Here is a 72,089-nt window from a genome sequence, read left to right on the forward strand (position 1 = left end):
AGGGGATCCAAATAGGTGACCTTGACCTAGGTCCTGCCTAAGCACAGTCTGTACCCAGAGCTGATTCCTCTCTAGCATATCATATAACAGCAACACCCTGTTCTAAGAGGCAGAAACATTGTCCTCCCTTCTCTGCACCCACTGCTACAGCTCCTGAGAGGTCCTGTATTCCAGGACCCAAGGTGGCCCCAAGGGCAGAATCCTGCAAATAGGAAAAAGTAAGAATATCCTCATTTAAAACATTGAAAATCTCCTCCAAATGTACTTGGATGGTCTCACAACTTGATGAACATATTCTCTCAGATTTCCCAAGACAGTATCAGAGGTTGTACATGGGTCAAAATAACCCATTCTATGCAAAAAATTATGTGGTAATTGTAATCCCTATCTTTTCAGGACCTTATCTCTGTTGAGACTGGAGGAAGAAGTGGTGGGAATATTTCATATTTTGTATTTTGCTGATATTCTCAGTGCAACCATGAAGAGATTTACTGTTCCATAGCCTGCATTGTATCTTTCTATCCCTGCTCAATAGGTACCAGAAACTTCCCCCAACCAACATTCCCTATGTTCTACCCTTAACTTCTGAGTTATCAAGTTCTTCATTGTAAAACATGTGTTTTGACTTACATAATATCCACTTTGACGATCAAGCAGATAAACTAATTCTGTTTTCTGTACACAGATGTCCCAGCTAACCTGCCTTCTCCTGGGAACCTCTCCTTCTTGGGTAGTCCATTGTGGTTATGACACCACACACTTACTTTTGTCTGGTCAGGGGAGTAGCTCAACAGTGGTAATTTCAGTTCCCTCGCAGACTGCTGGAAGGTCTTAAAACAGCTCTGAACCCCAGAGCTGCCTTCTACTTACTCCTTCACAGTGACAGAATTGCATTTCTTCACTTCCTGGCTCAGGTACTTCACCAATGCATCTCCATATTGGTTTATGATGGGGAACATCTAAGCACAAACACAACTCCACCCACAGTTAGAGTAGAATCGAGTCCCTGAGACAGTGGTTTTCCCAGGATTATAAAGTATGAGATATTTATAATGAATCAAAAGTATCTCTTCTAGGACATAAAGACAAAAGGTCATTTGAAATTTTTCATTAGTTCTTTTTATTTATACATAACAATAAGTTTCATTTTGACATAATTAAAAAAGCATGGGAAACAATTTTGCACTTCTCTAATTGATATATATTCATTGATCATTTGTATTTATTCTTTTGAGAAGGGTCTGCTCAGTTCTTTAGCCCATTTATTGATTGGGTTATTAGGGTTTTTGGTGTTAAGCTTATTGGGTTGTTTGTATATGGTGAAAATTAATAAAATAAATGAAGTCAGGTGGAAAAGATTTTTATCCTCTTCTGAAGGTTCTCTTTTTTAGGCTTTCAATTGTTTCTTCTGCTGTGAAAGGATATTAAATTAGATAAAAATTGACTACAAGTAAATTATTAAGTTCTTACAAGTGCTTAAGATGCAAGAGACAGCTGAGCTTGTATCAGTGGGGACTCAGCCATGTGTGCTCTTTCCACTCAACCTTATGGCCTTTATGGGCCACCAGTGAGGCAGGATGCTGTGTCCAGCTCTGCAGATTTGAGGAGTTGATGAGAGAAGATGAAGAAGGAAGAAGAGGCAAAGCCATCTCCCACTTGCTTATAGAACACAAGAACAACAATAATACCTCTGGAGCTTCTTTCACCAAGCATTATTAAGAAAACGGCTGCTGAAATTAGCTGATTTACACTAGCAGATTATGACATACACAAGGTCATGGGAACACATAGGTTTAAAATATACTGGACATACATTCTTCAAAGCCAGTAGAATGAGGTAGGCAGAGAAATTCCTGTGTACGCTTCTAGTGAAAACTTCTAATTGACAGAGAAAAACAATTGAAATCCCCAAGACTTTACACTTGCAGACAAAGTTAAAATAAAAGAAAGCAGAGGTTAAATCATTTACCAATATGTTCATCTCCATCTCTTCTTTTCTTTAAAATGTACAAAATAACCCACAAATTTATAAAAAGGTCGCTTTTACTAAAGTGACAATCTTGAAAGGAGATAAAGCCATATATGGTGCACATTTTAGAAAGGTCTGAATTAATGCCTCCTATGCAGTATTAAAGGCTCCTAATAAAGAAAAAATTTAACAGGGGGTAGAGGCTGGACACTGGAAAGAAGGTAAGGCCAAGAGTTTTGGGGTCATCAGAGACTGAGAAAAGTCTGAAGTGAGACATTCTTGGCCATGAACCTTGACACCTGGTGAAATATGGGACCCTTGGCAGGAGAAGGAGCCTCTAAAGCTTTATGATAACTAATTCCCAGTAACAGGAGAAGGAGCCTCTAAAGCTTTATGATAACTAATTCCCAGGAACAGCTCTGGGCTGGCATTGTCCTCTTTCCCTGGAGTGCCTTATCCAACAAGTCTACCCAAGGGGAGTTTCCAAAATACTCACCCCCACATTTTCCCATACTTTTCATGACATTGGGGGTCATATTGCCAAAAACCCTGGGAGGAGAAACAAGATAATTTGTATTGTTATAATGAAAATATTTAACCCTGCTTCTAATTGAGGAACCAATGATTACAATCCCTTGAAATCAGACTGGAATATGGTCCATCACTGGCAGTTAGAGGGAAAATCTTATTCTAAGACCTCCAAAGGCAAAGAAGAGAAAATAAATGAGATATTTGAAAAGGGAATTTAGAGTCCATCTTGAATTTTCTTGAAGTATTGTACATATTGAAGAAATTATCCTTCTTTTTTTGAGACAAGGTATTGCCATGTTTCCTATATGGCTCAAGCTGACCTTGAATTTGTGATTCTCCTGCCTCAGCCTCCAGAGTGGTTGGGACTACAGGTGTGTGCCACAGTTTCACTAGTTATCCTTGAGTATGAATATGAAGCAAGCCTGACTTTCTGTATCATTTTCTCATGTGCATGGACTATTTATGATATCCTGCCAACTGTGAATCATTCTCTCCACCTGGATGTGAAAAACCAAAGCTGAGAGAAAGTGAGTGGGTTTCCCAGGGACATTCATAAGGACACTTCACTCATTTTTTCCCCAGATCTTTTTCATTTCTTTCATGAATCCTTCTAGAATACTGGGGAAATTAGGAAATTCAAGGCACCAGTCACCTCTAAGTTGACCATGTTGATGTGATTAGTTTAGCTGGATTTTCACTACTGTGACCCTGATAAGAACCATGTAGAAAACTAAGATTTACTTGGCTCACAGTTTCAGAGGTCTCAGTTCATACATCGCTTCTTCTGTTGCCGTGGTCTGAGGTGAGGCAGAATAACATGGCAGAAGAGTGTGACAGAATAAAGCAGCTCAGGACATGGCACCAGGAAGCAGACAGAAACTCCACTAATCAGGGACAAAATGTATGCCCTGAAGCCAGGCCCTAGTGACCCACCTCTTCCACCAACACCCAACCTGCTTACAGTTGCCCCCAGTTAATTCTTAATGAGGAAATAGTGTACCGAGTAGATTAAGGCTTTCACAATCCAATCACTTTATTTCTGAACTTTCTTGCATTGCCTCACATATGAGCTTATGGGGGACACCACCACCATAACAGTGGTTCTCATGCATGTTGTGGAGTGAGAAAGAATGAGTGAGGATTGACAAAATGGAGTTACCTTCCAGTTTTCCAATTCAATGTGAAAAAGATGGGGAGATGCCACTTCTACACATGAGAGTCAATAAATTAAGTACTTGCTCTAAGTTTTTGCTTCTAATACTTAAAAAGAAATTTTTCTGTTGCTATGTTTCAGGGATGATGTTTTCATGAAGCAAGGGGAGACCCCAATTATGTAGACCTTACAGCCTGTCTAATAAACAGTTTATCTGGGAAGTGTGAGGATTCAATGATTGTTTTTCCAAAGGGAACAGCAGTTAGGCATTCTCAGGTGGTCATCAGGCCTCCAAATTGTAGAAATAGAATCTAATCAAGAAGCCTCAGCCTTTGAAAAAGATAATCTAAGCAGAGAGCAGTGTATCCTCTGACCATCTGGATTAGAGCTCATGGATTTTTATCCAGTATTCAGGCCCTGAGTCAAATACCTAACCGGGTTAATCACAAATGCAAGCCATAAATTCACATTTCTTTTGGAACACACCATTCAATTGACTTACATTTTAATAATTTTTTAAATCAACCAATTTCTGTTCACTTTATATTACTAAATATGACCTTGTTGAAAAACAATACTCATCTTGTGGTTAATTATGTGAAGTCCATAGATAAGAGCTGTCTTATCTCTTTCATATTTTTTCCCTTCTAAGATTAACAGATAGGGTGTTATCTTTGAAGGATAATAAAAAATGCAGAATGCTTTTGTTTCATCTCTCAAATCCTCTACATGTACCTTCAGTAGTAAAATTTGGATAGTGCCATGGAAATAACCACAAATTTAGACATTAATAAATATTTGTGTGCAAATATCAAACTATGAATACTTGCATTGCTCAAGAAACTGTAGTTTCAAATATATACATGAACAGATTTTTTTTTAAAAAGCTACTCATGAGATTGTGTTATGAATGGAATGTTTGAATGTGCTTGACAAGTCTTCTCTTTCACAGATTTTTGCTCAAACACTAGGTACAATATAAACTTCCTGGAAATGTGCAAAGGCAAATTAAAAATCCCCTTTATGATATGAACAAGTCTGAACAACATCATGAGCATCAAATGCAGGTGTACTAGGAATCTGAGTATTTCCACTGAGGCTCTTGGAGCATTGACAGCAGAGCCCCAAGGAAAACCTGGCCATGCTCAGGTTGGGGCTTGCACACTGTTTCAAAAAGGATGAGAGCTGGGATCTTCCGCCCAAAGACGTGCATTTTTACCAATGACATTAAACTGGCATTGTCTTCTTGCCAAAGAAAAAGAGGGAACTCAACCATACTCACTTTGCAGTAGTGCAGAAGCATTTCAAAGAAAGGCAGATGTGTTGTCCCAGAAATTCCCAGCTTCTCACATAGCACATGTGAATAGATTCCATCTCTATAAAGTGAGAGAGAAAGCCAGGTCACTATGATTGTCATTCTGTAAATAAGGGCCTGACAAGTCTCTGACTCAGAAACTGGACCAGGCAATGAGGAAGGTAACATGTAGGTGATACATAACAAAAACTCCAACAGTACATTTGCTCCTTCCCAACTCCATTTAGAAAGCTCCAAAGGCACAATGATGAGCTAAGAGAAGTTGAGACTTCATGCCCCAATTCTTAGGTTCATACTCAATACACATTCCCAAACTTGAGTGCTCCTGCATGGTCCAGCCTGGCATTCTGCCAGGGCATTTCATTTGCATGTCTCTTTGGTATGTTGGCCCTTCCTTAATGTAGTATTTCCCAGTCTAAAAAGGGGGGTGATATTTTCATGTTTCTTTGATGAAAAGATTTTTGTTAATATAGTCCACTCAATCACAGAGGGTCCACTGAGAGCCTCTGGTGACATTTTTTTCTTACAACTTTGTCATAAAGCTTTTGGGCTTTTCCTTCTTTCCATGCCACACTCCTGGTTCAGCATCCAGCCCTTCTTTAAAATTGACTTTATATGTATCCTTGGAAGCAGTAATAATATTCTTCTGCTGAATGGCAAATGTAGCATTTTGAAACAATGAGACTTCCCTCTACCTCACACAAATGTGAGCCATGTTGAGTGTCACCAAAGTCTGTTGTCATACAATCTGGTTGGCTTGAGCCAGAGGGAAGGTTGAGTTCCCTATATCCTCTGAGTGCTACAACAAGGAATGAATGACTGAGGAATCATCTCCAGGGCATTCTCCCTCTTGTTGAGTCTGTTTCTCTGGTGATGCTCAGATGGCAGCGCAGAGCCAGGCATGCTCATGTTCACCAAGGTGGCCAGTCACAGTACAGTTTGTTTATTGCCTCCATGCATCAACTCCCTTTGTATGAAAACCCACAAAGGCTGGTGCTCTTTTGACCTGGCTGGAAAGCAACCCAGATGTGTCATACTCACAGCCCCATTCCAGAGTGTTCTGTGTCATACAACCCCTGCCCCACTGTTGAGAGCCACAACCAAGTCAAGATGATGCCTGGCACTTTGCCAGAAGGAGTGGTTTGAGAAGTAATGCCAGCAAGCCATTAAGATGATGGAGATTCCTTAATGACTGATTGCTGTAACTGGATGATGCTAAATTGAAACAAGCTGTGTATTCAGTTATGTATATATACCTCTGCAGTTTGACAGTAAAGGGGCTCCCGCTGTATTAACCTTCACCAGTTGCTTGTCACCCCCCAGTTACTTTGCCCAGCCAGACTGTGGCAGATGGTGGCCCATACAGGGAGCTCCGGGACACTTGGTGGCAAGTGACAAGGAAAAGCTGCCCGTCCCTAGAAATAGATAGGACAGGAGCAAATCTGCTCATCCCTAGAAGCAGACAAGGTGAGAGGAAGGATGGCCATTCTAAGAAAATGAAGAAGATTGATACAGTATGTTTTTGTCTTGTTTTGTCTTGGTGTGTTGTATTGTCTTTGTTACAAAAATATGGAAGGGGTGTTAAGTAAATTTCGAAGGGAAGGAGGCACTCCAGTGGAACCAAGAACAGTTAGGGCATACGTTGATAAAAGCCTAGGAACTCTAGTCAGAAAAAGGAAGAAAGTTCAGAGGAGGAAAAATTATCAGGGAAGGAATTATAACAGGAGGCTGGTATTAATCTCTTTTTGTCACCAGATGGTGTGTGAAGCGGCGCTGTTCGGGAGACTGCCGCATGCGCAATCTGGTGACAGGCGCAGCCAGGACTTTCCAGCTGATGGCAACAGTGGCTGTAGGCTCTTCCCCACCCCCTGCCATGGGGCTGCCAGAGGATGCTGCAGCTGGTGGCGGAGGACGCGCCTGGTGCCCCTGAAGTTTGGTCATTTCCAATGTTAATAACTACAATGGTTCTTCCACACCTGGAGGCTAATTAATAATGAGCACCACTAAGGCCTATTTCAAATGTAAAAAACCTTGAAATAATGTACTAAATTGTTTAGAAGGTTGCTTTCTTAGTGCCTGCTGGAATGCTATAGGATTTTCTTTTGCATCATTACTGGAGTTCCTGCCTTCATTCCAGTGCCAATGAGGACGGGGGTGGAGGGATTCCCAGTGTTGCTAAGAACCGGAGGAGACTTTGGAAGTTAGCTGCCTGCAGAACTTACCTAAACTGTGATTTAATTACCTGGACTGTGAACTTGCCTGGACTGTGATTTAATTAATCTATTGAGCTTTGAACTTACCTGGACTGTGAATTTACCTGGACTGTGATTTACCTGGACTGTGATTTAATCTACAACAAATTGTAATGGTGCCAGTGTATCTTTGTTGATGGTGTCATCTGTGGTACAATTTTTCCAAGGACTTCTTACTTGGAGCCATCAGTTGGCTTGGTATTGTGGCATTTTGTATCCTCCCCTTCTGCTTGTAGCAGGTTATCCACAAGTATGGCTGAGTGTGTTGGGCCGATAGTCAAAGATGGGTAAGATCCAATTACAATGGTACCAACCTAAGACAGGAGGCTGACGATTTGAGGTCAGAAAATCCAATGTCGGGTAAGAACCATATTTAGTATTGGATAACCTAAAATAAGCATGGTCCCTAAGCCACATACTTGTTGTTTAATTAAACAAAAGCGGGGAGATGTTGAGAGCCACAATCAAGTCAAGATGGCACCTGGCACTTTGCGAGAAGGAATGGTTTAAGAAGTAACACCAGCAATCCATTAAGATGATGGAGATTCCTTAATGACTGACTGCTGTATCCAATGATGTTAATTAAGTTAAGCTGTGTATAATTATTAAGATGATAAGGATTCCTTAATGACTGATTGCTGTAACTGGATGATGCTAAATTGAAACAAGCTGTGTATTCAGTTATGTATATATACATCTGCAGTCCGACAATAAAGGGGCTCCTGCTGTATCAACCTTCACAAGTTGCTTGTCATCTCCCAGTTACTTTGCCCAGCCAGACTGTGACACCCAACCATCCCAAAAGATGAGAGAAATACGGAAAAAAAAGAAATGGTGTTCAAGAGAGTCCTGGCCTATTTTAACCATCAAACAGCTAGTTCTGCAAAAGTGGCCCCATAGTGGCAGAGGAGAAAACTGTGGCATGGATAAATGGCCCAGTATGCCCTGTAATTCCTTTCATTTATGTGGAGAGGGACCTTCCAAAGTTCAGGAACTATTCTGTTAACTGAGAAGAAAATATGCAATACAAAATAAGAACCCATAATGTGTTCCCGACAGTTGTAATAAGAACTTGCTACTGCTTTTTAGAGGTGACTGTTTAAGGCAGTGTATGTTTCATGTATTCTGTACAAATCCTGTCATTTAATACAATAATATTCAATTGCATTAATTCATTAGAAAATGTCATCAGAGAGGATTATGTTGCCACAACACTCTGAATTCATAGTTTTCTTTTAGAGACTAAAAACCAGATCTTGTTTTCCTTTTCCATGATATTGTGATTCATTATTCTTAAAAGTGAAATTGAGCCAGAAGTCACACATGACCTGTGAGGAATCTCTTCTACCCAAGCATCAAAATATCATCTTTCCCTCTGCTTCATGATACTAGCATCCTATCAAGAGCAATTTCCCTACCAGAGGATATAGATTCATGCTTTCATGCTGGAGTGTAGAGGGAAATAAAAAAGAAAAGCCCAATTGGGTTTGGGGTGTTTTTCAGGCTGCTAGTAGATATTATAGGGGGGTAAATAAGTCTCCTTACTGATGCTAATCTCCCAGAGAGATGAAGGATAATACAAAAGGAAAGAATAAAATTTCTGAAAATTTCTGTCAGTTTTTTTCTAATCTAGACACTCATCATTTAGACGTTAAAAGGTCTCTGAATTTCAGGATGGAAGAATTGAGTTCTAGGAGGGAGAGATGTGCTAGGATGTGCTTTTTGCAGAAAAGGGGGCATTGTTCAATCAGACTCCCAGAGAGTCTGAGGAGCTATGGTGCATTGTATAAATGGTTCTGCAGCCAGGAGGGCACAGGAATCACCATATGAACAGGTACAGTCCTCCAGAATGTCTTTTTCCAGAAAGCCCAGAAGATGAAGAGACAAAATCCAATTAAGTGGTTTTCCTCAGAATTCCCAAAGCTTGAGAGGGTGAGGTTCCCACTGCATGCGATAAGAACTTATGCATTTGCTGTATATGGTGAATTCTGGTTTATCACACTATGTGCAAACTCAGAGCCAATCAGATTATTCCTGGGAACACACCTCACCCTGAATCCCCAAAACCACAGGAATATGGATTTCAGGACAGGGAGTAGCTCAAGCAGTGTGCCTAAGATCAATAGGAACTTCTTAAGGGTTTATAGCAATTTCAATTTCATCATCTATTTTGATCTTCCAAACAATTAAGGCAAACAGGAACCTGATTAAGCCACCAACTCCAGGATTCTGGTGGATAAAAGGCTGGACAGTGACTCACAGATAAAGAAGCATAAGGCTGATAGCCAGGAGGACCTGGGTCTCTACAGAAGAATTCAGGGTCAGGTTCTTCATCACTTTCTTTCATCTGTTTTGAATTATGTATTTTTCTTTCAGCTATGTGGGCTGCCCTTTGCAGAACTGTGCCTGCAGAGTGTCCCTTCTGTGACAAGCTATGATTCAGTGAGGCCAGCTTTTGTGCTGGGGAAGAAAGTTGCACCAGGGACAAAGCCAGTGGAAAGGCAACTTTTGCATCTCCTGGAATTGGAGGGGTCAGGTGTCCTATTTGCAGTTGGCAAAGAATCATACACTCTCCTACTTTGACCTTTGTTTGAAAACAGGGACTTAAACAGGCTTCCTTGGGTAAAGACAAATGACTCTGAGGCCTGCAGCTGTACAATGAGTAACTAAAAGCAGGATAAAGCTTAGCATTCTGCCTTCATTCAGTATCCTTTACTAACTTAACATTTGTGACTGCTCAGCTCTGCACATAGACACGTTAATAATTTAAGGAGTGCTCATATAAAACCTAGCAATAGATTACAAATTTATCTAATCTATCTTATCCTCCTTGAAGACTGAGGAAATTTTGAAGGGACATTCAACTATCAGCTTTTATAAAAACATTCTTTTTAGTTGTAGATGAACAAAACACCTTTGTTTAATTTATTTATTTTAATGTAGTGCTGAGAGTCAGGCCCATTGCCTCACACATACCAGTCAAGTTATCTACCATTGAGCCACAACTCCAGCCCCTCAAGTGTCAGCTTTTACAGTATTCTGTTTCAGAACCCCAGGGTGGTTCCCAGAAGTCTTCAGTCATTATTCATTTCCTTCCAGGAAAGGCAGAGCATTTAGACAGATAAACACACGAATTTATTCCCTCAACAGGAGCAATCATCTCATGGGACCTACCCTTCCCCTTTTAGGATTCCAGATATGGTAGATAAACATCTGGAAGAATAAATAAAATGTATTCCTTTCAAGTGATAAGGACTTCTCAGGAGCTACTTTACAGTGCTAGAAGTGAGATAGTAATCCTCAGACCTCAGTTTGGACAAGACTGCTCAACAATGCATACCTCTTCCCCACTGTCCCAATTCTGCTTCTATTTAAACCTTTGGGTCATGATAGCACCCGGAAGACATGACTTAAAACCTGATACCCCTGGTCTTTCTGGTGTGGCTGCACTGACTAAAGTTCTTTTCTTGATTTTTGCAATTACTTTTTGGATTTTTGGTGTGTGTGGGGGGGTTTGGTGAGTGGCCAGATCTGGATTTTGTACCTGGCATGGGACTCCTGTAATTCTTTCAATTATTATGTTGTGGTAAATCAATAAATCACTGCATAAGCAATAATGCCAAAAGTTATGTGATATTATGAGAAACTCAAGTGTAGTCACAGGCGTTAATCTCCTGCTGCTGTCTTTTTGTTTTTGTTGTTGTTGTTTAAGTGGACACAATATTATTATTTTATTTTTCTGTGATGCTGAGGATCAAACCCAATGTCTCACACGTGGTAGATGAGCATTCTACCTCTGAGCAAACCCAGTCCCATAGCTGCTGTATGTACAAATCATAAGACCTTTGTCAACACAAGCTCCATCCATATATCTTTGCCCACACAGGTTCCTCTGCCTAGAATACTTTTGTGCCTCATAAAAGACTCCTGCTGAGCCTCCAAAAGCCAGCTCTTATAGCACCTATTTTGGTAGAGTCTTTCCTTACTAATCTCAAAGAGTAGGACAACTTATTCCTTGGCTGTAATGTAGAGAATCAGATGTGACTGCGTTACTATTAGTGTCCTTGATGGAGTTTGCCTGCAGACAGGATACTCCGTCGAGATATAGAAAGGCAACAGCGGACATGCTTGCAAACGAGGTGTCTGCTGTCCTTGGGAGGGCTTGCTCGCAAACGAGGGGCCCCTTCAAGGTTTAGATAAAGTAACAGCTGACATGCTTGAAAACGAGATGTTTACTGTCCCTGGGAGAGTCTGCTCGCAAACGAGAGGCTTCTTCAAGGTTTAGATAGGTAACAACAGACATGCTTGAAAGCGAGGTGTCTACTGACCTTGGGAGAACTTGCCTGCAAACGGGATGTTCTGCCAAATGGGCTAGGAGGGCGCTGAGAAAAATTTTTTATCTGTTCTAAACAAAGAGCAGAGCTCAGCATACTCCAGGCAGAAAGTAGATTAGCCATGAGAAGCGGGTCACTTCTGATTAGAAAGTAAAACTTCTATGCGCTATGTTTAATTAGCTGAAAGACCTGATTTATTGATGTTGGAAGGCTGCCTTCTTTGTTCACAATACTATAAAAAGAATGCTTATACACAATAAAGGACTTTTTTTCTGCTGCTGCTTTGCTTGCTCTGCTTCTTCTTTTTCTTTGTTTTCCCATGCTGACCTGCAAGTGAATTACTGCAACACTGTAATCCTCAAGATTCTGTAGGCTGAGGCAGGAGGATCATGAGTTCAAAACCAGGCTCAGAAACTCAGTAAGACCCTGAGCATCCTAGCTAAAACTTGTATCAAAAGATATATATCATATAACATGTATAATACATAATATATAATATATATATATATGGAAGGATAGTAGAAAGAATTGGTCATTACCCTATGTGCATATATGGTTACATGACTGGTATATGTCTACATCATGTACAAGCAGAAGAATAAGAAGTTTTACTCTATTTTTGTATAATGTGTCAAAATGCATTCTACTGTCATGTATAAATAATTAGAACAAATAGTAAAGTATTGGAGATGTGGCTCTGGATTCAATCCCCAGTACTTGAATAAATAAATAATAAAATATATGGATAAGGGCTGCACCATTAGGAGTTGAAGATGGACTACAACTATGTTTCTTGCTTTCCAGAATCAACAAGGGAGATAAAATGGGAGTATTAAATCTAAGCTAGAGATATAGTAATAACTACACCTCAGTAAATTGTCACAAATTTTTTACTTCAAAAATGGCAGAAGGACACTATGAATATACTTTTCCAGTAATGGGAAAATTCACAGTGGGTTAACTTTATCTACCTTACTATTTAATTTGAATTGCTGAAAAAGCTCCATGTATTCACTGATTGTGATGATCAAAAGATTTAGTTTTGACTCTCACTGATTCAGTACTATATATCCCCTTAAATGGGCATGGAGGCTTCAGATAAACTTCTACAAGGACATGTTTATTGACTTTCTCATTATAAAACTTATCACAGCATATTTCAAAGAACACATCATATATCAATGTCACTACAAAAGCCACCACAACCACCCTCATTTTTATTAAAAATTGTTGACAAATTTGCTGATAATTGTTGATTCTCTGATCAGAGCTCAGGAGGAGCTGCCAGGACTAACTGTCGGTGAGAGGAGAGAGCCCATTAGACCCAGAAAAGGTGAGTCTTCACGTCTGGCACTGAGGTGCTCACCTCCTTACCATCAGAAAATAGATAATACTCTGGACAGACCCTGAGAAAGCTTAGGAAAGGTCCAGCATCTCTTATCATTCATCAATTGAGGAATATAGAGTCTATCTTCATTTTGAGTTTTCTTCACAAAATAAATTTTTGTTCTCTGATGTTCTGTGTCCCAGGCTCTAAGGACAACAATGCACAAATCCTTAGGGAATTTCAGGCTCCACTTATTATCCCATCTCTGCACACAGCCTTCAGAATAATGGGCTTTTCAGATTGAAGAATTACTTGATCAGCTAATTTCAGGGGAATCTGAAACATTTCGACAAGCACATGGAGAAGCACTGAATGAAACACCAAGAACCAAAGCAGCAAAGTTGAGAAGATATATTAAGCACAGTGATGCTTCACAAACATAAAACTACTTTTAGTATCATGTACTTTGAATTCATCCTACTCATTCTCTAAGGTGGGTCATGATTAAATAGTAAAATTATTCATTTATCTGAAAAATTATTTCATAACATTTATCCTATACAAGGCCTGAGATGGGGAGGTTCTGTAAGTTCTGGTGAGGAGAGCTTCTCTCAAACATCAGAACCCTGTGGTCACCACACCTCACGACTGTGCACAGGGTCTCTCCAGGAGACTTACAGCTGAATTTACACTGTGCTCAAGTTCACAGTCCACACATACACATGGCACACTAATCTGCATTGAGTCCATACATTTTTTACACTTTGTTCTTCATAAAGCCATAGATTTAGAGCCCCCACAGTGAAGAACTCTAAAATCTCAAAGATGGTGAAGAAGAGATTCACTGGACTATACATCTAAGAATTAAATGATGAATGAGCATATATTTTTCTGTGACTAGGCCCCTCTGTTTGGAAAAACATCTTCAAATAAACATTATTTATATGAAAATCTACTGACCTGTGTTTCCTTACAAGGTTGGAAGGAGAAGTTCTGCATTACTTCGACAAGAGCAAGTTTCATGTTCATGAGAGCAAACCTCATACCAATGCAGTTTCGGGGTCCATTTCCAAAGGGCATGTACACATAAGGATCGATGCTGTCCTTGTTCTGCTTACTGAACCTGGTCAACAAAGATGACAAGTCAACAAAACATTAAAACTACAACAGTTACTTATTTCAGTTTGTGCCTTAGACATCCCCAAGCAATGGTGTAAAAGATTATTTCTGGGCTGGTTATTGAAATACAGCTGTGGTTTTTCTATAAGAATTGTTAAGGTATCGAGTTTTTCCACCTTTCTCCCCCTTAGCCTATAGGAGTTATTCCACCTTTCTCCCCCTTAGACTATAGGATCTTTCAGTCTTTTTGAGATGAGATAAATTTTGTTTCAAAGGAAATCATGATAAGTTGAGACAGTAAAGGAAACAACACACATAAAAAATATAAGGAGTATTAGAGTGAATACATAAAATGAAATGAGATAGTGGTTATGTCAGTTATGGGACATGCTATGAAATTTGAAAACACAGACACACACACACACACTCACACACACACACACACATACACAGAGTTATGGTGCCATATCTGAGGAGAATTAGTTTTAGCATCAGAATAAACAAGATCCTGGGTGTTGAAGTCTCTTACAAAATAATGAGAAAATACTGGTATAACCTAGGCACATCCTGAAATATATTTTAAATCATCTCTGGATTGCTTATATTAACTAATAATATGTAAATAGTATATAAATACTTACTGTATTAGACTGTTTAGGGGAAACTGATAAGAAAAAACGTTTATTTAGTTAGTTGAAATTATAGATCCAAAAACCATACGTACAGGCTGAGCACAGTGGCACACGGCTGTAATCCCAGCGACTTGGGAGGAGGAGATAGTAGGATCCCAAGTTCAAAGCCAACTTCAGCAATTTAGTGAGGCACTAAGCAACTCAGTGAGACCCTGTCTCTAATAAAATACAAAATAGTGCTATGAATGTGGCTCAGTGGTCCACCGCCCCTGAGTTCAATTCCTGATACCTCCCCAAAAAAAACCACATACATGCAAGAGGTTGAATGCAAAAATTATCAAGTGCTAGCAAAAATCATATAAAATGTGATACAATCTAGTTTTGCAAAAATATCTATATATGCATAATAAAGTTTATGAGAACATGGTCATATTATTAATTCATAATTATTTAGAGAATTTAACAAACTAAAAAGTTTATTCTCAGCATAAGAAATAATTTGTGAGGTGAATAAGGAGCCTATAGCTTGGGAGAAAAATTTTACCCCTCACACATTAGATAGAACACCACTCTCTAGAGTATATAAAGAACTCAAAAGCAAAGCACCACAAAACCAAATAACCCAATCAATAAATGGGCCAAGGACCTGAACAGACACTTCTCAGATGAGGACATACAATCAATCAACAAATATATGAAAAAATGCTCATCATCTCTAGCAATTCAAGAAATGTAAATCAAAACTACTCTAAGATATCATCTCACTCCAGTTAGAATGGCAGCTATTATTAGGACAACAATAAGTGTTGGTGAGAATGTAGGGAAAAAAAGTACACTCATACATTGCTGGTGGGACTGTAAATTGGAGCAGCCAATATGGAAAGGAGTGTGGAGATTCCTTGGAAATCTGGGAATGCAACTACCATTTGACCCAGCTATCCCTCTCCTTGGTTTATAGCCAAAAGACTTAAAAAACAGCATGCTACAGGAACACAGCCACATTAGTGTTTATAGCAGCACAATTCACAATAGATAAACTGTGGAGCCAACCTTAGATGCCCTTCATTAGATGAATGGGTTTTAAAAATGTGGCATATATACACAATGGAATTTTACTCATCATTAAAACAGAATAAAATCATGGCATTTGCAGGTAAATGGATGGCATTGGAGAAGATGAAGTTAGCTAATTCGAAAAAAAACCAAAATGCTGAATGTTTCTCTAATATAAGGAGGCTGACTCATAGTGGGGTAGGGAGAGGGAGCATGGGAGGAATAGATGAACTCTAGATAGGACAGAGGGGTGGAAGGGAAAGGGAGGGGGCAGGGGGTTAGCAAGGATGATGGAATGTAATGAATATCATTATCCAAAGTACATGTATGAAGACAAGAATTGGTGTCAACATACATTATATACAGAGACATGAGAAATTGTGATGCATATGTGTAATAAGAATTATAATGCATTCTGTTGTCATTTTTTAAATTAATTTAAAAAACTTTAAAAAGAATTTAGGATAGTGAATGGACATAGCATTCGTTTTGTTCCTTGTCATAAATTCATATCATTTTGCAAGAAAATGTTATATTTATAACAGGAAAACTGCTTAAAATACAAAGACATATATGAAAATGATTACATAGGGAGAACCAACATGGTGGTAGGCATGGAGAGATCAAGTCTCTGACCTCTTCAGCTGTTCGGGCATAGGGAGCCTTAAACAGTCTAAATGCTGTTTGCTCAGGATCACTAGTCAATGCTGAGCTGACATGGATCTGGGGTGAACAGTCTGGGCCTCTCAGAACACACACTGAGCCCGGATTGGCTGAATTCAAGCTCCCGTTCGCCTGCTTCCCACAGACAAACAGCTGTGACTCAGCACTAATCCATGAAGCTGAAACAACTGGTCAGCCCTTCTGATCCTATGGAGGTAAATGCCAACCGAGCCTTCATAGGTAGTGGCCACAGGATTGAAACGGGGCTTGGGAGAGACAGTAAGGACCCACCCGTTGCATTGGTCACCCGGCAAAGGGAAACAAACTGTCGCCATTTGCAAGAGATACCACCATGGCAGAGAACTGACGTCATCAGACTGCGGTGGAGGAGATAACTTCATTGAAACCTGTGGCTAGGTAATCCCCTAGCCTTCCCTCTCCACACATTGGGGAAACCTTAAGGGCCCCTCCCAGCTCTCCCATGAGTGCCATGGCCAGACCCAGGGAATCAGAAGTGGCGTGGGACCCACGGTGCGGAATCCCCAGCTACTGCTCCCACCAGTGCTGACAACTGAGTTCTCTTGCACCAGCTACCGGGGGCATGGCTACCGGAGGGCAAGTAAAATTCGCTGAGGATTCTCAGCCCCAAGCTCTACAAACTTAGGGTCTGAGGGAATGGCAAACAGAAAGAGTGTGCCAAGTCATTCATGAAAACAGGGCTCCCAGGAGCAGCAGACCTGGCGTGTTGCCAGTATTGTGGTGAGCGTCACCGGTGAGGGGGGCCTGGCTAGAGGAAAAGTGGGGAAGTGACTAGACACAAGAGGAGGCCGTAGGCACTCAGGATTGGAGACTCGCCCAGTCTGAGAGGAGGGGCTTCTGCACAGTGATTGGTTCCCGCGTATTGACAGGAGAAGCTTGGCCTGGTGGGCAGAGCTCCACCTACTGGAAGAGAAGTTAATCAAACTCTAAGACTACATTTATTAGTTTTTTTTTCTCTTTTTTTGATTTTTTTTCATTTTCATTTTTCTTTCTTGTTGATTTTTAAATTTTTTGAAATTTTTTTTAAATTTTTTTCTTCTAAATTTAATTTTAATTTTTTATTATTGTTTTTAAATTTTTTTTATTTCCTATTTTTTTCTTCTTTTGTCTTTTCATTTCTTTTCAATTTTCTTATTCCCCATTCCTTGAATTCTACCTGCTTACTCTCATTCTCTTTAGTGACTTCTTCCCTTCCCTTCTAATACCTTTCCTCTCAAGCATCAAATAAATTTATAGGAGTAAACAGTAACTCAGCAGTAAAATAGAACAAGAAGTAACATGAGCAACATGAAAAAGCAAGAAAGAAAAGGAGTACAAAAAATGCAGGGCAGCCTAAATATTCAGGAGGACCTAGAGTCATCAGAAAAATGGTCATATAAAGAACTCAAGGAACACCTTAGACAGATGGAATGGAACCTTAAAGAGGATATGAGACAGCAAATTCAAACAGTGAAAGAACACATTGAAAACGAATTACATAAACAGATCAAAGAAGAAGTTAAGCATCTTTATCAGGAGATAGAGATTATAAAAAAATCAAACAATAATTCTAGAAATGAAAGAAACTATAAACCAAATTAAAAACTCAAATGAGAGTATCACTAACAGAGTGGAGCAAGTAGAAGCCAGAACGTCAGATAATGAAGACAAAATATATCATCTTGAAAAGAGTCTAGCCAACTCAGATAGGCTGGTTAAAAATCATGAGAGAAACATCCAAGAGATATGGGATAACATAAAAAAAACAAACTTAAGAGTCATCAGGATAAAGGAAGGTATAGAGATTCAAACCAAGGGAATGAGTAACCTGCTGAATGAAATAATTACAGAAAACTTTCCAGAAATAAAAAAGGAAACGGATATGCAAATTGTAGATGCATACAGGAGACCGAGCATACAAAATCACAGTAGACCAACGCCAAGACACATTGTTATGAAGATATCCAATATACAGAACAAAGAGAAAATATTAAAAGCTACAAGAGAAAGAGGGCAGATTACATTCAGGGGTAAATCAATAAGGTTAACAACGGAGTTTTCATCACAGACGCTGAAAGCAAGATGGTCACAGACCAATGTATTTCAAACACTGAAAGACAATGGATGCCAACCAAGAATTCTGTATCCAGCAAAATTAAGCTTCAGGTATGACAACGAAATAAAAATCTTTCATGATAAACAAAAGTTAAAAGAATTTGCAGCCAGTAAACCAGCATTGCAAAGCATCTTGAGCAAAACACTACATGAGGAGGAAATGAAAAACAATAATCAAAACCATCAGGGGGAAGTGTCTCTGTAAAGACAGAGGGCGGGGGGAAAGCTAATCATGGAGAAACAAACTAAATTTAAAAAAAAGGATAAATAATCAAACATGGCTGGAAGTACAAACCATATGTCAATAGTAACTCTAAATGTTAATGGCTTAAACTCTCCAATAAAGCGACATAGGCGGTATCATGGATTAAAAAAGCAAATCCAACAATATGCTGCCTCCAGGAGACACATCTAATTGGAAAAGACATACACAGGCTGAAGGTGAAAGGATGGGAAAAAATATACCACTCACACGGTCCTTGTAAGCAAGCAGGGTTGGCCATCCTCATATCGAATAAAATCGACTTCAAGACTAAGTTAATCAAAAGGGATAAGGAAGGACGTTATATACTGTTAAAAGGAACCATTCACCAACAAGACATAACAATTATCAATATTTATGCTCCAAATAATGGTGCTGTGACATTCATAAAACAAATTCTCCTCAAGTTCAAGAATCAAATAGACCACAACACAGTAATTATAGGTGACTTCAGCACACCTCTCTCACCATTGGACAGATCCTCCAAACAAAAGTTGAGTAAAGAAAATATAGAACTCAATACCACAATCAATAACCTAGACTTAACTATCATATATAGAATATATCAACCATCATCAAATGGATATACTTTTTTCTCAGCAGCATATGGATCCTTCTCAAAAATAGACCATATATTATGCCATAGGGCAACCCTCAGTAAATATAAAGGGGTGGAGATAATACCATGCATTTTATCTGATCATAATGGAATGAAACTGGAAATCAATGATAAAAGAAGAAAGGAAAAATCATACATCACATGGAAAATGAACAATATGTTACTGAATGATCAGTGGGTTACAGAAGACATAAAGGAGGAAATCAAAAAATTCTTAGAGATAAACGAAAATACAGACACAACGTATTGGAATCTATGGGACACAATGAAAGCAGTTTCAAGAGGGAAATTCATCGCCTGGAGGTCATTCCTCAAAAAAAGAAAAAACCAACAAACAAATGAGCTGACACATCATCTCAAAGCCCTAGAAAAGGAAGAGCAAAACAACAGCAAATGTAGCAGAAGGCAAGAAATAATTAAAATCAGAGTGGAAATCAATGAAATTGAAACAAAAGAAACTATTGAAAAAATTAACAAAACTAAAAGTTGGTTCTTCAAAAAAATAAATAAGATTGACAGACCCTTAGCCATGCTAACAAAGAGAAGAAGAGAGAGAACTCAAATTACTAACATACGGGATGAAAAAGGCAATATCACAACAGATGCTACAGAAATACAGAAGACAATTAGAAATTATTTTGAAAACCTATATTCCAATAAAATAGAAGATAGTGAAGACATTGATAAATTTCTTAAGTCATGTGACTTGCCCAGACTGAGTCAGGAGGATACATACGATTTGAACAGACCAATATCAATGGATGAAATTGAAGAAGCAATCAAAAGACTACCAACCAAGAAGAGCCCAGGACCGGATGGGTATACAGCGGAGTTTTACAAAACCTTTAAAGAAGAATTAATACCAATACTTTTCAAGTTATTTCAGGAAATAGAAAAAGAGGGAGCTCTTCCAAATTCATTCTATGAGGCCAACATCACCCTCATTCTGAAACCAGACAAAGACAACTAAAAGAAAGAAAACTACAGACCAATATCTCTAATGAACCTATACGCAAAAATCCTCAATAAAATTCTGGCGAATCGAATCCAATAACACCACAAAAAAATTGTGCACCATGATCAAGTAGGATTCATCCCTGGGATGCAAGGATGGTTCAATATACGGAAATCAATAAATGTTATTCACCACATCAATAGACTTAAAGGTAAGAACTATATGATCATCTCGATAGATGCAGAAAAAGCATTCGACAAAGTACAGTATCCCTTTATGTTCAAAACATTAGAAAACCTAGAGATAACAGGAACTTACCTCAACATTGTAAAAGCTATCTATGCTAAGCCTCAGGCTAGCTTCATTCTGAATGGAGAAAAATTGAAGGCATTCCCTCTAAAATCTGGAACAAGACAGGGATGCCCTCTATCACCACTTCTATTCAATATAGTTCTCGAAACACTGGCCAGAGCAATTAGACAGACAACAGAAATTAAAGGCATAAAAATAGGAAAAGAAGAACTTAAATTATCACTATTTTCAGAAGACATGATTCTATACCTAGAAGACCCAAAAGGGTCTACAAAAAAACTACTAGAACTAATAAATGAATTCAGCAAAGTGGCAGGATATAAAATCAACATGCATAAATCAATGGCATTTCTGTATATCAGTGACAAAACTTCTGAAACGGAAATGAGGAAAAACACTCCATTCACAATATCCTCAAAAAAAAATAAATACTTGGGAATCAACCTAACAAAAGAGGTGAAAGATTTATACAATGAAAACTACAGAACCCTAAAGAGAGGAGTAGAAGAAGATCTTAGAAGATGGAAAAATATACCCTGTTCATGGATAGGCAGAACTAACATTATCAAAATGGCGATATTACCAAAAGTTCTCTATAGTTTTAATGCAATGCCAATCAAAATCCCAATGGCATTTCTTGTAGAAATAGACAAAGTAATCAGGAAATTCATATGGAAAAATAAAAGACCCAGAATAGCAAAAGCAATTCTAAGCAGGAAGTGTGAATCAGGCGGTATAGCGATACCAGATTTCAAACTATATTACAGAGCAATAGTGACAAAAACAGCATGGTACTGGTACCAAAACAGGCGGGTGGACCAATGGTATAGAATAGAGGACACAGAGACTAATCCACAAAGTTACAAGTATCTTATATTTGATAAAGGGGCTAAAAGCATGCAATGGAGGAAGAATAGCATCTTCAACAAATGGTGCTGGGAAAACTGGAAATCCATATGCAACAAAATGAAACTGAATCCCTTTCTCTCACCATGCCTAAAAGTTAACTCAAAATGGATCAAGGAGCTTGATATCAAATGGGAGACTCTGCGTCTGATTGAAGAAAAAGTTGGCTCCAATCTACATATTGTGGGGTCGGGCTCCAAATTCCTTAATAGGACACCCATGGCACTAGAGTTAACAACAAGATTCAACAAATGGGACTTACTTAAACTAAACAGTTTTTTTCTCAGCAAGAAAAACAATAAGAGAGGTAAATAGGGAGCCTACATCATGGGAACAAATCTTTACCCCTCACACTTCAGATAGAGCCCTAATATCCAGAGTATACAAAGAACTCAAAAAATTAGACAATAAGATAACAAATCACCCAATCAACAAATGGGCCAAAGACCTGAACAGACACTTCTCAGAGGAGGATATACAATCAATCAAGAAGTACATGAAAAAATGCTCACCATCTCTAGCAGTCAGAGAAATGCAAATCAAAACCACCCTAAGATACCATCTCTAGTATCTCACTCCAGTAAGATTTGCAGCCACTATGAAGTCAAACAACAACAAGTGCTGGTGAGGATGTGGAGAAAAGGGTACACTTGTACATTGCTGGTGGGACTGCAAATTGTTGCAGCCAATTTGGAAAGCTGTATGTAGATTCCTGGGAAAGCTGGGAATGGAACCACCATTTGACCCAGCTATTGCCCTTCTCAGACTATTCCCTGAAGACCTTAAAAGAGCATACTACAGGGATACTGCCACATCGATGTTCATAGCAGCACAATTCACAATAGCTAGACTGTGGAAACAACCCAGATGCCCTTCAATAGATGAATGGATAAAAAAGTGTGGCATTTATACACCATGGAGTATTATGCAGCATTAAAAAATGACAAAATCATGGAATTTCAGGGAAATGTATGGCACTAGAGCAGATTATGCTTAGTGAAGCTAGCGAATCCCTAAAAAACAAATACCAAATGTCTTCTTTGATATAATGAGAGCAACTTTGAACAGAGCAGGGAGGAAGAGCAGGAAGAAAAGATTATCATTAAACAGAGACATGAGATGGGAGGGAAAGGGAGATAAAAGGGAAATTGCATGGAAATGAAGGGAGACCCTCATTGCTATACAAAATTACATATAAGAGATTGTGAGGGGAATGGGAAAATAAACAAGAAGAGAAATGAGTTACAGTAGATGGGGTAGAGAGAGAAGATGGGAGGGAAGGGGAGGGGGGATAGTAGGGGATAGGAAAGGTAGCAGAATACAACAGTTACTAATAGGGAATTATGTAAATTTGTGGATGTGTAACCGACATGATTCTGCAATCTGCATTTGGGGTAAAACGTGGGAGTTCATAACCCACTTCAATCTAATGTATGAAATATGATATGTCAAGAGCTTTGTAATGTTGTGAACAACCAATAAAAAAATGATTACATAGCTACCTGTATGTCATCTGTGATAAGAAATACAAGGACATGCTTGGACAACCCTAGCCCAGAGCAGTTCCCTTTCCCAGAGGCCCTGTACCTTTCAGGGCGGATCTCCTCAGGCTCTGGCCAGTGCAGTGGGTCTCGATGAAGAACAAAGCTTGGTATCATCACCACTGTCCCCTTCCTAATGGGCACTCCATTGATTTCAATATCTTTCTTACAGACCCTCTCAAGTCTGCCATCAATTGGGTACAACCTGAGAGTTTCATTCACCACCATGTCCAGGTACTCCATCTGTAACACGGTATCATAGGTAGCAGGTGCCTGAAGAGAAAAAATAAGATTTTTTGGAAATGCATGTTTGGAACTAAATTTAAACTCAATCTACATAGTTTTATTAAAGTGTTACACTGTCCCAAGAATAAAAGGATGGTGAAGGAGAATAGTGCTTACAATTGACTAAGCATTATAATAACAATCATGTCCATTTGACAACCATATACATACGAGATCTTTGGGACAATCCCAAGTTCAGTGTATAATATCCTCAGAATCATCATGTACTACTTTTTCTCATACTTTTTTTCAAGTAACTAATAGAATATGACAATTACACTCAGGCAAAATAATGTAAAAGTCACTGTTACCTTTCTCTAGAAAAGTCACATGCCTATTTCAGGGAAACAGAACATAGAAAAGAGAAAATAACCCATTATACATCTGTTTTTTCTTGAATAATCCTGCTTTGAATATATATATATATATATATATATATATATATATATATATATATATATTTTTTTTTTTTTTTTTTTAGAGATAACACTACATCATGTAAAAAATGAATGTTGGGAGAAACTGGTAACTTCCACCCTAATACCACCAAAAGAAGGCTAAGATTCGATGGCACCATGTCACACAATTTCAGTTTCAGAGGACATTCTAAGGAGAACAGAAAACCACTCTCAGCCCCACCCTCTGTTTCTGGACCATTCTCCTGATTGTTCTCCAGGGCTTCATTGTGAGCTCTGAAGAAGAGGCTTTGTGCCCACTTCACTGCCAAACCAGCCATGCCAGCCCCAGAAACCATGTGTCTTCAGATATGATAGACTCCCTGTTTAGGAAGAGGTGTGAGGACAGCAGGCACAACACGTGGATAATGCCTGATGTGACATTGGAGAGGACACAAGGTAGAAGTAAAGTGTTTGGCTTGGGAGCCAGAAAACCTGACTCATCCCTTGGCTGCTTCTCTCTAATACATGACTAGAGTGTGAAGATGTGTGGAGCAGAGCATAGTAAGCCTGCCCACCAAGCCAAGGATCACTCAGCAGACAGCCAGGCAGGAGCTCTTGCCATAGTTCATCAGATCCAATGATCTGGACACTTGAGTGACACATGCTTACACTTGCTAGGTATCATCATGGTAACTGGTAATGGATATTACTGAAATTACACTCTTCAAAATTCCTTGTAGTTTTGAGAAATTACACTCTTTTCAAAATTCCTTGTATTTTCCCCTCAATACTGTGTTTTCCCTTTCATTTCTCTCTTCAAAACCTTTCCAAAAGAGCTGGTGAAAAGAATCAGTGACTATATTTTGGATAAAGCCTCCTAGGAAGTGATGAGGAGGCAGTCTTGTTGAGGCTCCACCTCTCTCCTCCCTCTCCAGGTACCATCTTCTCACCTTATTGGGCAAAGCCGCATCAATCTCCTGCTGCAGTTTGGTCTGGGCATCAGGATGGGTGGCCAGTTCATACAAAATGAAGGAAAGAGCACTGCTAGTGGCCTCATAGCCAGCAAAAATGAAGATAATTGATTGAGCCACAAGCTCCAGATCAGACAGGACTAACGGAAGAGGAAACACAATTTAGATAAATCCAGCAAATCACAACATCAGGGTTTAGATGAAGAGAAATCCCATTAAAACCCACAGATCACTAGGCAGGACCGTGGAAAAGCAATTCAGGGTCATTCTCAGAGTGGTTTTCACTCTCATGTCTATCCAATAGGGGAAACAAAGGAAAACTTTTTTAAATCCAGTTTTCTTGAGGTCTACACCACTCTTGGACTTAGCTACTAACTGTGCCATTCTCAGCACCACCAAAGATAGGTAATTTCAAGAGATACAATTTCTATCTAAGATACACAGTATGATCAATATGGACTTTTAGATACCTGGGCCCTGAAATAAACATGGTCTCTGTGCCAAACATGCAATTCAAGATAAAAAAGTATACATAAAACAAGTGTTTGAATGGTCTACAGAGTTCAGATTTACTGATTATGATTTTCTATGATGATGTCATGAGAGCATTTAATTATCAAATCTTTTATCCCAGTGAGTATGGACCCCATGAAATAGGACTATAAAGTCAAGGTTTAGGCCAGGTGCAGCGGCACACACCAGTAATCCCTGCAGGAGGCTGAGGCAAGAGGATCATGAGTTCAAACCAACCTCAGCAACAGCAGGGCACTGTGCAACTCAGTGAAACCCTGTCTCTAAATAAAATACAAAGTGGTTGAGTGCCCCTGAGTTCAATTCCTGGTAACCCTCTCAACTACACCAAATAAAAGTCAAGATTTGGAGCGCAAATGTTGGCATTCATAGCTACCAGCCACCTGTGGGGGTTTAGATTTTAATTAATTAAAAATCAATATACTTCAGTGGCACTAGCCACATGTCAAGTGCTAAGTAGGCACATGTGTTTGGTGGCTATTTTATTGAAGAGTTAAACTATAGACTGTTTCCTTTATCTTAGAAACCTGAATAGAACTGGGTAGATACATTCAGGATAGATGGATGAATGGATGGATGGATGGATAGACAAATAGATAGATAGATAGTTAGATATATAGATAGATATATAGAAAGATAGATGATAGATAGATATATGATATGTAAATGTGAACATAAAAATATGTACACTGGGTCTGGGGTTGTAGCTCAGTGGTAGAACACTCACCTAGCACATGCGAGGCACTGGGTTTGGTCCTCAGCACCACATAAAAATAAAATAAAAGCATTGTGTGCACCTACAACTAAAAAATAAAAATATCTTTTTAAAAAATATGTATACTGTCAGGCTGTAGTAAGTCAAATGTTCATCTTTAGAATTAATTGCTCAACATTCAGGAGTTGTCAAGGCACTAGGTACCTCAAATTAGAACTGCAATGGGAGTATTTGTGTATTACAGAAATAAGCAATAAACTAGGAAAAATTTTTTGAAGGAGAGAGAAAAATAGTTTATATTACTGGATGTGAGTAGATACAGAAATATTTCTTTCCTCTGTTCCATGTAGAAGTATTTCAATTTAATAATGTTGTCTACTGAGAGTATCTAAAAGCAAAAATTCACAAGATGATCACAGATTTTGATTTCTAAATTCAATTAATTGGAAAAACAAAAAAACAAACCTGTCAGGGGAAACAGAGCAGAAACCTAGAATATCTTAAATTAGAAAGCAAGAAAATACTTAGAAAATAAATGAAAAGAGCACCGAATACACTGTGTGCTACTATAATGTGGATACATGTCATAGAATGTACAAGACCAAGAGCAAAACCTAAGGAAATCTGTGGACTGTGAATGATAGAAGTGTGTCAACACAGGTTCCTGAACTGTAATAAATATAACTCTCTGGTGGTGGATATTAGGAGTGAAGCAGTGTATTCAAGACTACATGAAGAACCTCTGTGTTTTCAGCTCAATATTGCTATGGCCAGAATAAACAGAAGCTACTTTTAAAACAATCATTTAAAAGGTGACAATAATAATAGAAGACTCAGGAGCCTACATGAAAGGGATTCCAGTGGACAAATATGGGAGAATTGAGCATCAAAATAAAAACAGTAAGAAAATATGTTGAATGAAAATACCATGCTGGTAAAAGAAATACTTGTTTAAATCAGCTTCAACATTGAACATGGCTCTAGGTGTGCTTCTCTAGAAAGTTCCTCAGGCTACTGTATATGATATCCAAGCATGCACTTTATGCAACTTGGTAGAAATACTCTTCTTCCTGGAAAATCTCCTGCACATTTCCAGAACAATTCTTCCCTCTGAATTTCCCCATCAGTAGACGAGATAGCAACCTTGTTTACCTTTATGAGACTCCACATCTTTGGAATTCTGAGAATTTATCAAAAGCTGAAGAAAATCCACCTGATGCTAGAAACAGAGAGATTTCAAAGATAGAAGATCAATTATGAAGTCAGAAAAAAATTAAGTGTGCAGAACTTATCTTCCCTTCTGAGGCTATGACTTCTTCAAGTACAAAAGTCCAGCTGGAGTTTTCTAAGTCATCTTTGAAGAAAAGCATCCATCTATAAACTTTGGACAGTAGGACGTTTCCCTGAGTGAAAACAGGCTATGGTGTCCAATAGCTACTGGCCTTTGCTCTCCCTGCTTGTGAGCTCCTGTGGATTCTGAACACAGCCTCCTGGCCAGAGAGTGGCTGGCTTTGTCTCCTGTTACATTTATTTGCTCAGGGAGAAGTCCTGGACTGTACTACTCTTCACCAAAGACATCACAAATTAATCTCCTGCCATTTTTAGAGTTCACCATCAGATTTTGAGCAAGCTTCTTGAAAGATCCCACCATGCTTGAAGCTATGAACTTTGTACTGACACCTGGAGGGCCCATCCTGGTCCCTGGCCTGCACACATCCTTGTGCTGGGCTTTGTACATGAGGCAAAACCTTCACCTAAAGAACCCCATGCCTGCTCCATGAGGGGCCAAACAGTGCCAGCTAGCCTGAGGATGCCTTCTGTGGAGAGTTTGTAAAGTGAGAGGTTTGGAAATGCAATGATTCTTGACCATATAAATCTGATAAAATTAAAGCACCAGGAAAAAAAATTATGTTGAAATTGTATCTTTTGAGGAGAAGAAATATGATAAAACTTTTTTCCTCTATTTAAAAAAATTATTTCAATGACCAAACCCTAAGGTTTATAAAAAAATTAAGTTCTACATATGAACAAGGTACCCTATTACTTTGATATATGTATATGCTGTTTGATGTTTATGTCAGTTTAGACACATCTTTAACTGCATTTATCATTTCCTGATGATGAATATTTTCAAAATAGATTTGGCTCAATTAATAAGAACAATTTTAACATAGTGTTGCAATAAACATGGGAGTGCAGATTTCATTTCCTGTGATTATACACTTAGTAGTGAGATTGCTGGATTATACCGTGGGTCTGTATTTGATTTCTGAAGGCCCTCCAGACAGTTTTCCATAAAGGCTATCCTAATTTACAGATCTATTCAACAATGTACAAGAACTCCTTTTTAGAGCATTTGGGACTTTTCCTATCAGCAATATTTATGCCTTGACAGAATAATTACCATGCCCATTATTTAATTGTAAATGATTTCTCTCTGGTTCATTATTTTTTCAGTATTTGGAATATATAATTTTATTTATTTAAGTCTTTTTTATTAGTTCTTTTTAGTTATATGAAAGTAGAGTCCATTTTGACATAATTATAAAAGCATGGAATATATCTTACTCTAATTCAGTTCCCTCTCTGATTCATTCTTGTTTCTCAATTACCAGATGCTAAATTCTTTATTCTCCCCAATTGGAAAGCTTCTACTACTCTCAACCAAGAGTTCTTCTTCATCTACCTTTTAAGAATATACAAAGAAGTATGGAAGTCATACACCCATAGGCAAATAAATTATCAAAAATGAACCTCTGTGACCACAACCAGAATTTTACCTGTTGTTTCTCTTGAAGGCGACTTTCTTTCATTCTGTTTATAGCTTTCTTTAAAAAATTTGTGACATCCTTTGGAAACAGAGAGATATTCATTGCCTCATAAACTGGAGTAAGGAATGGAAAGATTGCTGCAGGGAAAAGAAAAAACAAAGGACACTTCAGTGAAAAATGTAAAATTTACCTGAAGCAATTACATCTTTTCTACCAATCAGAAAAGTGGAAGTCACAAGGGTTCCTAAAGAGGAACTGTTCCTGCTGGGACCACCGATTGGGCTCCAGTACACTGGCTGAGCAAGAGGATGTCATATATAGGGCCAGCACCATACCACTGAAATCAGTGGCCCCTTCTATCTCTGTGGAGTGACCAAAGGAGCAAGATGGAAACCCTGACCCCTTTCCCCTTCGTGTACTGGAATAGCGTGTCTTTGGATAAAACTAGGCTTTAGACTGATGCTGCAGTTAATCATGCTCTTCAAGAAAGAGCAGTCAGGATGGGACCAACAGAGCATGTGTTTCTCAAGCACCATGGGAGGAATCCAGAAGGCATTATTAAAAAGAAAATTATGAAACTCAAATATGGGCAAATTGATCAATATTCACCTAAATAAACACTGGATGAAAGAATAAATATAAAGTGAAATAGATAGTGTTGAAAGGAAAAAAGGAGGCATAATATGTAAAATTTGTGTAATGGAGAAAAAGCCATCACTGTACAGAGGGAAATTATTATCTATTACATAAAACAAAGATCAGAAATGAATGATCAAACTTTACACAATAAATCATAAAAAAAGGAAGAGCAAATTAAACTTAAAGGAAACAGAAGAAAAAAATATTAAGGATCAAAGTGGAAACTAATCAAATAAAAAATAAAATAAATAGAAGTAATTAATGAAAACAAATACAATTCTTTCAATAAAACCAACAAAATTGGCAAACTAATAGCTACACTGACCAAGAAATAAAAAGGCTACAATTAGTAGCATTCAAAATAAAAACTGGGGAAATACTGAAATTATAAATATAGAAAGAAATATAAAGATATTGTAACAATCAGATTATCAGAATAATTATATAAATTACATAAATGAAATAGACAAATTCATAAAGAGACACAAACAACAGAAACTGACACAAAAAGTAATATAAAATATATATTGACATACATCATGTGATGAGACTAAGTTAGAAATTAAGAACTTTTCTACAAAGTGAAGCTCAGGTCCAGATGTTTCATGGACAATTCTACCAAAGACTAAAAGAACTAATACCAATTCTTTACCTCTTTCCAAACATTCATAGAAATATCTATTGTTTTCTAAATATAGAATACAGTGAACACTGTATTAGATCCTAAAATGCCAGTGTTAACCTAATTCTAAGAATTAACACAAAGATAACACAGGAGAACTACAAAATGATATATCTTATAATTATGGATGCAAAATCTCAACAGAATATTGGCAAAATAATTTGTTGTTCTAGCCTCTTCCTCCCTCCCTCCCTCTCTCTCCCCTTCCAACTTATCTATCTCCCCAAAGTCTCTTTTCTCCTGCTACTATCCAACATCTTTTGATTCCTCCTTTATGTTTCCTAAGATCTAATAACTCTATATCCTCATCTCCTACCTCCTTAACATCTCATCCTAAACCCGCCCCCACTTCTCTCTTTGTCCATCATTATAAACTGTAGGTCCTTTTGCAACCTACTGTTTATATTGTTAATAATAATCAAACTCACCATTTCTGTCTATTTTGACAAAACAGGAAACATCTCAATGAAAGCTATTTGGTTTAATTAAGCCTGCATATTGTTTTCATTGGTATATGTTAATATTGATCTCCTCCTGAAAAGAGAGGTCATGGAATTCTGCAGGGACACTATAAATCTATTGGTAAAAACTGTAATACCTTGGATCTACACTGCTAAAGGGAAAGACAAACAATATGAAAAATACAAGGGAATAAAGTGCCCCAAACAAACCAAGATACATTACTAGAACCAATGGCCAGCACAGCAGAAGAGATGTCCAAGAGGAGTTCAGGATGTATGTAATTAAAATGTTCTGTGAATTAAAGAAAGCAAACATAGGCAACAAAAGGTCAAATAAATAAAGAGCTACACGGTCAAATACAGGAAGCAAAAGATTACTTCAATAAGGAGATAGAGATTCTACCAAAAAAGGAAAAGAAATCTTTGAAATGAAGGAAACAATAAACCAAATTAAAATACTCAATAGAAATTATCACCAACAGACTGGATCACTTGAAAGATAGGACCTCAGACAATGAAGGCAAAATATACAAAATTGAAAGTAAAGTTGACCACACAGTGAAGATGGTAAGAAACCATGAGCAGAACATTCATGAATTATGGGATAACACGAAAAGGCCAAATGTAAGAATTATTGGGAGAGAAGAAGGCATAGAGTTCCAAAACATAGGAATGAATAATTTATCCATGAAATAATATCAGTAACTTTTCCAAACCTGAATAATAAATTGGAAAATCAAATACAAAAGGCTTGTAGGATACCAAGTGTACAAAATCATGACAGATCTACACTAAGGCAATAACAATAAAAATGCCTAACATACAGAATAAAGAAAGAAATTTAAAAGCCACAAGACAAAGGAATCAGATTACATATAGGAGGAAATCAATTGGGATCTCTCAGATTTCTAAACCCAGAGCTTCATCAACAAGAAATAACAATTATGAATACTTATGCCCCAAACAATTAATTACGGGATAACATGAAAAGGCCAAATGTAAAGGCCATCTACATTCATCAAACTCTTCTTAATTTCAAGAGTCAAATAGACCACAACACAATAATACTGGGTGACTTTAACACACCTCATTCACCACTGGATATATCTCCCAAACAAAAGCTAAACCAAGAAAATATAGAACTCAATAATACAATCAATAACTTAGACTTAAGAGATATAGAGAATATTTCATCCATCAATGAGTGAATACACTTTCTTCTTTGACAGTACATGGATCCTTCTCTAAAATAGACCATATATTATGCCACAAAGAAACTCTTGGCAAATACAAACAAATACTACCGTGAATGCCATCAGATTATAATGGAAAGAAATTAGAAATTAATGATAAAATGAAAAAGAAGCTACTCCAACACTTGGAGACTAAATAATATGCTACTGAATGAGCAAGGGATAGCAGAAAACATCAGAGAGGAGATTTAAAAATTCTTAGAGGTAAATGAGAATACTGATACAACATATTGAAATCTCTGGGATTCATTGCATGGAGTTCATTCCTTAAAAGAAGAAAAAATCAATAAATAAAGGACCTAACATTACATCTCAAAGGCCCCCCCCCAAAAAAAAGAACAATCAACATCAAAAGTAGTACAAGACAGAAAATAATTAAAATCAGAGCTGAAATCAATGAAACTGAAACAAAAGAAACAATTGAAAAAAATGACAAATCAAAAAGTTGGTTCTTTGAAAAAAATAGATAAAATTCATAAACCTTAGTCACACAAATAAAGAGAGAGAAAACTTAAATTACTAACATCTGTGATAATAAAAGAAATATTATGATGGACACATCTAAGATACATAAGATAATTAGAAACTATTTTGAAAATTTGTACTCCAATTAAATAGAAAATATCAAAGACATTGACAAATTTCTGGAGTCATGACCTACCCAAACTCAATAGAGGTAATATACACAAGTTAAACAGATCAATTACCAGCAAGGAAACAGAAGACACCATGTAAAGCCTACATACAAAGAAGAGACCCAGCCAGACAGATTCTAACAAGACCTTCAAAGAAGACCTAATACTAATACTCTTCAAATTATTTCATGAAATAGCAAAAGAGGGAATACTTCCAAACTCATTCTATGAGGCCAGTACACCCTGATTTCAAAACCAGCCAAAGACACATCAACAAAAGAAAATTTCAGACCAATATCTTTAATGAACATACATGCAAAAAGTCTCAATTATGTTCTGGCAAATCCATACTACCAAAAGTGTTTTACAGATTTAATGCAACCCTATTAAAATCCCAATGGCATTCTTCACAGAAATAGAAAAGGCAATCATAAAGTTTATTTGGAAAAATAAGAGACCCAGAATAGCTAGCAATCCTTAACAAGAAAGTGAAGCAGGAAGCATCACTATACCAGACCTTAAACAATACTACAGAGCAATAGTAACAAAAACAGCATAATATCTGAACCAAAATAGACTTGTAGATTAATGGTACAGAATAGAGGACACAGAGACAAGCCCACATTAATATGGTTATATTATACTATACAAAGGTGCCAAAAACATTCACTGGAGAAAAGAGCCTATTCAATAAATGGTGCTGGCAACACTGGAAATCCATATTGGCACCAAAACAGACATGTAGACCAATGGTACGGACAGAAGATACAGAGAAAAACCTACACAAATACAGTTATCTCATACTAGGCAAAGGTGGCAAAAACATTCACTGAAAAAAAGCCTCTTCAACAAATGATTCTGCAAAAACTAGAAATCCATATGTAGCAAAATGAAATTAAGTCTCTCTCACCATGCACAAAATTTAACTCACAGTGAATCAAGGACCTAGAAATTAGGCTAGGGATCCTGAACCTAATAGAAGAAAAAGTAGGCTCAAACTTTCCTTAAGACTCCTAAAGTGTAAGAAATAAAAACAAGAAACAATAAATGGAATGGATTCAAACTAAATAGCTTCTTATCAACAACAACAACAACAACAACAAAAAAACAATCAATAAGGTGAAGATAGAGCCTAACGAATAGGAGCAAATTTTTACAACATGCACATCATATAGAGCACTAATCTCCAGGATATATAAGGAACTCAAAAAAACTTAACACCAAAAACCCCACAATAACAACAAATAACCCTATCCATAAATGGGCTAAGGAATTGAACAGACATTTCTCAGAAGAAGATTTACAACTGATGAACAAATATATGAAAAAATATTCAACATCTCTAGTAATTACAGAAATGCAAATCAAAACTATTCTAGGATTTCATCTCACTCCAATAAGAATGGCAGTTATGAAGAAAACAAGCAAAAATATATGTTGGTGAGAATGTGGGGGGAAAGACACTTATATTGCTGGTGGGACTGCAAATTGGTGCAACAACTTTGGAAAGCAATATGGAGATTCCTCAGACAAGTTGGAATGGAACCACCATTTGACCCAGCATCTCTCTTCTTGGTTTATACCCAAAGGACTTAAAATCAGCATACTACATTGATGCAGCCACATCAATGTTTATAGCAACTCAATTCACAATAGCTAAACTGTAGAACCAACCTAGATGCCCATCAACAGATGAATGGATAAAGAAAATATGGTACATATACACAATGGAATATTATTCAGCATTAAAAGAGAATAAAATCATGGGATTTTCAGATAAATGGATGAAGTTGAGAATATCATGCTAAGTGAAGTAAGCCAATACCAAAATACAAAAAGCCAAATGTTTTCTCTCATAAGTGGATGCTGATTCATAATAGGTGGGACAGTCATCAGAGAAATGAAAGAACTTTGTATAGGGCAAGGGAAATGGAGGGGGGATGGGTGTAGGAGTGATGGTGGAATGAGATGAACATCATTGCCCTAGGAAAATATATGATGACACAAATGTTGTGAATCTACTTCATGAAAAGTTCATAAGTGAAAAGTTGTGCTCCATTTGTGTATTATTTAGTGAAACGCATTCTGATGTCATATATAATTCATTAGAACAAATAAATAAACAATTTCTTTTAAAAAAGAAATGAAGGGCTGGGACTGTACGTAGTTCAAGCAGCAGTGCACTCGCCTGGCATGCGCAGGGCGCTGTGTTTGATCCTCAGCACCACATAAAATAAAGATGTTATGTCCATCGAAAATTAAAAAAAATACATATTAAAAATTCTCTCTCTCTCTTTCCCTCTCTCTAAAAAAAGAAATGAAGTACTCACACATGCTTAGGATGGAAGAATTTGAAAATACAATGATAAATGAAAGAAGTCAGACATGCAAAGCCACATATTGTAGGATTCATTAATAGAAAACTCACAGTATCATCAAATCTATAGTCAGAAAATAGATTCATGGTTGCTTAGACTTGGAAAATTGAGAGTTGATAATGAAATGGTAGCCTGCTTCTGAGTTGACAAATGGTCACTAGTGATGGTTGCATATATCTTTGTACTGAAACCCATTTAGTTGTATAAATTAAGTGTATAAATTAAAAGACATGTTAATTACATAACAATAATGATCTTATTTAAATGGAGAGAAGGAACTAATAGCATGGTAGGCCACATACTTATTTTTTTTTTTTTTTTTATTTTTTTTTATTGGTCGTTCATAACACTACATGGTTCTTAATACATCATATTACACGGTTTGATTCAAGTGGATTATGAACTCCCGCTTTTACCCCATATACAGATTGCTGTATCACACCAGTTTCCCTTCCATTAATTGACATATTGCCTTTCTAGTGTCTGATGTATTCTGCTGTCTGTCCTATTCTCTACTGTCCCCCCTCCCCTCCCCTCCCCTCCCCTCCCCTCCCCTTTTCTCTCTCTACCCCTTCTACTGTACATCCTTTCTTCCATTTGTATTATCTTGTCTTACCCCTCCTTTCCTCTTATATGACATTTTGTATAACCCTGAGGATCGCCTTCCATTTCCATGCAATTTCCCTTCTCACTCCCTTTCCCTCCCACCTCTTATCCCTGTTTAATGTAAATCTTCTTCTCAAGCTCTTCGTCCCTACCCTGTCCTTGTTTACTCCCCTTATATCAAAGGAGTCATTTGGTATTTGTTTTTTAAAGATTGACTAGCTTCACTTAGCATAATCTGCTCTAATGCCATCCATTTCCCTCCAAACTCTATGATTTTGTCATTTTTTAATGCAGAATAATACTCCATAGTATATAAATGCCACATTTTTTTTATCCATTCATCTATTGAAGGGCATCTAGGCTGGTTCCACAGTCTTGCTATCGTGAATTGAGCTGCTATGAACATCGATGTAGCAGTGTCCCTGTAGCATGCTCTTGTTAGGGCTTTAGGGAATAGACCGAGAAGGGGAATAGCTGGGTCGAATGGCGGTTCCATTCCCAGCTTTCCGAGAAATCTCCATACTGCTTTCCAAATTGGCTGCACCAATTTGCAGTCCCACCAGCAATGAACAAGAGTGCCCTTTTCCCCGCATCCTCTCCAGCACTTACTGTTGTTTGACTTCCTAATGGCTGCCAGTCTTACTGGAGTGAGATGGTATCTTAGGGTAGTTTTGATTTGCATTTCTCTGACTGCTAGTGATGGTGAGCATTTTTTCATGTACTTGTTGATTGATTGTATGTCCTCCTCTGAGAAGTGTCTGTTCAGGTCCTTGGCCCATTTATTGATTGGGTTATTTGTTATCTTATTGTCTAATTTTTTGAGTTCTTTGTATATTCTGGTAATTAGGGCTCTATCTGAAGTGTGTGGAGTAAAGATTTGTTCCCAGGATGTAGGCTCCCTGTTTATCTCTCTTATTGTTTCTTTTGCTGAGAAAAAACTTTTTAGTTTGAGTAAGTCCCATTTGTTGATTCTGTTTGTTAACTCTAGCGCTATGGGTGTCCTATTGAGGAATTTGGAGCCCGATCCCACAGCGTGCAGATCATAACCAACTTTTTCTTCTATCAGATGCCATGTCTCTGGTTTAATATCAAGCTCCTTGATCCATTTTGAGTTAACTTTTGTGCATGGCGAGAGATAGGGATTCAGATTCATTTTGGTGCAAATGCATTTCCAGTTTTCCCAGCACCATTTGTTGAAGATGCTATCCTTCCTCCATTGCATGCTTTTAGCCCCTTTATCAAAAATAAGATAGTTGTAGTTTTGTGGATTGGTTACTGTGTCCTCTATTCTGTACCATTGGTCCACCCGCCTGTTTTGGTACCAGTACCATGCTGTTTTAGTTACTATTGCTCTGTAGTATAGTTTGAAGTCTGGTATCGCTATACCGCCTGATTCACACTTCCTGCTTAGTATTGTTTTTGCTATTCTGGGTCTTTTATTATTCCATATGAATTTCCTGATTCTTTTATCGATTTCTACAAGATATGCTGTTGGGATTTTGATTGGCATTGCATTGAACTTATATAGGACTTTTGGTAATATCGCCATTTTGATGAGTGAATCTCCGCAACGCGGATCAGGGACACAATCCCGCCGGCCACCGCTGAACTGCAGCGAACATAGGAACCACGGGCGGCGGCCAGACTGGGCCCCGCAGGCTTGAGTCTGTGAACGGCCTCTGGCGGTCCAGCGATAGGATCCACATTCCTACCACCCCACCCCCAGCCGGCTCGGTGCAAGGCAGATCAGGGACACAATCCCGCCGGCCGCCGCTGAACTGCAGCGAACATAGGAACCTACTGGGCCCCGCAGGCCTGAATCTGTGAACTGACTCTAGCGGCTTGGTGCTAGGATCCACACTCCTAACACCCCACCCCACCCCCAGCCAGTTCGGAGCAAAGCGGACCAGGGACACAACCCCGCCGGCTGGCCAGGGGCAGCGGCCAGACTGGGCCCCGCAGGCTTGAGTCTGTGAACGGCCTCTGGCGGTCCAGCGATAGGATCCACATTCCTACCACCCCACCCCCAGCCGGCTCGGTGCATCGCAGATCAGGGACACAATCCCGCCGGCCGCCGCTGAACTGCAGCGAACATAGGAACCTACTGGGCCCCGCAGGCCTGAATCTGCGAACTGACTCTAGCGGCTTGGTGCTAGGATCCACATACTTATTGAGAGGGGCAAAGGGTCAAAGAAATCAAATTTTAAGAACTTCTTGACTTTCTCCACAAAGGGATCTTGTGGGTTGTTCAGGGAATCGATGCTCACTCCAAATGATGTTGCAATGATCACATCCATGCTGTAGGCCCCAAAGATGCTGAATAGAGAAAGACATGGAAAAGTAAAATCAGTGCCTTTTCCCAATCCTTCCACTACACATGCAGCAAGAAGTAGGAGTAAGTCCACATACTCAGACAAGACAAGCAGAGAGCCACACACACTCAGTTATCTGATGGACTATCAGATGAGTCCATGATCCCTTCAAACTTACTATGAGGCCTTTATGAGTTGCAAATGAAATGCTGACCTTGTGCCAAGAGTGATGGGGACAGTGAGTTGAGTTAGACTCACCTCTGAACTCAAGAAGTTCACCCACACAGGGATAAGTTCCATAATCAGACACACTACAGTAGCAGAAGTAGAATGAGGATGATGGATAGTTGTGTACAAACTGAGCTACAGCAGGACAAGAGTGGAGGTACTGACTCAAAAAAGGTGACCTTGACCTTGACAGTATTTTTTCTTCTAGTATATTCAAAGTCATAAATAGCAGGGAAATAAACCTTGGCAGATAGGAAGAGATCCTTTCTCCCCCAGCTGCCCTGTCTCCTCCTGGGAGCAGCTCCTTCTTGGATGAATAGTTGGAGTTGTGACTCCAAACTCTTGCTTTGTTTGCTCATTGCACTAGCTCAGCAGTTGGAATTCAGTTCTGTGGCAGGCAGTTGGAGGGGCTCCTGGTGGAGCTTGGAATGCCCGAGCTGCCCTGCTACTTACTCTTTCAAGTTGATCAACTTGCCCTTCTCTGATTCCAGTCTCATGTTTTTCACCAACACAGCTCCATACTGGTTAATGATGGGGAACATCTATGCACAAAACACAAGATTGTCCATAGTTAAGTGAGGAGACTCAGTCCCCAAGGCTATGATTTTCCCAGGATGAAGAAGTATGAGACATTTATAATGAATCTTTCTATATATCTTCTAAAACATAAAGACAAAAGAACATTTTTAGGAAGTTCAAATTCAGAGGGCTATCCCTTGGAAAGGGACTACTATGTATCTCGCTTTCTACCCATCCCCAAATTTATTCTTCAAGTTTCCAATGAAAAGCCCTCCTATTTTATTACCTCCTTGAGTTTTCCACTGGTGAAGGTTGGAGACAGAAGTGTTCTTATTCTCTTCCACTCTTCATCCTCAGACAAAGAGATGGATTTTTTCATAAATCCCACTGGAACAAAATTCTAGAGTCCAAAGGAAAAGAGATTTTGTCCTATATAAATGTGGAGGTCTCCACAGTTGCAAAAGTTTGTTAAACAAGCATCATTTATTTAAAAAAATGTTTAGTGACTGCCTACTAGGTAGCTAGCCCTATGTCAGTCACTCAATAGTATTTATTCCAAGTGCCTAACCTCCTGTGAGGTTGGAAGAGACACCCAGGGACCTCACACTGTTTTTGGACTTTATATTCCAACCTTTGTTTAGATGAAAAATTTTCACTCTGTTGAAAGCTTTTTCTAGGGGAATAGACATAAAGAAGACCTAAGAAAACCTAGTACAACCCCCAGGGCTGTGCAGAGCAGAAATCAGTTGGTTACAGATACCAGGTGTTCTTGGTCAACTGTATGTTACCTAAGAACAGTTCTGTCTTTACATGCATTTACAGCATAAGCATCTTGAAAAAGGGGTGGTTAGATATGATAATTTTAAAAATACAAATATTTGAAATTTAAAGGATTGGCATATAAGTGTAATACAGAAAAAAACAAGTTATTAATGGAAGTTCTTCCAATATTTTCTACAAGGGCAGAAGGAGAAAGGAAGATAATTCTTATTTTCACCTAGGTGCTAGCCCATCAAAGCAAAACCCTTGAAATTTACTTCTATGATCTAAAATATATTTTTTAATTAAAATGTATGCTTCCAGCTGGGCACAGTGGTGCATATCTGTAATCCCAGCAGCTCAGGAGTATAAGACAGGATGATCACAAATTGAAAGCCAGCCTCAGCAACAGTGAGGTGCTAAGCAATTCAGTGAGACTCTGTCTCTAAATAAAATACAGCATAGGACCAGGGATGTGGCTCAATGGTCAAATGCCTCTAAGTCTAATCCCCAGTACCCCAACCCCAAAATGTGTTTCCAGAACTCATTCACTATAAAAATTTAGGAGATTAGGAACAGAGGGAAGCTTCTTCAACTTGATAAAGAGATTCTTTAAAAATCCACTTTCAGCTATCAATACACTTCCTGGTGGCAAACTGAATGCTTTCTCCCAAGCATCAGGAATAATTCAACAATATCTGCTCAGCCACATATAGAAAGACAAGTAAAAACATTAATCTGAGTGTAGATTAGTGATTTGGACATGTTGGGAAGTAAATAGAGGCTGGATTTGCGCAGAGTGGAATATATGTGTGTATTGAACATAGCAGCAAATCCTATTATTATGCACAAATGTCATACATTAATCAAAGTTTTAAAAAATATTTTTGTGATGCTGGGGATTGAACCCCAGAATTTGTGCCTGCAAGGTAAGCACTCTACCAAATGAGCTAAACCCAGCACTCAAAGTTTTTAAAAAGTGAAGATAGAGATTGTATGGGAATCCACACACTTACACACCAGCTTCATCTAAAATTAGGGTAAACTTTGGAAGATTAAAGTCTATATCCTTCAAAAGAAATGTTCACTCCTCTGTCTCTTATTCAACCTCACACTGGAACTCCCAGCTAATATCAGAGGAAAATAAAAACAAATAAGTGAAAGAAATACAGATAGGATTTTCCCTATTTATAGGTGCAATCTTTGTCCAATGTAGTTAGCACACAAGAAACCGGGCATATTTCTGAGGTTAATGAAGAATTTGTGAAAACACATTAAAAACACAATATAAATCTATCTACACAAATTGTAGGCATGTGATACATTTGCACAGAGCTGCACACTCATACATATAGGCACACAAAACAGGAAAAATGGAAATAAAAAGCCTAGATTGTATCAATTTCCTGTTAGTATAGACAAAGGAACTTTATAAATTTATAGTCATGTAAGAAATTATCATTGGGTAAAACAGATTATACATGCAACTGCCTGGTAAATTTTTTGGCAAAGAATGCCCTCTGAATTTATAAATATCTCAGAATAAAATTTGAGTTAATAATAAATGTTACTTTGGATTAGACAAAGGGAAACAAAGAAAAGGGTGAGGGGGTGGGAATAGGAAAGACTGTAGAATGAATCAGACATAACTTTCGTATGTTCATATATGAATACACAATCAGAGAAACTCCACATTATGTACAAACACAGGCTTGGGAAGTTGTACTTTATGTATGTATAATATGTCAAAATACATTCTAGTGTCATGTATAACTGAAAAGAATAAATTAAAAACTTTAAAATAACCAAATAAATGTTAAAATGTTGAAAAGTGAATGCATACCCGCCGGTTAGTGAAGGCAGAATAACATTCCTTGATGAGCACTGTTTTGATAGTGCTTGGCTCCATAATAACCAAAACCGGCTGTCGACCATCATATAGGCTGTGTTAGAAAAATAGGGCTGGTTAAATCTAACAGGCCAGATTCTGCAGCAGAAATCCAGACTTTGATCCTGATGTTACCTATTCTAACTGCCTAATCTACAGTACATAGAAAAAAAAATCTTCTAAGAGATCATAATTAGAAATAGCATTGGAACACTTCTTAAATCTAGATGGTGAATACAATAGTATTGTCTACACTAATTTCCATAACTTATTTATTTATTTATTGTAATTGTAGGTGGACAGAATGCCCTTATTTGTTTATTTTTATGTGGTGCTGAGGATCAAACCGAGTGCCTCACACATGATATAGGCAAGCGCCCTGCCACTGAGAGCCAGCCTCAGCCCGTAGTCTATATAACACTTTACATCACAAAAATATTGGATTATTCAAAAGGCTATTAGGTTAGTGAAGAAAAAAATTAAGGTAGATAATTGACTTTCATAATTACTAAGTTTTTCAAGTGGTAGCTGAAATGGGGGCTTTGGAGATCCAGTGGGGCATGTTGTGTCCTTGGATCACATGGTATCTATGGGCATGTCAACTGAGCAGAACACTCTAGCCAGCCCTGTGGCTTTTGGGAGATTGACGAGAGAAGATGGAGAAGAGTCAATGTCTTCTACCACTATTTTTAGTGTAGAGCAAAATGATTTCACCTCTTCTATGGCTCTCACCAAACTCCCACCAGCTCTGAAGGGAATAGTTGCTACAATTAGCTAAGACCACCCTCCAATATAAACCCCATCAATCCACCAGGGAACTCTGTGGTGTAACTACATCCTATGTCTGGTCTTAACATAATGGATGAAGGAGAGAAAGAAATGCTTGGCTCTACTTCATTGAAAAGTCAATGCTGAAAACTTAAAAATGGCATATGAGCAACAATAATGATGACAAATAAAAAGAAGAAAGAAAGTAAAGGAAATTAAAAAAAAAGATGAGCAGAAATGGTTTCCCATCTACTTCCCAGTACCTCCCAGCCTTTTGTTCAAAATCGTACATTAAATCTGAAATTTAAATAAGGGAATTTTGTCTTTAAATTAAAAGGAAATCAATGGAGGAAAGAGATGATGCCATAGATTTGTAAGCCCATGATTTTTTAAAAAAGTTCTCAAATAATACATTTTATTCAGCTAAAGGGGTCAAAAAGAAATAAAAATGGGGAAGATAGGACATTGGACACAAAGTAAGGATGGAGTCTCTGGGTCATCAAAAGCAGGAGAAAAGTGAAAACATGCAACATTCTCTACCTAAGTCAGACTGTAGACCCAGACTCCTGGTGACATGCAGGACCCTTGGCAGGACAAGCCTCCAAGGATTGTGCAGCACAGAGGGTTGCATCCCAAAAGCTCCGGGCTGAGGTTGTCCTCACGCATTGGGGCACCACATCATAACAAGTCTTCCAAAGAGAAATTTCCAGAATACGTACCCCCATGTTTTTCCATACTTTTTATAACATTTTGTCTCAAAATTAATCAAACCCTGGGAAGAAGAACAATATGAAATTCCATTATTATTATAAATGTACTGACATTGCATCAAATGACCCAAATCCCATGAAATCAGGCTTGATGTTCCTAACAGGTGGTTAGAGAGAAGCTCTTACTCAGAGGCTTCTGAGGAGAAAAGAGAAAATATGCAATGTTTGAAATGAAATATGTAAAGTCACTTGAATTTTCTCTAAGTATTATTTATACTCAACCAATTACCCTTGTCTATGAATATGACATACTTCTCTTCTGCAGTACTTCTTCTCCTTGTGTTGTCTCAGAAATACTGGGACCTTCTGAATGATCACCTCCATGAGCACATGAGGAAACCCAGGCTGAGGGAAAATGAGTGTTTCCCAGGGCTATGAATGATCTTTTATCTCCTCGTTGAGTATCATTTTAATTTATCTCATGTTTTCTCTAGAATTCTGGTAGAATTAGGGAGTAAAGGCACCAGGAACCTCTTCTAGCCTAGGAGATTTATGTTATCACAATCATCTTGTTGAGTAAGTAAGTGACATAGTGAGCAAATAAAAGTGGGCTTGCCTTTCTGTATTGGAGCTCAACTTGGAAAAGGGAAGTTGCTACCTCTCTGCACATAGGACACAGATAGGTAGACACTGGCTCTGAGTTTTCATCACAAAAACCAAGCAATCAATGTTCCTCTTGCTAAGTTTCATTTGTAATATTTTAACTGTGAAAATAAAGCATCCCAGAGGTTTGAGTGTGTCTTCCTAGAATCTGCACTGAGAAAAATGAAAACTCTGTGAGAATGCTCACAGTCTGCTGAACATAAAGTCCACAGCTTACAGTGTGGATGTGCCAGAGTCCTGAGCTCATCAACAGAAGTGAACCTGAGGCCAGGAGGAGTTGTAAACAGAGCCCCAGGGTAAAACTGTGCTTTGGATGGGGCCCTCACACAGTTTCTGAAGCTTAGAACTCTTAAAACTTCCCTCACAGAGTTGAATTTCTACTGATGTAACTAAGCAGATGTTTGCAACCATAAGAGGCTCAAATGACACTCACCTGGCGATAATTAAGAATAGTTCCCAAAAAAGGCAGAGGTGTTGGCCCTGGAATTCCCAGTTTCTTAAAATATCCATGTGAATAGGTCCCATATCTAAAAGTGGAAGAGAAATCCAGGTCAAGGGATTGTGACTGTGTGTATATAGTGGCTCATGAGTCACTGATCAAGAATGGGAACAGTGAAGCCAGGCAGGTAACATGTAGGCCCTAAATAACAACAAAAACTCCAGTGCCCCTGATTACATCTGCTCATCATCTCCTCTCTCACATTCCCTGAGAGACTCCAAAAGTCATAATAATTAGCTCAAAGTAACTAATTCCATCATTAGGCTCCCAATGCTACAGTGAATATCTGATATAAGTCCCCAAACATGAACTTGAAAAGAGTAATTCAGCCTAGATTTCTTCCAGGTCACTTCACTCACTGGTGTCAGTTCAGGAAGATGACTTGATACCATTATGTTGGCCCCTCTAGTGGCCTCCAGTGGGGGCCGTCTCCACTCTGGGCCTTCTTCTCTGAACAGAGAGGAATATTCTTCCACTTTTTCGTAACTCATATCTGGATGCCTTTTATTGTATTCCTGGTCCACATTCTGTCTTACTCATCTGATGTAAGAGATTAAGAACACTGGTGTATGGGAAACTGTTGAGTTAGTATATTTAAATATACCTGGGCAGGTATATTTAAAGACATGTGCAATCTATGTCATGGATGTATGTATTAGATTAATATTTCTTCAAATGTTCAAAAAAGGTGAGGTAATTGGGCTGGGCATGTGGCTCTAGCGGTAGCGCGCTTGCCTGGCATGCGTGCGGCCCGGGTTCGATCCTCAGCACCACATACCAACAAAGATGTTGTGTCCGCCAAGAACTAAAAAATAAATATTAAAAATTCTCTCTCTCTCTCTCTCTCTCTCTCTCTCTCTCTCTCTCTCTCCTCTCTCACTCTCTCTTTTTTTAAAAAAAAAAGGTGAGGTAATTTTTAAACAGGTTGGTTTTTACATATACAGAATCCAAGAGTCCTATTTTGACCTTCAAAAGAAACATGAGGAACTTACCTCAAAAAAATTGTACTATTGAAAGAATGAAATTAAAACATTTCCATTAATTTTAAAATGCCACTGGAGGGAAAATAGATGCAACAAAAGCCTGAATATTATCCTTTACTTCAATTGTTACACAACCAGGTTTATATTTTCTATTTTCACATCATTATGAATGCCTACTCTTGTAAAAGTGGATTTAAGATAGAAGTCAAAGGTCTCCTTGGGGCAATGTCTTCTACCCTTCGTCAGAAATAACTGCTCTCTTCACTTGCTCCAGGAAACCAGGAATCCCACTATTTTTAATATTTTTTTTTAGTTGTAGGCAGACACAATACCTTTATTTTACTTATTTATTTTTATGTGATGCTGAGGATCAAACCCTGTGCCTCACACATTCCAGAGGAGCTCTCTAACACTGAGTCACAATCTCAGACCAGAAATCCCACTATTTAAAGGAATTCTTCTACTAGATGGTTTTATTCATGCTCCTGTACTGGAATATCATGGGAAAATGTTTAAAATACAAAATTGGCTTTTTAACTTCTGTCTCCTGAAGCTGCCATTAGGTTTCATATCAAGGAAGAAACAAATCTCTACACTGATGCTAACTTAAGGAATAAAAGTTCCAAATTTCTCCCAGGTCTTTGCTCAATACTTTCATCATTCTGCAGTAGTTGCATATTGCAAGGTGGAGGAATTGAGTTTTTGGAAGGAGGGCTATTTCAGGGAAAAGGAAGAGAACAGAGGGAAGAACTGAGTCTGAGCCTATGGTAGCACCTGGGGTGCACTTGATGCATTTTACAAATGGTGCTGGGACATGGAGAGGAGGAGCAGGAACCACCTGTTCCACAGGAGACAAGCCTCCTACACATCTCTTTTAGTTCACATAGAACACAAAAGATAAACAATGACACAGAAACTTGTGAAGGCCCCTCTTTACCTCCAGAATTCTGAAAGTTTGCAGAGCATGCATCACTTTTCAGAAGGTGTCCAGTTGTTTGCAATCTGCATCTACTGAACTCTTCTGGTTGATTAATCTAAGTTCAAACTGAGACTCACTCCAAAGTTCATCCTCCAAATCAAATCATATCACTAAACCTCCTAGTCACAGAAATGAGAGGTTTGAAGAGGATAGAAACTGGGATAGTTACTCACAGATAGAGGAGCACCAGGCTGATTCCCAGGAGAACCCAGGTTTCCATGGAAAAGTTTGGGATCATTTCCATCACTACTTTCCTTCCAAAATTTTCTCCTCTGAGTTTGACTTCCAGCTATGTGAGCTATCTTTTGACAGGGCAGAAGGTTCCAAGCTTTCCTTCTGTGAACAGCTGTGAGTCAATGAAGTCAGTCTGGCATATTTATATGCTGGGAAAGGAGGTGGAGCTAGATGTACAGCCAGTAGAAAAAAACACCTATGCCCCACCCCCTATTGCAGACTCTAGGTGCCCCCTCCACCTTGGCATTTGGCAGTGAGTCATGAGACATGCCCATTTTGATCTTTGAGTTCAGTTTAATAAAAATTATCAATCAAAATTCGATCAGAGTTATCATTACGCACAAAAGTTATTGCTTCTTATCAGAAACTCAAGTGAAACATTAGAATTAAATGTCCTCTAATCAGTTTTGTCTCCTTGGGTGTTCTCATTACAAAATCCTTGAATTCCACCCAAAAAGGTTATATCTAAATAACTACTCATGCACTTTCCTCTGCTTAGAATGCTCTCATGCTCATAGAAGACTTTTTAAAAAAAATATTTTTTAGTTTTTAATGGACCTTGTTTCCCTTCTTTCTTTCTTTCCTTATTTATTTCTATGCAGTGCTGAGAATCAAATCTAGGGTCTCACACATGCTAGGCACTCTACCACTCAGCTCCAGCCCCAGCCCAGAAGACTCTTGATCATCCTTCAAAACCCAGCTCAATCAAAACTTCATCTGCTAAAGGCTTTCAACACCACCTCCTCACACGGAGCCACTTCCTCCCCTGTACAATTTCTAGTATCCCTGGAACACATTTCTCTTGTTATTGTTCTCTTTACTGTCCTACAACATTGTTGGATTACACCTTTGTTTCAATTTCCAAAATGTGAACTTCCCTGGAGCAGGGTCTGTGTACTATCCACTATTATGCCCCTAGTCCCTAGCAGAGTTCTTTACAAAGAGCTGATATCCAGGATGTTTGGTCATTGAGTCAGGTGAGATTGCTGGGCCTCTGCAGGTTCTTTCCCTGTGAGTCTTTGGTGACCACTTCATCTCCCTGGTTTATACAGGAAGATGATTTGGCTTGTTTGGGCCACAGGCACCTTCCCAGAACATTCAAGATGTTGTGCCAGTACCCTGATGGCCAGAATTCCCCTAGAAAAAAATAGTGGGCATGGCCACAATGAAGCTGATGGATGCACTGAGTAATGTCAATCCAGAATACATCCTGTGAAGCCATTAAGAGATCCCTGCAGTAGCCAGCACATAGATTTTAGAGCAAAGAATAGCCTCTGTCTCTGAAAATAATGCATATCCATGATCAATGGGTTTGAAAGGACAGAAGAGGAGAACTGCATCCTGCATGGCCAGGTGAACTGCAAATCTCTACCCACCCATCTCATGGCAGATATCACCACAGAGAGCACATCAAGTACCAGAACTCCAAAAAGATGATCCCAGATTTTTCATTAGGCCAAGAAGTGTCTGAGAAGGTGGCTCCCTGCTTTTTGGTAAATGGGTGGTTGTGGATGGAGAGCAGACCCTGGGAGCTGGGAAGAGGAGGCTTGTAAGAACAATTGTCATTATGAGACTCTCAGCAGATTCCTGATGTGAGTGATGCCAGGTCTGAGTGTTTGTAAATCATATAAGCTCACTAACTTAACTCTGAGTCAAATTCTTTGTCTGATTTGCCTGAGAAACTGAGGATTAGGTAACAAAGTATCCAAGTTCTCAAAACATAACAGAATGAGAAGACATTCAAGCTGTGCTTGTGTGCTTCCTTCTCTATTTCTTCTGACTCTGCGCCAACTGATACTCACCCTTCACCAACCCTTCCCACATCTCTGGCGTGCATTCAAACAAGGAGAGATTACAGTGTCATTTGAGAACTGTTGACAATTAATAATCTTGAAACAGACTGAATTCAGAGGCACCTCATCTGAAATTGGGAATGACTTCCTCATGCTGAGAGTAGAAGCTGGGGGCCATGGGGCTTCCACCTCTCACCCTGACAGGCACCAAAGAAGACGAAAGTGGGGATTTCCTTCCTCTGGGACAACACAGACTAACTAAATCTGTATGTGTGTATTTCCTGCCTTTTTTTCCTCAGCTTTCTCTGTCTTCAGATTAACCAAATATACACACGTATATCGCCTGGCTTTTGTTTCTGTAAATTATAATTATGTCTGTGGGATAGGTAAGGAGAAGAAATCTAACTGCTTCCTCCCAGGTTGATCAAGTTCAATACTCATTTTACCATCTTTTGTCTATTTATTATGTGGGCAGACAGCCAAATCCAACCAGCTGGGATCAAGGCAGGTCCCAAGTTTAGGCTGTCAGTAACAATCTCACCATAACCCAAACTCTTTTATATACTTTTAGTATGTAAAACCTCTATGGAAATATATTATTTCATCTTTTTTCAAGACACATATTTGGCTAAGATGATGAAATAACCAAGGCTAATATGATTTTTGCCCTGTCCTGCTTAGCTCTGGTCCTGGTTGGATTGTTTGGCATTTGTACCACCAAGGACGGGTTAGTCATTCCTTGGGATGAAAAATGCATCCAGTGCTGGGGCCCAACCTATGCAAAGGTTCTTGTTCTGCAAAGGGCAATCAAAGAAGTCATGCTCTACCAGGCAGGGTGGCAAACATCTGCAGTGCTAGTTGTTCAAGAGGCTGAGGTTGGAGGATCACTTGAGCCTAAGAGTTCAAAGCCAGGAAACACAAGGAGAAGGGAGAAGTTATCACACACACACACACACACACACACACACACACACACACAGAGAGAGAGAGAGAGAGAGAGAGAGAGAGAGAGAGAGACAGACAGACAGACAGACATATTCACATATTCCTCATGAACTTAATTCCATAGAGGGTAATATTTTCAAACACAAAATGATTTGCATACTAAATTTGTGCTGCACCAAGGCAGGAAAGCATTATGTGCCAGAAGAGAGCCCTCGTGACCTCTGGCCTCTCCTCCTCACACATATTTAGTAAAACACTTACCATATACCTTAAAAGGTCTGTTCTAAATATTAAGTAACTCACATGACTAATGCCCAGTTATTATTCTGGTTGCAGATAGAGACAAATAAGGACATAGCATAAATAAGGAAATAGGGCAATAAATAAGGGGAAAATCATATTAGCCTTGGTTATTTCATCGTCTTAGCCAAATACAGGTCTTGAAAAAAGATGAAATTATATAGTTCCATAGAGGTTTTACATACAAAAAGTATATAAAAGATTTTGGGTTATGGTGAGATTATTACTGACAGCCTAACCCTGGGACCTGCCTTGATCCTAGCTGGCTGGATTTGGCTGTCTGTCCACCTAATAAATAGATAGAAGATGGTAAAATGCGTATTGAACTTGATGCCATTTGATCAACCTGGGAGGAAGCAGTTAGATTGCTTCTCCTTACCTATCCCACAGACACAATTATAATTTACAGAAATAAAAGCCAGGTGATATACATGTGTATATTTGGTTGATCTCAAGGGGGAGCAATCTGGAAAAAAAGCAGGAAATACATATCTTAAAAGATCTGTTCTAAATATTTAAGTACTCAGATGACTAATTCCCAGTTATTATTCTGATTGCAGATAGAGATAAATGAGGACATAGTTTAAATAAGGACAGTCCAGCCACATAAAATGGATCATACAGGTATGAGAAACATACAGTCCTTATCAATGTGAATGGTTTATCTCCTTTCTTGTTCTCATTGACAACATGTAAAAGTTCCATCTAGATAACATTCAGGGAGGCATCAGGCTGTTATAAGTGTAAATGAACAGGTGATCCACCAACTCAGTGATGTAAGGATGACATCATTATGGCATTTCCATCCTTTCATAATGGTGGCCCAGGTGGTTCCTCCCATGGGAAGCCTATCTTGACTTGCACTGTCTGAGTGAATTTCTCTGGGTATAGAGAGGCAGAGTAGTGCTCTGGAACAATTTGTGTATGAGGTTCAAAATCCACAATTCATAATTGTGATTATGAAAAATATGCAGGCAAGATAACTTATCTAACTTAGCTAAGTGCACATTCTTCTCAGTTGGGCAAAACTTGATCTTGATAATTTGGGGAACCAGGTGGTATCTAAGCTTTGGTGGATGAATGATGGGGTCTCATGGTTGGGAGTGCCAAGGAACATATGGGTTCCAGAGACAGTTCCTCATGGCATTGGAGGAGGTGTGTGATGCACCTCAGTGTCACTGTGGATTGGCAGGGCTGCCTGTCTGCTGTGTTTAGGACATGTGCCAAATACCACCGACAAGCCAGTTAGAATCTTTGCCCTTATGAGTCTCAACCTTGATTAATGGTGAGGGATGCTAACCAAGTAAACACAAAAAATAATATTAAATTACAAATTGAGATAATTATTATGAAATAAAAGAAACCTTTGCTCAAGTTCCCATCAGTTTTTGACACAGGTGACCTCTATTGTCAGGTTTTTGTTGCTGTGTTAAGAGTTTAAGGATGAAACCAATATATGACCCAGCTATACCTTCCTCCATATTTGTCCAATAGAATCAGCACACTATAGCAGCACACACATATCTGTGTTTATGGCAGCATACTTCACAATAACAAAGTTTATAGAACCAACCTAGGTGTCCATCAACAGATTACTGAATAAAGATAATGTGGTATATATATATATCCAATGGAGTTTTACTCAGCCATAAACACAAATGGAATTATGTCATTTGCAGGAAAAGTAATAGAAATGGAGAATGTTTTAGTTGCTTTTTTGCTTCTATGACTAAAGGACCCAACGAGCACAATTGTATGGGGAGAAAAAATTTATTTAAGGGCTCATGGTTTCAGAGGGCTTAGTCCATAGACAGCCAGCTCCATTCCTCAGGGTACAAGATGAGGCAGAATATCATGGCAGAAGAGTGTGGCAGAGGGAGCCAGCTCATATGATGATCAGAGCAGAGAGAGAGGTGTTCACTTGCCACATACAAATATATATGCCAAATCCATGCCCCCAATGTACCACACCACCTGGCTCCTGTTACCACTCAGCTAAACCCATCAGGAACTAATCCTCTGATTGGGTTAAGGCTATGCTATATCACACAATCATTTTTCCTCCAGACCTTCTTGCATTGCCTCACACCTGAACTTTTGGGGGACACCACACATCAAAACCATAACAGAGAGCATCATACTAAGTGAAATAAGCAAGATTCATAAAATCAAGGGTTATACATTTTTATTATCTGTGGAAGATAGAGAACGAAAAGGAAAACGTGAGAGAACAATAGAGTAGAGAATTGGAATCAGGGGAGGGAGAAGGTGGTGCAAAAAGAAGGGGGTACATGAGAATGAAATAAACTAATGTATGCTATGTGTATACATTGTATGTATGGATATATCACAATGAAAGCCACTATCATGTATAATTATAGTGCACAATATAAAATTTAAAAACCACAAGAGAAAAAATAACTGAGAAATATTAACTAAAGAAGAAAAGATATATTTTGACTCACAGTTTAAGAGATTTCAGTCCATAATCACTTGGATCCATTGATTCTGAGCTGTGGTGAGGCAGATTGCCATGGCAGAAGTGCACCATGGTGCAAAGTCACTCCCCTCATGGTGACTGGGAAGCATAGGGAGGGCAAGGTAGGGGCCAGGTATTTGATAAACTCTTCCAGAATATACACCCAGTGACCTAACTCCAACTAAGCCCTAGGCCCTGTCCTCTCTACCACCTTCTGATAATGCCATAAAATTATGAATCCATCTATGGATCATTCACAGATGAGGTTAAGGAAGCTCATGATCAAATCACCTCCCCAAAAAGGCTGCATTAGAAACTAAGCCTTTAACACTTGAGCCTTTAGGAATATTCCAGATCAAAATCATGCCATGACTTTTACTTTACCCCTTAACTCTCTCCTACTTTGAAAGTTATGAAAGCAGAATCCACAGGACTTGAGGGGTGAGGTTGTAAGCACTTGGGTGTGCATAGCTCTGTTTCCTCATCTTTGGAAGAGGCTCAGTCAAGGTCCTTCAAGTCACAGGACCCCACAGGACTGCCAGCCTCTCTTTACTCAATTTTTTTTTATTGGTCGTTCATAACATTACATAGTTCTTAATACATCATATTACACGGTTGATTCACGTGGATTATGAACTCCCGCTTTTACCCCGTATACAAATTGCTGTATCACATCAGTTTCCCTTCCATTGATTGACATATTGCCTTTCTAGTGTCTGATGTATTCTGCTGTCTGTCCTATTCTCTACTATCCCCCCTCCCCTCCCCTCCCCTCCCCTCCCCTTTTCTCTCTCTACCCCTTCTACTGTAAATCATTTCTTCCATTTGTATTATCTTGTCTTGCCCCTCCTTTCCTCTTATATGACATTTTGTATAACCCTGAGGATCGCCTTCCATTTCCATGCAATTTCCCTTCTCACTCCCTTTCCCTCCCACCTCTCATCCCTATTTAATGTAAATCTTCTTCTCAAGCTCTTCGTCCCTACCCTGTCCTTGTTTCCTCCCCTTATATCAAAGGAGTCATTTGGTATTTGTTTTTTAAAGATTGACTAGCTTCACTTAGCATAATCTGCTCTAATGCCATCCATTTCCCTCCAAATTCTATGATTTTGTCATTTTTTAATGCAGAGTAATACTCCATTGTGTATAAATGCCACATTTTTTTTATCCATTCATCTATTGAAGGGCATCTAGGCTGGTTCCATAGTCTTGCTATCGTGAATTGAGCTGCTATGAACATCGATGTAGCAGTGTCCCTGTAGCATGCTCTTGTTAGGGCTTTAGGGAATAGACTGAGAAGGGGAATAGCTGGGTCAAATGGTGGTTCCATTCCCAGCTTTCCAAGAAATCTCCATACTGCTTTCCAAATTGGCTGCACCAATTTGCAGTCCCACCAGCAATGAACAAGAGTGCCCTTTTCCCCGCATCCTCTCCAGCACTTATTGTTGTTTGACTTCCTAATGGCTGCCAGTCTTACTGGAGTGAGATGGTATCTTAGGGTAGTTTTGATTTGCATTTCTCTGACTGCTAGCGATGGTGAGCATTTTTTCATGTACTTATTGATTGATTGTATGTCCTCCTCTGAGAAGTGTCTGTTCAGGTCCTTTGCCCATTTATTGATTGGGTTATTTGTTATCTTATTGTCTAATTTTTTGAGTTCTTTGTATATTCTGGTTATTAGGGCTCTATCTGAAGTGTGTGGAGTAAAGATTTGTTCCCAGGATGTAGGCTCCCTGTTTATCTCTCTTATTGTTTCTTTTGCTGAGAAAAAACTTTTTAGTTTGAGTAAGTCCCATTTGTTGATTCTATTTGTTAACTCTAGCGATATGGGTGTCCTATTGAGGAATTTGCAGCCCGATCCCACAGCGTGTAGATCATAACCAACTTTTTCTTCTATCAGATGCCATGTCTCTGATTTAATATCAAGCTCCTTGATCCATTTTGAGTTAACTTTTGTGCACGGCGAGAGATAGGGATTCAGATTCATTTTGGTGCAAATGGATTTCCAGTTTTCCCAGCACCATTTGTTGAAGATGCTATCCTTCCTCCATTGCATGCTTTTAGCCCCTTTATCAAAAATAAGATAGTTGTAGTTTTGTGGATTGGTTACTGTGTCCTCTACTCTGTACCATTGGTCCACCCGCCTGTTTTGGTACCAGTACCATGCTGTTTTTGTAACTATTGCTCTGTAGTATAGTTTGAAGTCTGGTATCGCTATACCGCCTGATTCACACTTCCTGCTTAGTATTGTTTTTGCTATTCTGGGTCTTTTATTATTCCATATGAATTTCATGATTCTTTTATCGATTTCTACAAGATATGCTGTTGGGATTTTGATTGGCATTGCATTGAACTTATATAGGACTTTTGGTAATATCGCCATTTTGATGAAGTTAGTTCTGCCTATCCATGAGCAGGGTATATTTTTCCATCTTCTAAGGTCTTCTTCTATGTCTTTCTTTAGGGTTCTGTAATTTTCATTGTATAAATCTTTTACCTCTTTTGTTAGGTTGATTCCCAAGTATTTTATTTTTTTGGGGGATATTGTGAATGGAGTAGTTGTCCTCATTTCCGTTTCAGAGGATTTGTCGCTGATATACAGGAATGCCTTAGATTTATGCGTGTTGATCTTATATCCTGCCACTTTGCTGAATTCATTTGTTAGCTCTAATAGCTTCTTTGTAGACCCTTTTGGGTCTGCTAGGTATAGAATCATATCATCTGCAAATAGTGATAATTTAAGTTCTTCTTTTCCTATTTTTATGCCTTTAATTTCTTTCGTCTGCCTAATTGCTCTGGCAAGTGTTTCGAGGACTATGTTGAACAGAAGTGGTGAGAGAGGGCATCCCTGTCTTGCACCAGATCTTAGAGGGAATGCCTTCAATTTTTCTCCATTCAGAATGATGCTGGCCTGTGGCTTATCATAGATTGCTTTTACAATGTTGAGGTATGATCCAGTTATCCCTAATTTTTCTAGAGTTTTGAACATAAAGGGATGCTGTACTTTGTCGAAAGCTTTTTCTGCATCTATCGAGATGATCATATGGTTCTTATCTTTAAGTCTATTGATGTGGTGGATAACATTTATTGATTTCCGTATATTGAACCAACCTTGCATACCAGGGATGAATCCTACTTGACCATGGTGTATAATTTTTTTGATATGTATTTGAATCCGATTCGCCAGAATTTTATTGAGGATTTTTGCATCAAGGTTCATTAGAGATATTGGTCTGTTGTTTTCTTTCTTTGAAGTGTCTTTGTCTGGTTTCGGAATCAGGGTGATGTTGGCCTCGTAGAACGAATTTGGAAGTTCTCCCTCTTTTTCTATTTCCTGAAATAGCTTGAAAAGTATTGGTGTTAGTTCCTCTTTAAAGGTTTTGTAAAACTCTGCTGTATACCCATCCGGTCCTGGGCTTTTCTTAGTTGGTAGTCTTTTGATGGTTTCTTCTATTTCCTCTATTGTTATTGGTCTGTTTAGGTTGTCTATGTCCTCCTGACTCAATCTGGGCAGATCATAAGACTTAAGGAATTTATCTATGCCTTCACTATCTTCTATTTTATTGGAGTATAAGGATTCAAAATAATTTCTGATTATCATCTGTATTTCTGAAGTGTCTGTTGTGATATTGCCTTTTTCATCCCGTATGCTAGTAATTTGGGTTCTCTCTCTTCTTCTCTTCGTTAGCATGGCTAAGGGTCTGTCAATTTTATTTATTTTTTCAAAAAAACAACTTTTAGTTTTGTCGATTTTTTCAATTGTTTCTTTTGTTTCCATTTCATTAATTTCAGCTCTGATTTTAATTATTTCTTGCCTTCTACTTCTTTTGCTGTTGTTTTGCTCTTCTTTTTCTAGGATTTTGAGATGAAGTATGAGATCATTTATTTGTTGGTTTTTTCTTTTTTTGAGGAATGAACTCCAAGCAATGAATTTTCCTCTTAGAACTGCTTTCAATGTGTCCCATAGATTCCGATATGTTGTGTCTGTGTTTTCATTTGACTCTAGGAATTTTTTAATTTCCTCCTTAATGTCTTCTAGAACCCATTGATCATTAAGCAACCTATTGTTCATTCTCCAGGTGATGCTTGATTTTTCCTTCCTTCTTTTATCATTGATTTTCAGTTTCATTCCATTATGATCAGATAAGATGCATGGTATTATCTCTACCCCTTTATATTGTCTAAGAGTTGCCCTGTGACATAATATATGGTCTATTTTTGAGAAGGTTCCATGTGCTGCTGAGAAAAAAGTGTAATTACTTGATGTTGGGTGGTATAGTCTATATATGTCAATTAAGTCTAGGTTATTAATTATGTTATTGAGTTCTATAGTTTCCTTATTTAACTTTTGTTTGGAAGATCTGTCCAGTGGTGAGAGAGGTGTATTAAAGTCTCCCATGATTATTGTATGGTGGTCTATTAGACTCTTGAACTTGAGAAGTGTTTGCTTGATGAACATAGCAGCACCGTTGTTTGGGGCATATATATTTATGATTGTTATGTCTTGTTGGTGTATGGTTCCCTTGAGCAGTATGAAGTGTCCTTCTTTATCCTTTTTGATTAACTTTGGCTTGAAATCTATTTTATTAGATATGAGTATGGACACTCCTGCTTGTTTCCGCAGTCCATATGAGTGGTATGATTTTTCCCACCCTTTCACCTTCAGTCTATGAATATCTTTTCCTATCAGATGCGTCTCCTGTAGGCAGCATATTGTTGGGTCTTGTTTTGTGATCCATTCTACTAGCCTGTGTCTCTAAATTGGTGAGTTTAAGCCATTAACATTTAAGGTTATTATTGAGATATGATTTGTTCTTCCAGCCATATTTGTTTATTGATGTTACTAAACCTGATTTGTTATCCTCTTTGACTACTTTCCCCCCTTTACTGTCCTACCTCCCATTGTTGGTTTTCAATGTTATTTTCCATTTCTTCTTCCTGTAATGTTTTGCCAAGGATTTTTTGAAGAGATGGTTTTCTAGCTGCGAATTCTTTTAACTTTTGTTTATCATGGAAGGTTTTAAATTCATCTTCTATCCTGAAGCTTAATTTCGCTGGATACACGATTCTTGGTTGGAACCCATTTTCTTTCAGTGTTTGAAATATGTTATTCCAGGATCTTCTAGCTTTCAGAGTCTGTGTTGAGAGATCAGCTGTTATCCTGATAGGTTTACCCCTAAATGTAATCTGCTTTCTTTCTCTTGCAGCTTTTAAAATTCTCTCCTTATTCTGTATGTTGGACATCTTCATTATAATGTGTCTAGGTGTGGATCTCTTATGATTTTGCACCATCGGCGTCCTGTAGGCTTCTAGGATTTGGGATTCTGTCACATTCTTCATGTCTGGGAAGTTTTCTTGTATTATTTCACTGAATAGATTGCTTAATCCTTTGGTTTGGAGCTCTGTGCCTTCCTGTATCCCAATGACTCTTAAGTTTGGTCTTTTGATATTATCCCATAGCTCTTGAATGTTCTGCTCATGGTTTCTTAGTAGACTTGCTGAGCTATGTATGTTCTTTTCAAGTTGAAATACTCTGTCTTCATTGTCTGATGTTCTATCTTCTAAGTGATCCACTCTGCTGGTAGTATTCTCAATTGAGTTTTTAAGTTGGTTTATTGTTTCCTGCATTTCTAGTATTTCTATTTGTTTGTTTTTTATTACCTCTATCTCCCTGTGAAATTGATCTTTTACTTCCTGGATTTGTTTGTCAATGTGATCTTTCATTGTCTGATTTTGCTGTCTCATGTCTTCCTTGAGACTCCAGATCATCTGAAGCATATATATCCTGAACTCTTTATCTGATATTCCATCTGTTGCAGCTATTACCTCTTCTAAAGTTGAGTTGACCTGCATTGCTTGTGATCCTTTCTTTCCTTGTCTTTTCATACTGCACGTGCTTCTTTCTGCTTGGTGCAACTGTTGTGTTTTTGAAATTTACTAGCCTGAAATCACCTCTTCCGTAACTGAATGAGCTGTGATCAGTAGAACATGGGGATGATTACATCACCTCTTTGAAATGGCGGCTGCTGTCCTCCTCTGTGGTCCGACCAGTGTCTGGAACCAAACTGGACCGCTTCTCTCCTCTGTCTCAAAGCTGAAACTCAGCCCTAAGCGCTGCCAAAGTCCTAGCGCCAAACCGCTAGAGGCCGTTCACAGACTCAGGCCTGCGGGGCCCAGTCCAGCCCCCTCCGTGGCTGGCGGGATTGTGTCCCTGCTCCGAGTTGCTCCAGACCGGCTGGAGGGGGGTGGGGTGGTAGGAGTGTGGATCCTAACGCTGAACCACCAGAGGCAGTTCGCAGACTCAGCCCTGCAGGGCCCAGGTCAGCCAATGCCGTGACCGGCGGGATTGTGTCCCTGATCCGCTTCGCTCCGAACCGGCTGGAGGGGGGTGGGGTGGTAGGAATGTGGATCCTAGCGCTGAACCACCTGAAGCCGATCCCAGACTCAGCCCTGCAGGGCCCAGATCAGCCGCCGCCGTGACCGGCGGGATTGTGTCCCTGATCCGCGTTGCTCCGAACGTGCTGGAGGGGGGTGGGTTGGTAGGAGTGTGGATCCTAGCGCTGAACCGCCTGAGGCCGATCCCAGACTCAGCCCTGCAGGGCCCAGATCAGCCGCCGCCGTGACCGGCGGGATTGTGTCCCTGATCCGCTTTGCTCCGAACCGGCTGGAGGGGGGTGGGGTGGTAGGAGTGTGGATCCTAGCGCTGAACCGCCTGAGGCCGATCCCAGACTCAGCCCTGCAGGGCCCAGATCAGCCGCCGCCGTGACCGGCGGGATTGTGTCCCTGCTCCGCGTTGCTCCGAACCGGCTGGAGGGGGGTGGGGTGGTAGGAATGTGGATCCTAGCGCTGAACCACCTGAAGCCGATCCCAGACTCAGCCCTGCAGGGCCCAGATCAGCCGCCGCAGTGACTGGCGGGATTGTGTCCCTGATCCGAGTTGCTCCAAACCGGCTGGAGGGGGGTGGGGTGGTAGGAGTGTGGATCCTAGCGCTGAACCGCCTGAGGCCGATCCCAGACTCAGCCCTGCAGGGCCCAGATCAGCCGCCGCCATGACCGGCGGGATTGTGTCCCTGATCCGCGTTGCCGAGATTCAGTTGCCTGGGACAAACTGACCCCTCACACAGACTTACTAGTTATCGGCAGGTCTCCTTCCCGTGGAATATTGTTAGAAGATCTTCAGCAGGTCCCATGCAAGTGTATTTATGTGTCTCTCTGATCCTGTTACTGGGGAGGTATAGAAAATGCTGCTTGCTCGCCGGCCGCCATGTTGGATCCTCTCTTTACTCTATAATTCTCTTGAACTTCCAAAAACACACCATCTCCTCATTATTCTCTTTATCTTGCATATCACTGAGAGTCCCCAAGGCCCTCCTGTCCAGCCAGGAACCAAGAGCTCCTGGGGGCAGGATCAAGCACAAAGATGGAATAGACAGGACCTTGGAGAAGACATCTGCTAAGGAGGTCCTAATTTTAAAATTCTAGACTGGTTTCTCAACTAGGACTACAGAGGAAAGGGCAACACACACACACACACACACACACACACACACACACACACTTGCCTACAAACACACAGATAACTTTTTTAGTATCAATTATTGAACCTAAGGGTGCTTAAACACAGAGCCACATCCCCAGCACTTTTTATTTTTTATTTTGAGACAGAGTCCCACTAGGTTGCTTACAGCCTTGCTAAGTTGCTTAAACCTTTAAACATGCAATCCTCCTACCTCAGCCTCCAGAGCCCCTGGGATTACAGATGTGCATCACTGTGCCCAGTACACTCATAGAATTTACCTCGAGTAATAATAGTGTTACAAAAAGCTCAGTCTTGTTCCTGATGCCAATTCAATAACAAGGATGATTTTGAGACAAAGGAGGAAGCTTTATTGCTCTACTAGGAAAGAAGCACAGGGGACTCCTATCCCAGAGGCTATGATTCTGCCCATCAGAGAAAACAGAAGGATTTTATTTATTTTTTTGTGGTTATAGATAAACATAATGACGTTATTTTGTTTGTTTATTTTTATGTGGTGGTAAAGATTGAACTCAGTGCCTCATACATGCTAGACAAGTGCTCTGTCACTGAGTTATAGCCCCAGTCCAAGAACAGAGGGTAATTAAAGAAGTGATCCACCCCAGATTTTCCCTGTGAGAGGTTCAATTCACCTGTTAATGGAAGACAGTCATTCTTCTGGTACCATTTTTGAAGTCTGAATTACTTTTTTCCTGTGGTGGGTATGTGCTTGCTTAAAGAAAGATCACTCCACCTAGGATGGGTAAAAGATAGTTTCCCACCCCCAGGTTATAGAGGGAGAGAGGGAGGAGAGAAAAATAAAATCACGTCCATTTTAAAGTAATCCTTAGTGGCAGAGAATCCAAAAGCTGTATTCAAAGCATGAGGTGGATCACTGTTACAATAGGTGAAATTTTTGTCTAAAAAAATTTACCTCTGACAACCATAAAAGACAGGCACCATTAAGAATGCACAGAAAGCAAATGAAGTTCCAGTAATATCAACTGATCCTTGCAAGAACATATAGGTAATTACATACAGAGTCACAATTCAAATTTAGATAGTCTAGTTTTAGAATTTCTGGCCGTAATCTTTTAACACCAGCTCAGACTTGCCCAATGCCACTCAGAATTAGTGGATGATTGGCACTTCAGCACATGCCTTCTGAATGGGTTATGAACTGACTCTTCCCATACACAGGGTCAGCGTGAAGAACTACCGTAAGTTCACTGATGAGGGATAGAGTGAGGGAGAGGGTTGTCCTTTCTGACCCCCTTGCCCCAGGGGGTAAGCACTTCTATTGATTTTCTGTAAAAAAAAATGGAACCAAACCTAATGGCTTTGGACTTTGGTGTTGGAAAACTGATAAGCACAAGGCAGAGATGAAATGGTGAAGAAAAGTTTATTACTTGCAGCAAGTATGGAGAGCATCCTGGATATGGACAAATCCCAAGGCTATGTCCCCACTAACAAAAAGAAAGGGTCTTTTATTGGTGAAGTGAATGTCTGTTCATATTGTAAGACTCCTCATCACAGAGCTGGGCACAGTCCTGCACAGGCTCAGTGACATACCTGCCTATTCATGCATCACATTTCAAGATGTTGTGGAAGGAAGCTTTATAAGGAGATTATAATGAGAAAAGTTTACTTTACTTCACCTGAAAGAGAAGCTGAACTGCTTTGGCTAGTTTGGCAGGTTCTTTGTGGTTTTCTACTTTAGAGCCTCATGCAGAACAATGTAGAAAGCTTATTAACAATTACTTAAAGAGCAATAGCTTCTCCTGTCCCCACAAGCATAGGTAATTCCCTCTAAAAGTAACTGCCAAGCAGCCAACAGAAAAAAAAGGGGAGAAGTTCATGGCTGCTCACCTTCTACTCCATCCAGTGTCTATCCTGAGAAGCTATCTGCTAACACCTCCACAGCACTTCACAGTTTACAAAGTGCTTTCACATCTCCCTTCATGGATCCTTATGGTGTTTCCATGAGCTGAACATGGTGTTGCCCCCTCTTCCATCAAAGAATCTTAAGCTTCTCCAGAGACCCTTACCATAACTCTTCTTATTAACAAAACATCAGAAAAAAAATTTCACCTATTGTAACAGTGATCCACCTCATGCTTTGAATACAGCTTTTGGATTCTCTGCAACTAAGGATTACTTTAAAATGGATGTGATTTTATTTTCCTCTCCTCCCTCTCTCCCTCTATAATCTGGGGGTGGGAAACTATCTTTACCCATCCTAGGTGGAGTGATCTGTCTTTAAGCATACACCCACCAGAGGAAACAAGTAATTCAGACTTCAAAAATGGTATCAGAAGAATGAGTTTTAACAGGTGAATTGAACCTCTCACAGGGAAAATCTGGGATGAATCACTTCTTTAATTACCCTCTGAAATAAATGAATTTGGGAAAGAACTTCCTATTGTTTTGTGAGGACTAAATTGCTCTTTCTTGCAAAAGTTAGGATTGGCCAAAGACTTGATGGTGCTACTTCTGCTTTTGTGATAAAACTTGGAACATCTCTGATTAATCTAAAAAAAGGGACAAAAAACACTTTTCATGTACACCGTCAACCTCTCCCCCATACAAAGTTCCAAGAATTTCCAGACTCAAGGTCCAGAGAATTTTTCAGGTGATAGCCCCTCTGGACCCTGTAGCCAATAAACCTGCTAACTGAAAATTCCTTGGGTGTTCAGCCTCTTTTTTCCTACATCAGGAGTAGAACTGGGATTATTTTAATGAGCACTTACACATGTGGAAACAGAGAAATGGGGGATAGACCTGCCAATGAACTAAAACAGGAATCCAGGTCCTGGAACCAGACCTTGTGATTCCAAATTCTGCTGCTGTTATGCTTGTTTGCATATGAAGCAGCCTCCTGAATAACCTGGCAGGTTACCTCTCTCCCCAACTGGATAAATATTTCCTTATGAACCTCACAGAATACACCCAATGTAGTTACAAAATGTTACAGAGATGTTACAAAGAAACATCCATAAACATAAACCCACTATGAACTTGCATATTCCCTGAACTCCTGGTATCAGGAGAAAAACAGACATCACAAACAGTTATATTTCCCAACCAGAATCATTTAGGGTGCCAGGACAGCATAAAATAAAAGGTGATGAAATCAACAAGTCAAAGAAAAACCAGAGTGTTGACCAATTTCATACGGAAATAAATAGGCAATATTTAAAGGAAAAGATGAGCATTAAGGTATGTGCCCTCAGTCCCCCTATAATGAATAAGGATAGATAATGGTCAGACAATGGCTCACATTAAGGTCTTATTCAAAGGCAGAGTCTCTACCAGGAGGCTAACCAGTAGAAATATTACTAGGCACCATCAAGGCCTATTTCAAATGGAAAAGACCATGAAGCTCACCTGTGAGAACACTCCAGTCAACTCCTTTTTCCCAGAGAGGTGGTGAGTGGAAATGGACGGTGGGAGTGAACCCTGATGGGAATTACAGGAAGGATTAAAACTCAAGCTAAAGATCACAACCAATAGCCTTGATATTTTTTCAATACCTTTTTTAACATAGATTTTGATTGATGCTTGTAACCCCTAAGCTAGCACACCGAAATGGGTTTTCCTGCTCTCTTGCCCCCTCCCACATCAGGAGTTCTATCTCTTCTCATTTAAATAAATCTTACGCCATTTACTCTTCCCTTCCATAATTGTCCATGGATTTTATTCTTTAAATCTGTGAGAAAAGAACCCAGAAGAAAATTGGTGAAGTGGGGAATCAAATCTCATCTCAAAACTCTGGTTGCAATAATTCTGACAGTAACCTCCTAATCAGTTTTTTTCTGAACCCAGGAGTGAGATATCCAGGGAATTCTCTGCTCAGTCTCAGTCTGAGTCTCCTGAAATATAGATCTTATAATGTTCCTTATTTGCGCAAATCCTTCCAACTGCTCCCCAAACCATGAGATAAAATTTAAATGCCTCAGAATCATAGCACTAGACCCCTCTCCATCTGGCAATAGCTGGTTTATTCAGAGATATGTGATGTTTTAAGAAACTGGAACATTTTTCCAATTGCCACAGTTCCCAAAAGTGGCATGGCCTTGTCTCTTTAGTTTGCACAGATGGTTCTAGAGCCTGACATGGACCCAAACAGTTTTCTATCTATGGAATTCCTATTCTTCCTTCAGGAGTGAAGCAGGACATCATCTTTTCCAACCACCCACTTCCACTGTCTCAGCAGGCAGCTGATAGGGAGGGTCCCAATTCTGCTCACCCACAGGTCCTATAAAGCACCACTTAGTGACAGTCAACCCAGGATACATATTAATGTCAATGTATGTGGATTTCTGTATTTAAACAAATACAGAATTTAGGGACCACCAGGTTATAGCAAAGGAGAAGAAATTGCACAAAAACATAAGTCCTAGGACACAGGGCCATGGGCAACCATCTAGAGGCTGTGAATACACAGGTGAAGCCAAGAGACACCACAGTGTCAATCAACCCAGAGACTTGAAAAAGAGGGCACTGTGACCAACTCATTCTAGGGGAAACAGCAACTAGATCCAAATTACAAACAAAACAAAACAGAACAGAACAACAAATTCAGGCTAATTGCCTGTCTCTGTCATGAGGCTCAGTGCAAAATTTTTAAACAAAATAACAAACCAAACCCAGTAGCAATGATCAAAAGATAATATACCATGATAAACTGGATTTAACCCTGGAACAACAGGGTGGTGTTCCAGAGAAAGAAACACAGAGGAAAAAAAAAAACAGCCCTTTGCATTGCTGATTCTGCTTTCTGGAATGCTCTTTCCCTGGCTGCTCATGGGACAGATGCTTAATATTTAATGTCCCAGCTTAAAATCCCTTGTACTCAGAAAGGCTTCACTAACACTTCCAGGCAACTAGATGCCCTATTACTTGCTCTCTCAACATCCTATTCATTTCCTTCCTGGCAATTAAGCAATGGGTAGATCCTGAGTTTGTGTTCCTGCCTGTTGGCTGTCTCTCAACCATAGCATGTGGCCCTCTTGAGGCAGGGATCTTTTATCTATTTTACCTTTGTATCTTCAACATGGACAAAGCACCTGACACACAGTAGAACTTTGCAGATATGGGTTGATTGTAATTCTAAGGATCATATGCAAGATACTCCAGATGGTGTCAGTCTGTTTTCACAAAATCTATTACTTCCAAGAGGAATGCATATCTGGCACAGGCAGATTTCCTTCAAGAACAATGCCTACTTTTACTCCAGATGGGGGACTGCTCAGGTGTCTGCAAGTTCTCTCTGCAAAATTTAGAATAATTTTCTTTTGATTCAGTACCATTTCCTTCTTTAGGAGGACAGCCTAACAGAAGTGAAATATTAGCAGTGTTCAAGGACAGAACCCCTGTGCCCACAGTCCATACCACACTCTTGTAGAACATCAGTCTAGTACCTCTCTCTAGGGAATGCATTTTCAGGAATAATTCAGCAAAGAAAAACACACAATGGCCAACATCGACTACACAACAGGAAGCATTTTATATGCTTTTTGTGTTTAATTTACTGAGTCTCCAAATAATTCTATGAGGTACATACTATTACCACCCTCATGTTCCAGATGAGGAAACCAAGGCCCAGAGGAGTAAAGAAACTGCTCCCATGTCACACAGCTGGTTCATGTTGGAACCTGATTCAAATTCATGATATCCAATGCCAGAGCAAGGATATGTAAAGATATCTATCATCTATGTAAAGATATCCCTTGTGACAATATTTGCAGTAGTAGAAATCTGCACACAGTCTCTTACTCCACTCATTTTCAATCTGTGGCTGTAGTCACTTGAAATTAACCTCCAAGATTTTTCTACCCTATCACTGCTTGTCCAGTCCCTGGTCAATTATCAACTCTCCTTAGGATTTCTCTCATTTCCAAGTTAAAATTAATCCTGCATTGTCTGATGCAGTAGGACCTTGTGATTGAGCTCTTGAAATGTGGTTGCTCCCCATTGATAGCTGCTATCCAATGTCATGTGAATTTACTAGAGTGAGAGACTCTGAGTGAAAAAATAGAAATAATGTATTAAAAATGTTTATAGTTACCATATATTGAAAATTATAGTGCTAAAGTTTGGATTTGGTTTTTACCCCAAGGGATCATGTCAGAAACTTGGTCCCTAGTGTGGTGATGTTATCAGCAGGTGAAACTTACCACTAGTTTGGCATAGCAGGAAATCATTCCTGGCCTGTCCCCATGGTCTGGCATCCTATCTCTTTCTGTCATTTTGAAGCCAGAATTAGACAGGCAGATAGGCAAGGGTCAGATCCAAAGAATGGAGAAAATGAAATGTTAATTACTTCAGAATGCTTTCTCCACCCTATCAAGGTAGCTTCTCACCTTTTGGCCCTCCTACCAAGCATCTCTTGGGCCTAGTCACATACAGAGGAAAGAGAAAGAGATAAGGGGAAGAAAGCAGAAGAACAAAGGAAGTCTATGACATATTTTTTTTAAAGTCAGAACATCTCACTCCTTGGAATACCAAGATACCAGCTATCATTCCCTTGGAGAAGTCTATGTTATACCTTTTTAAGTAAACCCTGCTTTATATGCTTGCCTGGACATGCTTCTCTAATGTTATACTTCAACATGTGGGGAAGCAGGACTTGTCACTGGTAACCAATGGTTTCAATTTCTCCCTCTTTCAAATGCTTCTACCATGATGAGACCTGATGGATGGAAGCCAGAAGAACTCTCACAAGAGCCAAAGCCATGCTGATGGAACTTTCAGCCATAAAAACTGAGCTAATTTGAATAATTTTTCTTATCAAAATTATTTTAAGATTTCATCTCACTTCCAGTCAGAATGGCAATTATCAAGAATACAAGCAACAATAAATGTTGGTGAGGATGTGGGGGGAAAAGGTACACTCATACATTCCTGGTGGAAATGCACATTGGTGCAACCAATATGGAAAGCAGTATGGAGATTCCTCTGAAAGCTTGGAATGGAACCACCATTTGACCTAGCTATCCCACTCCTCAGTTTATACTCAAAGGACTTTAAATCAGCATACTACAGTGACACAGCCACATCAATGTTTGTAGTATCTGAATTTTTAGTGGCCAAACTATGGAACTAATCTAGGTGTCCTTCAACAGATGAATGGATAAAGAAATTGTGAGTAAGAGATCCAAGATAGCAGGCTGGAGGGAGTCTGCATTCCTTGTCACTCCATGACCTAGGATTCAAGCAGTGGGAATACTGTTTCTCTGTGAGTTATTAAAGGACCCCTGACAGCTCTCCCATGTAGGAATCCTGGCTGCCATGTCCACACAGGTCCTCTGACTTCAATGTCTGTGCAGGACCCCCAGCATCAGTGCCTGTGCAGGATGCCCAGCTGCCACTTCCATGTGGGCCCCCATCTTCCAGCATGGGGATCCCCTGTCACCTCCATCTTGAGGCACTGCAACTGTTGCCATAGCCACTTGTACCTGGGGACAACTGACAGGGTCTAAAGATAGCTACCAGCAAAAACACTGCATGCTACAGAGCAGCATTTCTGAGCATGCTGCCCCAGGCCACCGCCTGGCCCTACCTGACACCCCATCTCTGAAAGCAGCTGCTTCTATCTCGAAACACTTTTGTTGTCATCTTTAGTTGGGGCAACTCCCAGATTGGGACACTGGCTGAGGCCTAGAAGCAATATCAAGGTACCTTTAGTTCCACAACTCCCCCTTCACCCCCACAACCACTAACCTGGCACATGTAGGTACATGACCGGTCAGTAGCTCACAAAGCCTGGTCCTGATCTGCCCAATACAAAACAGATCTCCATGACAGATGCACAGGCCCCAGAGTGCAACCCACAAGAATTCCAGAGATGGCCAGTGTTTCAAAAACTATGTTGAATAGAAGTGGTGAAAGAGGACATCCCTGTCTTGTTCTAGTTTTTAGAGGGAATGCCTTTAATTTTTCTCCATTTGGGATGATGTTGGCCTAAGGCTTAACATAGATAGTCTTTATGATATTGAAATATGTTCTTGTTACCCCTAGTTTTTCTAGTGTTTTGAACATGAAGCGATGCTGTATTTTCTCAAATGCTTTTTCTGCACATATTGAGAAGATCATATGATTTTAATCCTTGAGTCTATTGATGTGATGATTACATTTATTTATTTCCATATGTTGAATGAACCTTGCGTCCCTGGGATGAATCCCACTTGATCATGGTGCATGATCTTTTTGATATGTTTTTGTATTCAATTTGCCAGTATTTTATTGAGAATTTTTGCATCTATGTTCATTAGAGATATTAGTGTCTTTGCCTGGTTTTGGGATCAGGGTGATATTGGCTTCAGAGAATGAGCTTGGAAGTGCTGCAAGGACAGTCTTTCTAAAGATGGCGCTGGAGAAACTGGACAGACACAGGTCAACAAAATGAGACAACAAAACCAAACCTCATCTTGTTTAACAATGAATGTGACATAGATCATAGATTCAAATGCAAAACATAAAAGTACAACTTTTAGAAGAGAAAAAAGAAAAACAGAAATCAGAAGTAAAGAATTTTCAGATATTATGCCTAAATGACAAAGAAATATTAATATATTAGTCACCTCCAAATAAAACCATATTTGCTTTTATGAAGACCCTGTTAAGAGGAAAAGACAAGATACACATAAGGACTCTAAAAGACTAGTAAGACAGAGCCTTGGGAAACACTTTGTCTGGACTAAGATGATAGTTACATGAATCTATCCACAGTAGCAAATTTGCAGACATACATAGGCACACATGCATGAGGCACGCAAAAAAAAAAAAATCTCGTGAAATCTAAATGTGTTCTCTGAATTGTATCAATGACAATTTCTCATTACTATAATAAGAGGACTAGACTATATTCATAGATAAGCAATGTGCTCATAAAATATAACTGCTAGAATGCAGGAGAATAGTATATGAAACCTCCCTGTATATATTTTTTAGCAATTCTCTATGAAAGTATGATCATTTTAAGACAGAAATTTAATAAAAAAATCTCATTTTAAAAAATGAATGCTTACAGCTGATTTATGAAAACAAACCATCACTGTTTTGATCTTCTCTGGATCTGCAATAACCAACACAGACTGTGGATCATCAAACAACCTGTAATGGGAAAGAAGAGCTGATTAAAACTAAAAAGCCAGATTCTGCAGTTAGAGCGACCCCCAGGAATCCAGACTGATGTTCCATAACCCATATCCCTAACTCTATAATGCACAGTGACACTAGATACAAAGTCAAATTAGGGTGTGATACACAGCGAGATTCTGGCCACAGAAACCACTCTGATTTTCATAAAATGAAGGTCATATAACTGAAGTAGGAAAGAGATATTTGAAGGCAAAAAAATTCTTCATAAGGAGAGGCTGGTCAGATAAGTCTAAATGGTGCATATGTATTTTTCTCTTCCATTTGTAACAATTTTGTATTTTAAAATATTTCATTATCAGTGGAGTTTTAAGTTTGCATTTCTCTAATTGCTAGAGATGTTGAACATTTTTTCATACATTCATCGATCATTTGTATTTCTTCTTTTGAGAAAATCTGTTGAGTTCCTTTGCCAAGTTTGGATTGAGTTATTTATTTATTTTTTGGTGTTATTATTGAGTTCTTTGTATATCCTGGAAATTAACACCATGAATGAGATACAGGTGGCAAAGATTTTCTCCTCTTCTGTACATTCTTGGTTCATGTTCTTGATTGGCCTTTTGCTGTGAAAGAGTATTGGATTAGTGAAAATTTGAAGGCAAGTAATTATTAAGTCCTTACAAGGGCTTCAGATACTGGGGTTGTATCAGTGGAGATTCAGCCCTGTGTGCTGTTTCCCTTTGACCACATGCCCTTTATGGTCCATGCCAGTTAGGCAGGATGCTGTGGCCCACCCTGCAGTTCCTGAGGACTTGATGAGAGAAGATGAAGAGGTAGGAAGAGGCAAAGCCTTCTCCCAGTTGCTTATAGCACACAAGAGCTATAATTATACCTCTGGAGCTGCTTTCATCAAACAGCATTAAGGAAACAGCTGCTAAAATTAGCTGTATTTACTCTAACAGATCCTGAAGTACATAAGCTCATGGGGAACACAGTGATTTAAATGTACTGGACATCCATTCTTCATAGTCAATAGAATGATGTTGGCAAACAAATCCCTGTATACACTTCTGCTGAAAACACTTGACAATTAAAAACAAATTAACCACCCCAAGATTTTACACTTGTAGATAAAGTTAAAATAGAGGACAAATCATTTCCCAATCTGTTTATCTCTGCCTCTCATCTTTTCTTTCAAATGCACATGATAAACCCAAAATTTATATAAAGGTGTTTGACTTTCAATCAAAGTGACTATCTTGAAAGGAGATAAAGCCATGCATAGTGCATATATTATAAGGGTTTGAAGTAAGGTCTCCTATGCATTATTAAATGTTTTGTAAGGAAGAAAAATTGGAAAAGGGAGGATTGACTGGGCTCTAGATAAAAGGTGCGACCAGGAGTTTCTGGGTCTTCATAGACTGAGAAAAGTCAGGAGTGTGGCATTCTTGGCTTTGAGTCCTGACACCAGGTGACATATGGGACCCTTGGCAGGAGTAGGAGCCTCCAAAACTTTATGATAATTAGTCACAAGTAATACATCTGGACTTGCATTGTGCTCATGCAGTGGGGTGTGAATGTCTAGTGCGTTCGGGTCCCTGGGTAAGGGTCACGAAATCACCGGGACACAGGGGATGCAGAGCCAAGGCAGCAATTGCAACTGCATGCTGAGATTTATTTGCATGTTCCTTTTATATTCTTCTTCTAACAAAGCAAGCAATTCTTCAGTAACATTTCATCTACATTGCCCAAACATCATGTCTCAGTGGGTACACAGAGCTAAATTCAGATTGTTCCTTTTCATTTGATAAGTACCCCCCAAAGTTCTTTGTAGACATTATCTAATCCCTGAATGTACTGTTCCCAGGTCCAGTATGCAGTAAGCTTCTTCCTCTAGGCCAAACCATGCAGAAGCTTGTGTCTTGTGATAAGGGGAAGAGGACATTTCCTCCTCCTAGCTGTGGCATGCCTTCAGCTGACCTAAATCACAGCCACAGCTTCTTGCAAAGTGTCAGGCTGAGGGAGCTAAACTCTGCACACTTAAACCCCAACAGTGGGGTGCCTCATGCCAACAAGTCTATGTAAGGAAACTTTCCAGAATACTCACTCCCACATTTTCCCATATTTTCATGACATTGGGTTTATATTTCCAAAAATCCTGGGAAGAGGGAAAAAAGAAATTATATTGTTATTTTTAACATATTGAATTCTGATTCTAGTTAGTTCCAATCCCTTGGCATCAGACTTATTGTCTGTCCAATGCTAGCAGCTGGAGAGAAGCTCCTATTCTAAAACATCTGAAGGCAAAGGAGAGAAAATATAGGGGATATTTGAAAAGGGAGTTTAGAGTGTATCTTGAATTTTCTTGAAGTATTGCACATATTGAAGGAATATATATATATATATATATATATATATATATATATATATATATAGAGAGAGAGAGAGAGAGAGAGAGAGAGAAGGTCTTGTCATATTTCCTATGTCGCTCAGGCTGTCCTTGAATTTGTTATTCTCCTGCCTCATCCTTGAGAGTAGTTGGGACTGCAGGTGTTTGCCACTATTTGGATAGTTGTCTTTGAGTATGAATATGAAGCAACTCTGGGTTTCTGTAGCGTTATTGTGTGAGTTTTTTGCTTCTGTAATCATGCCAACATTTGAAGTTTTTCCTCCACATGAATATGAGAAAACTAAAACTGAGGGAAAGTGAATATCCCAGGGATATTCACAATGACACTTCACTTGTTTTTTTTCCCAGATTTCTTTCATTTATTTTATGAATCTCCTAGAATACTGGTAAAATTAGGAAGTTAAAGCACCAGTGAATTTAATTTTACAAAGTTTATGTGATTGTTTTAGTTCATCTTTTCATGCTATGACCAAAAGACCTGAAAAGAACAATGTAGAGAAGGTAAAATTTATTTGGCTCACTGTTTCAGAGGTCTCATTTTGAAGATGTTTGATTCTTTTGTTTTGGTCAAACGTGTGGCAGATCAACATGGCAGAAGAGTATGATGGAAGAAAGCAGCTCAGGGCACAGCACCAGGAATCAGACTGAGAACCCCACTCACCAAGGACAAAATATAAGCTGCAAAGGCAGGGCCTAGTGACCCACCTCCTCCAGCCACACCCTACCTGCTTACAGTTATAACAGTTAATGCACTGATCACATTAAGGCTCTCATAAGCCAATCACTTCATTTCTGAGTTTTCTTGCATTGTCTCATACATGAGCTTTTGGGGACACCTCATATTTAAAACATAACAGTTGTCCTCAAACATGTTGTCGAGTGAGAAAAATGAGTGATGAATGACAAAATGGAGTCACCTTCAAGTTTCCTAGCTCAGTGTAGAAAAGAAGGGGAAATGGCACCAATACACACAGGAGTCAGCAAATTAAATACTTGCTCTAAGTTTTTGCTTTCACATTTAAAAATAAATCTTCCTATTGCTAAGTTTCAGAGGTGATATTTTCATGCTGCAAAGGGAGTCTCCAATAATATGGATCCTAGCTCCTGTCTAGTAAGTAGTTGACTGGGGAAGTATGAAAAGGAAATGATTGCTTTTACAGAGAAAACAGCAGTATAGAATTCTCAGGTGGACATTAGGTCTAGAATTATAGGATTAGAATCTAATTTTAAAAAGTCTCAGATTTTTGGGAGAGGAAATCTGAGCATAGAGAAGCTTTTCTTCTCATCTTCTGAAATATATAGTAGATCAACAAATATATGAAAAAAATATTCAACATCTTTCATAATCAGAGAAATGCAAATCAAAACTACTCAAGATTTCATCACATGACAGTCAATATGGCAGTCATCAAGAATACAGACAACAATAAATGTTGGCAAGGATGTAGGGGAAAATGCACAGTCATACATTGCTGGTGGGACTGCAAATTTGTGCAACCAATCAAGAAATCAGTATGGAGATTCCTTAGAAAACTTGGAATGGAACCACCACTGGATTCAGATAACCTACTCCTCAACCTCTACCCAAAGGACTTAAAATCC

At 39.1% G+C, this 72,089-nt stretch overlaps 1 protein-coding gene across 1 annotated transcript; it reads right to left on the reverse strand.

The window, feature by feature from the left end:
* Nucleotides 1-13,121: 13,121 nt before the first annotated feature.
* On the reverse strand, nt 13,122-45,953 carry LOC144256853 (cytochrome P450 3A9-like). Its single transcript, XM_077802500.1, has 13 exons — nt 45,883-45,953; nt 43,682-43,775; nt 42,595-42,647; nt 41,063-41,162; nt 38,747-38,860; nt 38,395-38,483; nt 37,569-37,717; nt 28,757-28,884; nt 27,129-27,195; nt 24,710-24,870; nt 23,123-23,349; nt 13,842-14,004; nt 13,122-13,217 (listed from the first exon to the last, which is right to left on the reverse strand). The coding sequence occupies exons 1-13, from the start codon at nt 45,951-45,953 to the stop codon at nt 13,122-13,124; spliced, it is 1,512 nt and encodes a 503-aa protein (XP_077658626.1).
* Between the last annotated feature and the right edge of the window lie 26,136 nt (nt 45,954-72,089).

The sequence above is a fragment of the Urocitellus parryii genome, chromosome 9 (assembly GCF_045843805.1).
Source record: "Urocitellus parryii isolate mUroPar1 chromosome 9, mUroPar1.hap1, whole genome shotgun sequence".
Classification (NCBI taxonomy): domain Eukaryota; kingdom Metazoa; phylum Chordata; class Mammalia; order Rodentia; family Sciuridae; genus Urocitellus; species Urocitellus parryii.

Bases quoted from the DNA above. Each gene is read 5' to 3' on its own strand.
- LOC144256853 (XM_077802500.1), bottom strand. From the start codon at position 45,953: ATGGAAATGATCCCAAACTTTTCCATGGAAACCTGGGTTCTCCTGGGA. The intron at 43,776-45,882 runs GTGAGTAACTAT...TTCCACTTTTAG, and splicing joins AGCCTGGTGCTCCTCTATCT to ATATGGGACCTATTCACATG. The intron at 13,218-13,841 runs GTCAGTAGATTT...GAAATGTTTCAG, and splicing joins AACCTTGTAAGGAAACACAG to ATTCCCCTGAAATTAGCTGA.